This window comes from Cibotium barometz, chromosome 5 (assembly GCF_041138505.1).
Source record: "Cibotium barometz isolate CiBa-2024 chromosome 5, ASM4113850v1, whole genome shotgun sequence".
NCBI classification, from domain to species: domain Eukaryota; kingdom Viridiplantae; phylum Streptophyta; class Polypodiopsida; order Cyatheales; family Cibotiaceae; genus Cibotium; species Cibotium barometz.
In genome coordinates, this window is record NC_141050.1 from 39875908 (window position 1) to 39947996 (window position 72089).

The window sequence follows — 72089 nt, forward strand, 5'->3', positions numbered from 1 at the left end:
TGTATAACTATAAAGTCAAATTCCAATAGTAATAGCAACCATCGTGTGATTCTTCTTGTGAAAGGCTTGTTCACCAAATGTGATAAGCCTTGATGGTCCACAAAGAATAAGAATTTGTTGGCCAATAGGTAATGTCGATACTTCTTGACACAGCATAAACCATGGCCAACCCTTCTCGCTCTTTGTGGTGGTTTAATTCACCTCTGCATCATTCAATTGTGACAATTAGTGAAGCAAACTGGATCGTCCAATTTGAACTCACCGGGTTGTGCTAGTACGCATCTAATAGAAAAGTTTGATGCATCGATATGCACATGAAATATGAGGTCCCAATTGGGTAGTCTTAGAATTGGCGCGCTAGACAATGCCTACTTTTATCGATCCTATGCTTCCTAGCATTCCTTAGTCCATTCAAAGACAATGAGTAGCTTGTACAGTGGCCTGGCAATTTTAGTGTAGAAGATTATGAAGCAGCGGTAATACCCAACGTGGTCAATAAACCTTTGCACACCTTTATAAATTAGTGGGTGGTGGTAGTTCCAAGATCAACTTGACCTTGTTTTCATCCGTGGATATACCATTCTTTGAGATAATGTGTCCTAATATCAGACCATGTTTGACCCAAAATTGACACTTTAAAGGGTTTAGGGATATACGATATAATCGACATCGCTCAAACACCTTCCTTAAGCAAGCTAGATGGTCTGTCCATCAAGAGTGTGCACATAGATCATCAATGAATACCTCCAACCACTTCTACAAGTAATCTTTGAAGGCTGTGCACATCAATTCTTGGAAAGTTGTTGGGGCATTGGTGAGAGTGAAAGGCATGACTTTGTATGCAAACATCCCCCACATTGTATTGAAAGCTGTTTTATGTTGGTCTTCTGGTGCTAGACACCTGATTGTAGCCTGAAAATTTTTCCAAGAAGCTGTAAGCTTCTTCACTAGCCACTCTCTCCAAGATGTGTTCCGTATAGGGCAATGGATAATGGTCTTTCCTAGTAGCTGTGTTGACCTTTTTAAGGTCGCTGTGCCATAGGACTCCATCTATCGCCACTTCTGGCAAAGCTAGGCACAAACACATTTTTGGGTCGTGTGAAGTTAACCTTATCCTTGGGTTTGAGGGTTCATAACCATTGATGCGCTTTCCCTTCTAGGGTCATGGGAAAGCATGAATCATTGCTACATCACTGGACTGGCCCGCAGGTTTTGCGCATGTGGATTCGAAAATCTCTACATGATGTTGAATAAGATCCCCATCCCCAGAGAATTTTTGAATGAGCTTGGAAATGATGTGTGGGTTCATTTGGGAGGGTAGGGATTCTAGAGCAGTGCCTAGTTCCCTGACCATTCTGGCCCACAGGTTTCGCATGTGGATTCAAAAATCTCTACATGTTGAATAGAATCCCCATCCCTAGAGAATTTTTGAACGAGCTTGGAAATGATGTGTGGCTTCATTTGGGAGGGTCGGGATTCTAGAGTAGTGCCTAGTTCCTTGACCATTCCTTGGCCCATTTTCACAGCCATATTCAATAGATTCGTCCTTGTGGCTACATTAAGATCGGTGGTTGGATCCACCCTTGGTCCTTGAGGGATTGCTCCCCCCCTACCTAGACCTCTTCCTCTTCCTATGTTGGCTCTTCTAGGCATCTACAGTCTCTATGATGGTCCTGCCACTTCATTTTGGAATGGCTTATCATTAGCCGCCTCTGTACATCTTTGTAGAATTAAGAGTTCCATGTCCTGTAGGAAAATGGAATGATTGATCAATGATCATCTGCTCGATGTCCTTTTTGGTGTACACGAGGTCTTCCACTTCACCCACTACTCTTGGTAGATTATCCTCTTCTTCTAGGGTTACAAACCCTTCCTCCACTCTGGGCTCTTCATTAATGGGTTCTAAGTTTGGAATTTCTTCGTCACTTCTACCCATTACTATTTCCAGCTCTTTACCTCGTGATTGGAGTAAGTTTACACTTCCCATCTTCTTTTGTTTGGCTCTCACCCTTCGAGTATTGAGCTCTTGTTTCCTTAAGCTCAATTCTCGTAGCTTCCATTCTACTTTCTCTGAGGTTGGAAAAAATACATGACCCATCCTGTCTCTTCTCATTCGCCGGGGGTGCCAGTGTTTGACAGCCTCAAATTTGAAGTTTGGATAGGCACTTCTTACCTTGGGCTAAGTCCAGCACTCATTGATGGACCTATGCCCGCAGATTGTGCTTCTTTGTCATTGCTTATTTGGAGAGCAAAAAATTCCCTGGCTATATCAATGTGATACCGCTGGATCTAGGGGGCAGAGTATCGCAGCCCTTTTTCCATGGATTCTTCACTACTAGTTTCAACGGTGGTAAGATTCCTTAAGATAATTGAGTGCTGTGGCATGAACCTACACTCTTTTGATAGGAAGATCTTGGGTGATTTGATGCACTATCGTCAGGAGTGAGGTCGTCTCTGATGAGATTTCTAGACCTCAAGTGCATGTGAATATGATTTGATAAGCTATTTTGTTGTCCCAATTAAATTTTGGTCAGATTATATCGACTTGTTTCTGAGGCCGTGAGATTGCAGAGAATAGTTCATGGTGTGAAGTGTCAGAAAACAATTCACGTCGTGAACGATTTTCAGCACTTTCACGTGTTTAAAAGTTTTGCTTTTGGGCTTAGAATTCCATGTTACCTTGTTATGTTTTTCAATGTTCTCAAGAATTACTTGGCCTTAATCTGACAATACCAGGTTTGTGAGTTGGAATTGATAAAGGCGTGAAATTGCAAAAAAAGTTTACGCCGTGAAGAGATAAGGTTTCACGTTGTGAAAAGCAATTGGTTCACGTCATGAAGGGTTCTTAAATGGTTCACATCGTGAAATTAAAATATTTTATGCCGTCAAGTGCTCTGAAATAGTTCACGTCATGAACGATTTTCTACACGTTCACGATTCTTTATTTTTTCAGACCTCATGGTGTCAGAGAGGGGTCAGAATAAGGCTACCTATTTTTGGCAAGGTAATCCCATGAATTGTGGTATTAATCAACGGCGTTGATGTCGGGAGTGGTTCACGACGTGAAGTTACAGAAAACGGTTCACGTCGTGAACGATTTTCCTGCAGTTTCACGTGGGAACTTCTTGCATCGACTAAGGTGATTTTGGGTATAAATACTTATCCAACTGTTTCCAAAATGATTGTGCCACGCCTAAGGAGTGTAATACAAGTTCAAGGCACAGTCAATGGCTCCTTATTTTTCTAATTTTTGTGAATTTTTAAAAAGAAAGAAAAAGAGAACACCAACCTGCTTGTTCACATTGATGATTCCAGTGATGCAAACATCAAAATTAACTAGAAAAAACAGTGAAGCTCTCTTCCAAGACCACTCCACCACACAAATACACAACAACACAACAAGTTTCTCATGATTTTTCATTTCCTACACAAATCTTATCCATTCATTTCCTACACAATGCACTACCAGAAAATGCAAAGGTAATTATGAATCTTATGTAATGGGAGTTGAAACTCCAAGAGAAAGGAAGAAACAAAGGTGTTTCCTTGGTAGCGGTGCCAAAAATGTTATGGGTTACCACACCTCCAAGAGGAAACTCAATGCATTCTCCTAAGGGAAGAGCAATAGAACACAACTGTCGTAGGGCACTTACCAATCCTTCGAACTTGAGTCCCTTGAGGCCTCCAAGCTCACTTGTTAAGCTTTAAACTTCTAAGCTCCACCTCCACATTGTCACCGTGTAGAGTCGCTCGCACCATCGCATAAGGCAATCACTCTCTCTCACTCTACAACACAAGCATGAAACATACAAGCATAGAAGAGGCACAAGTGCTAGAATGCTCTCTCTCAAGACACAAAGAAGAGCTCTCAATAGCACAAAGGGAGATTGTGTCTATTCATTATGAGAAAATGCCTTGTATACATTTGGCCCTTATTCACACTTAGGCACCCAAAACTTACTTAACTAAGGCCTTGGGTGGCCAATATCTCATAATGTATAACTTTTATAGTGCCCCTTTACATGGCACTTATTAATGTCCTCAATTGGAGGAGAATACTAGTTAATCCAAAATGGGATTAACAAATATGGATTCTCATTTGATGCCCATAGCATGATAGTTGCATGTCACTACTATGCACAGGGTCACATGTGTAAGGGCATCATTGAGTTTGTGCAGTATGAGTTGAGAAAAGAGGCGATCATATACTCTCATCTAGTTCTTGTTGTGAAACTCACATTTCGGTGAGTTAACAACAAGAAGGGAGGCCCCCCCACACGGTGTCCTTAGCCCAGCGAGCATGTGAGCATCTTAGAGATCCTCAAAGCTAGAGAGTTTGCAGATTGATATTAGAGCCTCCTCCCTCTGATTTGTTGTATCTACTACTCTTCATTTTGTATCTTTCTTTTAGTTTGTATCTAAAAACCCATATATATTATGAGTTGGATTTTCATTTGTGTCCATATATTTTGTATCTTTCTGTTAATGGTTTGGGGGTGAAACTTTGCGAGTGGGTCCATGGGTTGCTACCCCTCCACTTTTAAAGTTTCACCATCCACCATGGGATGTCGAATGGGCGGGAGGGTGTGTCGTCACTTGCTATTTTTTGCATAGTACCCAAAAGGTCCCTTATGCAAAACATAATGGGTTTGGGTGGGACATCACACCCATATGGGGTCTAATAGGGGCCAAAATTTACAATTGGGTCCACAGAGGTGCTACCCCTTCACTCAAAAATTTTCACCACCATTAGATGCCAGATGGGAGGGACGATTTGTTGCCACCTGCTATTTTTTGCATAGTGCCTAGGGTCCCCTATTCAAAAAATTACGGGTTTGGGTGGGACATCATGCTTGTATGGGGTTCGACGGGGGTGAAACTTTGTGAGTGGGTCCATGGGGCTTCTACCCTTCTTCTTGTAAAGTTTCCCCACCACCATTGGGGATGCCAGATAGATAAGAGGGTGTGTTGCACTCACTATTTTTGGGAGATGGCTTCCTTCTATGGTTAGGGTTTGCATAATACATTAGGGTTTACTCCTGTGTGTGTGTCTCCTCTCCCTCTACCTGTTTTTCATCATGGTATCAGAGCCTGGTGCTCTCTATTAGGGTTTATGAGTGAGTGAGAGAAGAGGGAGAAGAAGTTGTGAAGCTTGCCATTGGAGCTGTGAAGCTTGGAGCACACCGATTTTCATCAAATCTGAGAGCTTGGCCTACCGGGCAAGGACTACTAATCATCCTTGAGTGGATTGCAGGTGCAAAAACACAAACAACACCAGATTTAAGCAAAGAGAAATTTCTGTTTTGCAAGCTTTCCATTGAAGTTTGAGTGTGGTGAATGTATGAGGCAAATAGTTGCGAATCTGACAAAGTATCATGTATTTGGCAAATGGGAATTTATTGGCAACTCATGTGCAAGCCCTACATTGAATTTGGAGCAAAGTTGATGCATATTAGTGAGTGAAAATTCACTGTTTTGAAGCCCTCACAAAAATAGAGAAGTGAGGTCCATTATTGATGCAATTAAAGCTAGTTTTTTGCAAAAATCACTACATTGATAGATTGGGCACATGCCTAGGTGTGTTGGGCATCTATATATACCTTCAATTATCACAACAAACCTCTCAAATCAACCCTACAACAGGCGACGCAGATAGATGTGCAAAAACAAAGCAGTTTTCTCACCATTTTGAAAAGTGGAGGCCAAATTCTACTTGGTTGATTGATTAAATTCAAAACTTGCTTAGTAATTGTGTGATACACATATTTGAGGAGGTTTCTATATGATTGGTTGGAGCAATTATGCATTATGGAGCTAATTAAACAGACTGTCTATAGAGTGATTAGTGAAACAAAGGGTGATTAATTGGCTAATTACTCTCTCAACTTTAAAAAATTGGTCTAATTCCTTTTACATCGAGTTAGTAGACCAATGCTAAGCTAATGAATGCCTGGTCTCTCAATTTGGACAAGAATCAAAGGAATCAGAGCATTTTTACTTGGTCTTTTCTAGTTTTACTGTTTTTTTCTTAAAACAGAGAAGGAGATTTGATAAATTTGGTATGTACGCACCTTGGATGGTGTTGATATATGCAACATTGAGCTTGTTTAAGTGTCAATGCAAGTTATCCACACTTGATTGAACCACTACATTGCAATTTGAAGCATTGGAAAGTGTGCCAAAATATGGTACCTACTTGGACTGCGCATGCAAGTTCAATTTGAATGCAATCAGTTTGATTTTCTACATCAAAAGTGAAGTTTGTTGAGTACTTTGGAGTATCTGGAACACTTATAAGAGTGTGGTTGAGCTGAGGAAGGCTCGTTTACAGAATTGGACGTGTGCGGAAGGTGCATTTGCACATTGAACAAATATGTCAGACAACCCAGTACAGATTGTGGGTGAGAAGTTGGATAGGAAGAACTTCCAGGCATGGAAGTACATGATTAAAAGCTTTCTGAAAGGAAAAGGGTTTTGGAACCTTGTTACAGGTGCAGAGCCCGAGCCAAAACTACCCCGAAAACCTACACAACAACAGGTTGTAGCTCATAAGCAATGGTCAGAGAGAGCATACAAAGTTTTGCATTACTTGTCTATATGTATCTCGGATGCTATACTCATACATATACATGATGCTGAGAATCCCAAGGATGCATGGGATACATTGGTAAAGGTGTTTGATACAGATACTAGTGCTCGTAAGTCTCAGTTGAGACAACATATTCATAATGTGAAGCAGAAAGGAAGGAGTATTCATGATTATGTACAAGAGATAAAGAAGTATGCAGATGCATTGGCAACTATCAATGCCCCCATGCCTGATGATGATTTGGTAGACATTACCTTGCGTGGTCTTGGCAAGGAGTACAAGTCTTTTGATACATCTATCTCTGTTCGGAGTACAGGTTTACCAGATTTTGATGAGTTGGTTTCACTCTTGCTTGTTGAGGAAATCAAACTCAGTGACTCTTTTCATGATGCATCTACTAGCCATGATGATAATGGCAGAAATCAGGCTTTCTATTCATCACAAAGGGGATTTAGAGGCAAGGGGAGATTTGCATCACATGGTCGTGGATGGCAAGATAGGTCACCACAATAGAATTTTCAGCCTACATATGGTGCTAGAGGTGGTCGTGGATATACACCTCAAAGAGGTAGAGGTAATCCTCGTGGTAGAGGACGTTAGACAACATCCCTGCTTACCCTCAACTCACGTGTAGCAGGGTTATAACACTTGTATCCCTTTTGCTCAAGGGAATATCCAATAAACACACATTTTTCAGCTTTTGGATCCAGCTTAGTTCTCGGCTCATCTGGCACATGCACATATGCAATGCATCCAAAGACTTTCAGATGAGACAAATCAGGTTTTCTGCCAGTAAACCTCTCCTCTAGAGTTACATCATGTATGGATGCAGTTGGAGTCCTGTTCATGATGTAAACTGCTGTAGAAACAGCCTCAGCCCAATAGCTATGCGGCATATTCTTCTCTTCCATCAATGCTCGCGCAATCTCAGCAATGTGCCTGTTTTTCCACTCAACAACTCCATTTTGCTGTGGAGTGTATCTGCATGTAAACTGTCTCCGAATACCATTCTTCTTCAAAAATTCAGAGAACTCATTGGAGAAGTACTCTCCCCCTCCATCATCTTAGCACTTTACATATTTCCCTGTTTGCTTTTCAACCAAAACTCTGAAATTCTGAAAGTGAGTGAACACTTCACTCTTCTCCTTCATGAAATATACCCACACTTTCCTTGTGTGGTCATCAACAACAATGAATGTCACATAATACCTTCAACCTCCCATAGACATGGTCTTCGTAGGACCCCATACATCTCAATACACAACATCTAGTGCATTTCTGCTCAGATATCTGTTACGTGGAAATATATGCTTTGTTTGCTTTCCAAATTGGCATGCTTCACATATTCTCTGCATACCTTCCACTTTAAACTTTGGCAGCCCTGTCACAATCCCTTTAGTCTACATAGACTTCATTCTCTGCACATTCACATGTCCAATTCTTTTATGCCAAATGTCTGTGTCTGCAACAATTCCTGAACCATTTGCAAACATCGTAGCACTCATTTCAGGCATGTCTACATTCAACGTAAACATCCTGCCCACTCTGTTGCCTTTTGCAACCAACCTGCACTTGTCTTTAAAGTGCAGGTTGGTTGCCTTTTGCAACCAACCTGCACTTGTCTTTAAAGTCTTCAACATAACAACCATCAGGGTTAAACCGAACCTGCAAACCCTGCTCAATCATCTGGCCAACTGAAACCAGATTCTTTGTTATGTTCGGAACATGAAGTACATCTGCAAGGTACTTCACTTTGCCATCCTGCATAGACAATGGCACATCTCCAACATGGGCAATTGGATGAGCAGTGTCATCCCCTGTTTCCACAAAACCTGGTCTTTCAAGATTTTTCATCTCCTTGAACCACTCCCCATGACTTATGTGGTTCGAAGCACCTGAATCCACATACCATACATCATCTTTTTGTGCTGCTTCAACATTTTCAGACATGGCATTCACGGCATGTTGCATAACAAACAACCTTTCATTATCCTCATTGTTTCTGCTTGAGGATGCATAGTTGTTCTGCTGCACTTTCCCATTTTGCATGTCAGCCTGCTTCTTATAACATTCTGCCTGCACATGTCCAGGCTTACCACAATAAAAGCATTCACGTGCATCATTATATTGCCTTTGCCAATTTCCACGTCCTCTTTGACTCCCCCTGTCTCTGAATTTGCATCTTCCACCTGTGTGTTGTTGATGTTGTTGTTATGTATTCTGGGATTGTTGTTGTTGCTGCTGTTTACCATAATTCTGGGATTGTTGTTATCGCTGCTGCTGACCATAATTCTGATTACCTGTTCGGCCACCTCCTTGACCGCATCCATGGCCTCCTCTACCTCGTCCTCTTCCTGAACTTGTGTAGAAAGCCTGTTGCTCTGAACTGTTTTTGTTTTGTGAAGACTGTTGGTCTTCACCCAAGCTCTTCTCTTCGATAATCAGCATAGACACCAAATCTGTAAAGTTGGGAATGTTTTCCCGAGTCTGAATAGACGTCTTGAACGCCTTGTATTGTGGCTCGAGACCACGTAGACAGACTTCCACGTTGTCATCATCATCTACTGACACACCAATAGATGCAAGGGATTCCACAATACCCTTTATCTTCAACGCATAGTCATTCACAGACATGCTCTTTTTCTCCACAGTATGAAGTTCATTCTTCAACTGTATCTTACGTGCCTTGGTATTTGTTTCATAGAGTTTTACCAAGGTGTCCCACGCCTCCTTGGGGGACTTGGCATTCTGAATGTGCCCAATCATGGTGTCTTGTATACTAATGGAGAGCCAATACATAACTTTCCTGGCTCCTTGGTTCCAGTCTTTAAACTCTTTCACATCTACAGCAGTCGAATTTATGTCCGGTATCTCTGGTGCCTCTTCATGCTCATCTTCTATGTAGTCCCAATAGCCCTTTCCCATCAGGAAATTCGTCAACCTGAACCTCCAAGCATGGAAGTTATTCTTATCAAGCTTCTCAGCCACAATCTGGGTTATGCTATCATTTCACATCTTGCTAGACACACAATTTTAGCAGAAACTGCAATCTGGTTTGTCCTGCACAAACTGCTATATTTTCTGCAGCGGTACTGTAGTACTCTCAAATGTCACAACCAGTGACTTCAATATGCATACATACACCCAATGGCAACTGTTGACCTCCTTGCAGCACACACTGTGTCTGCACAGCCAATCTGTCGTCCTGCAGTTCTTGAAACAGAGTTCTGCAGAGAATCTATGACTTACCCACAGTGCTCGAAATCGCCTGCTTTTTGAAAAACGGAGGTCCAGACGCGCCCGAAACGCGTCCTATAGGACAGATAGTTGCCCTATAGCTTTACTCCCGCGAAGAAAGCTCCTCAATCAGAGATCGTTTGAGATAGTAGAAACAGCCAGAGTGGCATGGAGAAACCACTGCGAGACAAACCATCTGGATCGGAACACCCAGACATGGAATGATCTCAAAATTTACCTAAGGAAGAGATTCCGTCCTCTCGGCTTTTTGGAAACCAAGATGAATGAATTCTTAGAGTTAACCCAGGGGAGCAGAACTATTGAAGTGTATCACTAAGCGTTCGCTCTCCTCCTCAAGTACTCGCCACTGCTGGATGAAGCACAGCTGATGGCCAGGTCCATTCGAGGACTGAATGAGCCTTCGAATATCCTAGTGAAGAATGCCAAGCCAGTTTCCATGGCCGAAGTAGTGCGGATGGTAAAGGATTTTGCCAAGGCCTTTGATGTTAAGGTCCCGCCGAAGCCAGCACCATCATCTTTCAAAAGATTTTTAGGTCCAGAAGGTGATTCCAACTTTCCACCGCCTAAGAGACAACAAGGTCAAACTCGGGATATGGGAAGTTCTAGAATGGAAAAAAGGTCTTTTTCTTGGAATGCAATCCCCTGGAATTCAACTTCAAAAGTTCCACCCTTAAAGAAAGAAGTGAAATGCTATAATTATCAAGGAATTGGACATCGTAGTATGGATTGCCCAACTCCTTTTGGATCAAGGTTTTCGGGGCAGGGAAGTCAAGGACCAAGGTTCCAGACTCTAGTTCCTTCCTTCCAGAGTAATCAGGTTCCTTTCCGTCAAAATCAGGGAAATCCCAGAGGTAGACCCTCTAACCAAGCCTCAGTTTTTTATCTAAAGTAATGCAAGACCTCCACCCCAGAATAGGGGAAGTCAAAGAGAGATGTTCCCAAATCGGCCATCCACTTCCAAGGCAGTAACGCTGGAAGTGATTGAAGAGGAAGAAGATGAAAGAGATTTTGCTCCACCTGTGCGAGATGAGGGCATCTCACATTTTTTAAGTAGGGTAGGATGTAAGATTCCTCCCTCCAGCTTTTGAGATGTAAATGTGTAAGAACCTCCTCTTCTATTCTTGTAATTATTCCCCTCTCTCAAATGGAAGAAAGATCTTGTTTTACCCTGTTTTGGCCTAGCGAGAGAAAATGTCTGGAGAGAGATAATCCAAAATTGAGATATCTTTGGATATAAAAATCCTCCTAGTGTCTAAAATGGATTCCCCTAAAAAAGAAGTTCAAAATGAACTTTCCAATGTGCATTAGGAATTAATTGAAAATGGTATAAGGGACCTTAGCCTAAGGGTCTACATTTTCAGAAATTTTTGGATTATGGTCCAATTAAGGTTCCAATGGGCCAATTGGATTAATCCAAGTGTTGGGATGAGATAAAGCCAAAAGAATAAAAGAAAATTGCATAAAAATCCATTTTGATGAAAGTAACACTTTTATAATTTAAAAAAAAATCTTTTATGCATCTATTTATGCATAAAAATCAATATTGATGAAAGTAACACTTTTATAATTAAAAAAATTCTTTTATGCATAAAAATCAATAATTGATGAAAGTAACACTTTTACAACAATTAAAAAAAATCTTTTATGCATCTATTTATGCATAAAAATCAATATTGATGAAAGTAACACTTTTATAATTAAAAATTTTTATTTTATGTATCATTTTATGCATAAAAGTCAATAATGATGAAAGTAACACTTTTACAATAAAAAATTCTTTTATGCATCATTTTATGCATAAAAATCAATATTAATGAAAATCACTCTTTTATAATAATAAAAATAACCAATATGCATCTTTCTATGCATAGACTTTAAATCTAATGAAAATCACTCTTTTATAATAAAAAAATAGCCAATATGCATCTTTCTATGCAGAGAATTTAAATCTAATAAAAATCACTCTTTTATAATAAAAAAATAATCAATATGCATCTTTCTAGACATAGAATTTAAATCTAATGAAAATCACTCTTTTATAATAAAAAAATAGCCAATATGCATCTTTCTATGCATAGAATTTAAATTTTAATGGAAATAACACTTTTATAATAAAAATATTTCTACTATGCATTTTTCTATGCCTAGAATGAAAATAACACTTTTAGAATACACAAACGATGGGGATTACTCTTTTTGAATAATAAAAGATAAAACTTATTTCACAAAATTTAAGAAAATTTTGCCATAACCTCCTTTGTATGGCTGACCATTTTTCAATTTTTTCTAACCTTAAATTACTTAAAAATTATCCCCAAATTGTTTAAATCATTCTAAACTAATCAAATTCCACTTTCAAAAGAGAAACAATATAAAAAGTTTAATTCTAACAATTTGATTACTTAACTAGGATAAAGAAAGGCTGAATTTAAGAATGAAGAGAGGGGGAAAGCCTTTCCAACAAGGCATAGCATCAATTTATCATTTTAAAGATAATAAAAATTAGAAAACCATTAAAAGAATAAAGAAAAAGTAAGATTTCTAACTTACATGAATTTCAGGGAGCTTTCCTTTGGCTTGATGGTTTATCTACTCTTGTTTGCAACAAGAGTGGCCACCAATTCTTTAGAAGAGGGAATGGTCAAAAACTAATGAATTATTAATAAATTCACAGTTTTTGGCTCTAGGGAGGAGTAGAGCAAAACACTATTAAGCTTCAACAAAGGGGGAGGCTTCTATTTATGGAAAAAAGTGAGCTTCTAACCAAGAAAACTGATTCTAGAATTTTCCAGATCAGTTTGGTCAATTTTTGACCATTTTTGGGTCAGTTTAGCTTACTTTTTGGAACTAGACTTGAATTAGGAGAGAGGAGAGATAAAATATCTCAATTTTTGGGAACTTAAAACTCCACACCACATGTGAAATAGTAGGTGCCTCCTTCATGAGGGGGAATCCCCACTCTGAGGTGTCAAAAAATTATTTTTTTAGTATTTCCTTTGGTCCTTAGTCCACTCTTCATCTTATGTGAGTATTTACTCATTTTTGGGAGGATTTTCTTTATTTCTTCTATTTATCTCCTCCACACATTTGGATGAATCTGATTGGCCCCTCAAAATCTTAATTCAAAATTTTCAAAAAATATGGACCCCTAGGATAAGGCCTTTTGAACATATTATAATTCATTTCTAATGCACCTTCTAAAAATCTTTTTGAACATATTATAATTGATTTCTAATGCACCTTCTAAAAATCTTTTTGAACTTCTCTTTCGAGAGAATTTATTTTAATAAGAAGAGATATTTTTCCATCCAAAAATATCTAAAATCTGAATAATCTCTCTCTAGAATATTTTCTCTCTCTAAGCCAAAATAGGTAGAAACAAGATCTTTTATATTTCTGAAGAGGGATTTGATTACAGGGGAAGATACTGGACATCTTGAGAGGCTAGGGAGGAATCTTACATTCTCTCCCACTTGAAAAATGCAAGATGTCCTCATCTCGCAAACTAGGGGTAATCTCGTAACAGTTCGGTTTCTTTCTCCTCCTAGGTGGCATCTTCAAAAGGATAGAACTTTCATTTGACCAATAATTCTCTCAGAATTCTGTTCCTGAGAACCTTTTCTCGAACATCAAGGATTTCTTCAGGTTGGAATTCCATCTGCCCTTGGGTTGAAGAAGTTAAGATTTCATCATCAAGCACATGATTTGGGCTTAGTATATACTTTTTAAGAAGGCTGACATGAAATACATTATGTACTTTGAGATGAGGAGGCAGAAGAACTTTCTTTGTAATCAGATATGGTCCACAATATCTGGGGGATAACTTCTTGTACTTCCCAAGAGATAGAGAACTTCTTTTGGGGCGTACTCAAATGAAGACCATATTTGCTTCTTCGAATTTTCTGTCTGACCTCTTCTTATCTGCATACTGCTTCTGTCTATCCTGGGTAGCTTTTATATCTTTACGAATTGACTGCATCTATTGCTCCATGTCATCAAGCATCTGTCTGGACATCTCGACCCTAATCAATGGGTCGGACCAAGTTAATGGAGTTAAGCAATCTTGTCCATACAAAGCTTTGAAAGGGCTCATCCCAATACTTTTGTGATAAGAAGCATTGTAGGCAAACTCGACTAGGTGTAGATAGCTTAGCCACTTCTTGGGTTCCCTGCCACACAGCATGACCAAAGTATATCTTCAATTACTTGGTTCACCCTTTCAGTTTGACCATCGGTCTCGAGGTGGTAAGCTGTGCTGAGATCCAAGAAAGTTCCTGTTGCTTTAAAAAATGCAGTCCAGAATCTTGACGTGAATTTGGGATCTCGCTCACTTACTATTCTTCTGGGTAGGCCATGCAATCTGAAGATTTCTTTGAGGAACACTCTGGCCATATCCACTGCAGTGTAGGTTTCTTTTACTGGAATCAAATGGGCAACTTTGGTTAGTCTATCAACTACCACGAAGATGTTGTACCCTTAAACTCGATTCAACTCCTGTGGAGTTTTGCTTTCCTGCTGCATAAGTAGGGTAGCAATAGGGCCAAAGAATCTATCCTGCATGATCTTCTCACTTGCTTCAATAATCAAAGGATTTGACACTACAACAATTGCAAGAAAAGAGGCTTTTCTGCTGAGGACATCTGCTAGATCTTTCTGAGTGAAGATCCACTTTAAGCTCTGATGATCTGTCATCAAAGTGAATCTTTGACCCAGTAGGTAATGTCTCCACAACTTCAAGGCATATACTACTGAAAGTAGTTCCAAGTCGTGGACAGCATAACTCCTCTCAGGCGTGTTCTGAGATTTCGGGATTCGTAGGCCACTGCACGACCTTCCTGCATGAGTGCACCTCCCACCAGGGCAAAACCACTGGCATCAGTTATACTACCTCAAATGGTAGAGAGAAATCTGGCAGCTTTAGAATGGGATTGGTTACCAAGGCGGTCTTCAGCTTATCAAAAGCACTCTGGCACCTGGCAGACCATTGAAACGGGATATTCTTCTTGAGAAGATTAGTCAGGGGGGAAGCTATGAGAGCATACTTTGGTATAAAAATTCTATACCAACCAGTCAATCCCAAGAATCCTCTGACTTCTTTCGCTGACTTTGGTTCAGGCCAATCTATGACTGCTTGGACTTTAGCGAAATCTGGAGAAATTCCATCTTTGGATACCAGAAAGCCTAAGTATTCAACATGGTTGGTAGAAAAAGTGCATTTGCTCTTTTTTGCAAAGAGTTGGTGCTTTCTTAGGATCTCAAGAACTCTTCTGACATGAGCTTTATGTTCAGTTGCATTCTTTGAGTAAATCAGAATATCATCAAATAAAACAAGAACAAAATCATTCAAGTATTCTCTGAGAATGTCCTGCATTAATCGATTGAATATAGCTAGGGCATTTGTCAATCCAAACGGCATGACAGTGAATTCATAATGCCCATATCGAGTATTGATGGCTGTCTTTGGGATATCTTGCTCATTAATCCTGATCTGATAATACCCTGATTTGAGATCTATCTTTGTGAAGATGTGGGCTCCACTTAACCTGTCCAGAAGCTCATCAATTCTGGGGATAGGATACTTATTCTTAACTATCAGCTGATTGAGACCTCTAAAGTCCACATAGAGTCTTAGCATTCCATCTTTCTTTTTCTGAAAGAGAACTGGTGCACCCCAAGGTGAAACACCGGGTCTTACAAACCCTTGTTCTAATAGCTATCTAAGCTATTCCTTGCGTTTGATGGCTTCAGGAACTGGCATTTTGTGCATGTGCAAGGCTATTGGCTGAGCTTCGGGGATCAATTCTATCACATGATCTACTTCCCGAATCGGAGGCATCTCTAATAATTCTACTGGGAATAAATCATCATATTCATTTAACCATTCAGGTTCTTTAGCTTTTAACTTTGTGTCTACTGGATTCATTTTGACAACATAAATGACCTGCTTCTTTCTAAGTCCTTTTAGTAACTTAGAAGCCTTTACTAATTGCAGACTTGGGGATCTTGAAATTCCGGTTCCTTGAACTTTATTTTCGTGAAGGTCACGAAAGGAAATGGTTCCATTATGACAGTGAATGTCAACTTGATTTTTGTGGAGCCAATCCATTCCAAGGATCCCGTCGAAAACTCCCAAAGGTATAACTCTGAACTGACAGTCAGTTAAATTCCCATCTAGATTGAACTGAATACGATCTGTCTCAAGGTGAGTGAAAAGAATCTTCCCACTTGCCAATTCAACTTGCATAGGTTTCCCTGATTTCTGATCTAAGACTAGCTTACGCAAGCATCCAGGGGAAATGAAAGAATGAGTACTGCCTGAATCAATCAAAAGCTTAAAAGACTTACCCTAATACTCAGCTGGAGTATGAATGACGGAGAATTGACGGTTTGGCCCCTTGGTTTTCAATTGTTGCATAAATCTGTCCTCTTTCTTCTTCCACTACTTCTACTATTGTGATTGCTCTGGTGGCTGCTGTAGTCTAAGGGACGGAACTCTTTCTCTTTGGTTGCCCCAGTTCTGGGAAGGAGTTCTGAGGCTACTCTGGACAGAGGTAGATGGCTGAGCTAGAGTTCTCCTGGGATTGCCCTGATTTTGATAATATGGACTAATAGGAAGGGGCTGGTCTTTGCACTCTCAGTCCTTGACTTCCCTATCCCCTTGACATGATGGAAGGAGTCGCGGGTAGTCTTTCAGCTGGTGACCAAAACCCTGGCATCCAAAACACCGGTTCTCACTACTGAGCTCATCCCTCTGAATTCTTGAAAGAGGTGGGGCTCCTGAGAAAGTGTTCTGTGGGAAGGGTCTTTCTTCACTTCTGAATCTCCCAGTATCCCGATTCTGAATTGGGCCTTGCTGCCTCTTTGGGGGAGGAAAGTTTGAAGTACTTCTCGGGGTTTGGAATCTTTTAAAGTTAGAGGGTGCACGCTTCAGCGGGACCTTAACTACAAAGGCTTTGGCAAAGTCCTTTGCCATTCTTACTGCTTCAGCCATTGAGACAGGTTTGGCATTCTTCACTAAGGTGTCCAATGGCTCGTTCATTCCTCGAATGAATCTGGCCATCAATTGCTTTTCATCCAATTGCGGGAAATATTTAAGGAGAAGGGAAAAAAGCCTGATGGTACTCTTCAATAGTCCGGCTATCCTGCTTTAGTTCCAAGAACTCATTCATTTTAGTTTCAAGGAAGCCCGGAGGACAAAACCTCATTCTGAGGTAAGCTTTAAGATCGGTCCAAGTCTGGGTATTCTGGTTGAGACGGTTAGTCTCGCAGTGATTCCTCCAAGCGACCCTGGCCGTTTCCACAATCTTTAACATGGCAAGAGCCATCTTGCTTCTCTCATTGTAGCCAGTTATATCAAAGTATTCCTCCATTGCCTCAATCCACTTTTCCACTACTTCACCTAACTGCTCCCCTTCACCCTTGAAGGGACCAGGTTGGCATCTGTGTAGGGCTTTTCGAACATCCGGATCTAACTCTTCGTCATCGGTTAGAGGATCCGGTTGCCTTACATGGGCCGCTCGCCTCATGACTCTGACAAAACGAGATTTTCGTCAACTTAACTTTGTTGACAACAGATTTATGATTATTTAATTGTTACAATTTATTCTTTAAACAAATAATTATTTAATCATACATCATGAAACAAGATTTACTCTTATAATTTTACTAACCATATTCACAATCATGAAAACAATTTGGAATTTTTTTTATAAAACATCGTTTATTATCAAAAGTTTTCGATATATACATAGAGCATCACGGCTCCCAAAATCATTGCCTCAATCGTATACGCATAAAGAAGCAAAACTGCGAAGGAGACATGCCATGGTACACATGATTCATTACAGAAAGAGGTGTTGTAATTCTACTTCTAGGGATAAAGCGGCTAAGAAGCCTAAAAACTCGGCATGAAATTCTGAAGTTCCTGGGTGATTGATCAAAGAGTTGAACATGCTAAACAAGCCCTAGCCTTATCAGAATCATGGCTAAGGAAATATTTTGCCTGAGCCTCTGACGCTGACTGGTACTGACATTAATACATTATCCTCCACAGAACCACATATACCGACGTTGCTCAAGAGGATCAGGAAAGTAAAGACTCTCAAAATGATGTGCGAGTCTCACTCTGCTTACTCGGGTCGTAGCAGAGTTGATGAGGTGCTCGAATGCAAAGAGACTATCATATCCTGACTCTGGGAGAGTTTAGGAATGCCAGATAGATTCAGGGTATCCATCTATAAAATTCCAATTCAATTTATGAGTTTTCAATTTTTTGAAGTTCATTCAACATAAATTTAACAAGTGAAAACATTATTTCCCAGATTTACTTTAAAATTTTAAGCAATTTCTGATGATGTTACGTAAATTTACAACAGCGCTCTGATACCAACTGTGAGATCCCACTGCCCCCTCCACACATCGGCGGATTCTCGATTGCTGGCAGCAGAAGCAGCTCCCTCTTGCGCGGGGCAGGGTTTCCCACTCGAGGCCTCGCCCTCGAATGTTTGGGCACGAGACTAAGCTGGTGGTCATTCCGAAAACCGAAACCGGGAAAATTTCCTATGCCCGAAAAATGGGGACGATTCCACCATTAACGAATTTTTCTAACGAGGTCAAGATACTAAACTAACCTTCATCTGAATAAACCAGATAGCAGGGAAACTATTACAGACTTAACTTGAAGAAATCAACGCTTTTTTTCTAATTGAATTAGGCACAACCGTTGATCTATTCATTTGAGAAGTCTTCAGGTTATTATTTAACTATTCGAGTTCTAAGCGTATTCCTATTGATCAATTTTATTATTAAAACTCCACTGATTCCAGCCTAACCCCATCCGGCCCATGGGTTAGCCACCGCCCAACCACTGGAATTGGTAGAACCAGACAAGTACTTTTGATATATATAAAAAATTCTATATGCATCCATTTATGCATAAAATCCAACTTCTATGGAAATAACACTTTTATATAATAGAAAATCTTTTTATGCATCTATTTATGCATAAAAATCAATTTTGATGAAACTAACACTTTTATAATTAAAAAAATCTTTTATGCATCTATTTATGCATAAAAATCCATTTTGATGAAAGTAACACTTTTATAATTTAAAAAAATTCTTTTATGCATCTATTTATGCATAAAAATCAATATTGATGAAAGTAACACTTTTATAGTTTAAAAAAAATCTTTTATGCATCTATTTATGCATAAAAATCAATATTGATGAAAGTAACACTTTTATAATTAAAAAAATCTTTTATGCATCTATTTATGCATAAAAATCAATAGTGATGAAAGTAACACTTTTATAATAAAAAAATTCTTTTATGCATCTATTTACGCATAAAAATCAATATTGATGAAAGTAACACTTTTATAGTAAAAAAATTCTTTTATGCATCTATTTATGCATAAAAATTAATAATTGATGAAAGTAACACTTTCATAATTAAAAAAATTCTTTTATGCATCTATTTATGCATAAAAATCAATATTGATGAAAGTAACACTTTTATAATAATAAAAAATTATTTTATGCATAAAAATCAATATTGATGAAAGTAACACTTTTATAATAAAAAATTCTTTTATGCATCATTTTATGCATAAAAATTATTATTAATGAAAATTACTCTTTTATAATAAAAAAATAACCAATATGCATCTTTCTATGCATAGAATTTAAATCTAATGAAAATCACTCTTTTATAATAAAAAAATAGCCAATATGTATGCATCTTTCAATGGATAGAATTTAAATATAATGAAAATCACTCTTTTATAATAAAAAAATAATCAATATGCATCTTTCTATGCATAGATTTTAAATCTAATGTAAATCACTCTTTTATAATAAAACAATAGCCAATATGCATCTTTCTATGCATAGAATTTAAATTTTAATGAAAATAACACTTTTATAATAAAAATATTTCTACTATGCATTTTTATACACCTAGAATGAAAATAACACTTTTAGAATACACAAACGATGGGGATTACTCTTTTTGAATACTAAAAGATAAAACTTATTTCACAAAATTTAAGAAAATTTTACCATAACCTCCTTTGTATGGCTAACCATTTTTCAATTTTTCCTAACCTTAAATTACTTAAAAATTATCCCCAAATGGTTTAAAGCATTCTAAACTAATCAATTTATCCCCAAATAGTTTAAAGCATTCTAAACTAATCAAATTTCACTTTTAAAAGAGAAACAATATGAAAAGTTTAATTCTAACAATTTGATTACTTAACTAGGATAAAGAAAGGCTGCATTTAAGAATGAAGAGAAGGGAAAAGCCTTTCCAACAAGACATAGCATCAATTTATCATTTAAAAGATAACAAAAATTAGAAAACCATTAAAAGAATAAAGAAAAAGTAGGATTTCTAACTTACATGAATTTCTAGGAGCTTTCCTTTGGCTTGATGGTTTGAGGGATCTACTCTTGTTTGCAACAAGAGTGGCCACCAATTCTTTAGACGAGGGAATGGTCAAAAACTAATGAATTATTAATAAATTCACAGTTTTTGGCTCTAGGGAGGAGTAGAGCAACAGTGCATAAAACACTATTAAGCTTCAACAAAAGAGGAGGCTTCTATTTATGGAAAAAAGTGAGCTTCTAACCAAGCAAACTAATTCTAGAATTTTCCAGATCAATTTGGTCAATTTTTGACCATTTTTGGGTCAGTTTAGCTTACTTTTTGGAACTAGACTTGAATTAGGAGAGAGGAGAGATGAAATATCTCAATTTTTGGAAACTTAAAACTCCACCACACATGTGCAATAGGAACCTCCTTCATGAGGGGGAATCCCCACTCTCAGGTGTCAAAAATTCATTTTTTTAGTATTTCCTTTGGTCCTTAGTCCACTCTTCATCTTATGTGAGTATTTACTCATTTTTGGGGGGATTTTCTTATTTCTTCTATTTATCTCCTCCACACATTTGGATAAATCTGATTGGCCCCTTAAAACCTTAATTTAAAATTTTTAAAAAATCTGGACCCGTAGGATAAGGCCTTTTGAACAAATTATAATTGATTTCTAATGCACCTTCTGAAAATCTTTTTGAACTTTTGTTTCGGGGGAATTTATTTTAATAAGAAGAGATATTTTTCCATCCAAAAATATCTAAAATCTGAATAATCTCTCTCTAAAATATTTTCTCTCTCTAAGCCAAAATAGGTAGAAACAAGATCTTTTATAGTTTTGAAGAGGGATACTGGACATCTTGAGAGGTTGGGGAGGAATCTTACAGGGGTTGCTACTAGGACACCCATGCATACGTCGAGAAAGATATGGATGCAGTGGAAAAGGGAATTATTTTTGTGAATTAGATTTTTATATTGGATCTCGTTGTTGTTGACCGTTGGCGGAGAGCCCTGACGATAATTTTTGCAAAACAATGGACTGGATATTTTGGAGGATTATGATCAGTAATACTATGGTTTCATTTGAAAGATTGTTTTAAAGACAGCCAAATTTGTTAAAATGGTAATTTCAAAGACAACCGAATCTGTTAAAATGGCAATTTCATATTGGGTGTGTAAGTGGTGTGACTACTTGAATTTTGTTTGAAGTGCCGGCTAGGGGGCCTAGGAACTCTTTTTCTTAGTACCCGAGCAAAACATAACCAAATTTTTATAAAGGAATCCCACCAATACAGTAGTTGAGCGGTTGGCTAACCCATGGGCCGGTTGGGGTAGGTTGGATCGGGGGATTATTTGCGATACAAATAGTTTACGATTAAGTTACGTTAATCGTAACTTGATCGTAAGGAATCCCACCAATATAGTATTTGGGCGGTTGGCTAACCCATGGGCCGGTTGGGGTTAGGTTGGATCGGCGGGGGATTATTTGCGATACAAATAGTTTATGATTAAGTTACGTTAGGTTGGATCGAGGGATTATTTGCGATACAAATAGTTTACAATTAAGTTACGTTAATTAGATTAAGTCCTAGGAAGACCTTGTTCTATGGGAGGGAATCAATGCGGTTGTGCCTCACAAAAAGGGAAAAAAAGCAGTGATTCTATGGACCAAGTGCAAGTCTTTTCCTTGATCTGACCATGTGACTTTTGGGTTCGGTCATATCAGTTTGGTTAGCTAGGACTTTGACTTGTTAGATCAATTCTCCCATTAGATAATTTTTCCTGGCAGAATCGTCCGTGCCTTTCGAGCAAGGGAAGTTTATTCGGGTTCGGTTTCGGGGGAACCACCGAGCTAGTCTCTTGTCCAGACATCCATGGTGGTGAGGTCCCGAGTGTGGATCCCTGCCCCGTGCGAGAGGCTGGCACTGCTTCTGCCCGCCAGTGCCCTCGGAGGGGGCGGGGGTCTCACAGCAAGGATATGGAGTTTCAGCCTTTTGTTTATGATTTAGCTCTTCATTATTAGCCATGTATGGGACAAAAGCACAACAATTTCTTATATTTGAGACATGATCTCTTGCCCAGCAGAGCAACAAGGGTAGGTTGAAAAAACGTTGAACGGCATCATGGCATTGTAGCCCTCTTTCAAATCCTTTTTCAAACCCTCATAGTAGCTTGACCATGACCATCCATGCATTGCACATAACTAATCTCATGCTCCCATGCACCACACTTGTTTAAAACAATGTGATCCTAATAGAGCATACATGCTTTCAAGCACACCACATTTCACTTTAAAAAAAGAAAGCAAAAGCCAAGAAAAGTAATGAAAACTTTCAAATTGTTCCATAGTTACAAAGTGTCTTCATGACGACATCCACAAAAAACATCTTTCACATAGCAAGACTAGAAACATCTTTGCTACTTTTTGCCACATCCACAAAAACCTTTCACTTTTCCCACTTTTCTTACTAGTGGAGTACACCCACCAAGATGCGAATGCTTCTTGTTGTATCCATGCACAACCTTGCTAGAACACATGTGAAAGCATAGTGTTAGAACCCATTTGCTACATGCCTTCAAGGCCTTGTCATAATGCATGATGACACACATACGGAAACATGGTACTTGAACTCCCTTTGACACCTTCATGCAAAACCTTGATGTAAAACATACTAACACATAGTAATCGATCATGTAACCCAGATAGTAATTGCTTTGTCATATCTTGTAATATCTTGCTATGTAACCTACGCCAGAATATATTGTTTGTAACCAACACACCGAAATATACCTTCGTTGCATCCATGCAAAAACTTGTTGTAGCCCATGCCAAAACCTTGTATTCAAAACCATCTTTGTTACATCCATCCAAGACCTCGCTGTAACACACCCCATATGAGAATTAGATGGAAAATCAACAAGAACCATGCATGAATGTGAGGCTAATTTCTCCAGCAAACTATTGATTTACCCATCAAAAAGTTCTTGCAGAGCACGCACTCATGTGATTCAAGGTCCTACAAGATTGAACAAAAAAGGCAATCCATAAAGCCACCTCCAAGCACACTAGACAAAAGGAAGCTTTTTACGACTACAAAGAAGAAACACCTACCAAGTTCCCTCCATGATCCTTTACAAAGTCATTGAAGATATTCCAATCATTCTCGTCTAATTCATACTTATTACTATTTTGCAACATAGGTAAGGTTTGCCAAAGAAATGATGCTCTCAATATCTATCATGTCAAGGTCTGTAAGGTCGTATGTATAGCATCTTGAGACTTTTGCCTTTGATACCACCCAAGCTATACTTCCACTCATGTAGGTCTATCTGAGGGTAGTTGAACCCTCTCTTATACTCCATGTACCCCCCGCACCAACCTTTCTCCTCATCTTTTGAACCCGGCCAAGGTACCACATAGCTTGTATCTTTTTCTTGCATCGTGAAGAGCTTGGATTGCATGTCCTAGCACTTTTGCTTGTTGTTTCCTCTTCTTGAAAGTACATAGCACAATAGGAACCTATTCCAAATAGATTCTCATTTGATGTAGCAATGGGTTTCTCATCCTTAGAGTAGTATACTCCTTTTCTCACCCTCATAAGTTGATCTTTTGAGAGTGTGGGATTTCTATTAACTTGGCTAACTAGTGTGGACTTGAAGAGAGCTTTACCCTCAATGGAAACAACTGGGTTACTACTTCTTTTTCATCTAGGAGAGGATCCACTACATGTCTGATGTCGTACAAGGAGGCATCATTAACATTGTCTGATGTCGTACAAAGAGGCATCATTAACATTGTCTTCCACTTCTGAAACATGACTTGTTTGTTGCTAGTCTTGTCCTTCCCCAAAGCAAATTCTTGTGCATATGCATCTACAAATCCAGTTGACCAAGGCTTCAACCACCATGTCATGTCCTTCTTAGCTTTTGCCTTCATATGAAAACATTCACACATTTCTTGAGCACTTCTCAGCCCCTTCTTCAAAGCATTGATGTTTTTTATTCGCTTGACACACAATTATAGTCTCCTAGATTTTCTTCTGGCATGTTCTCTTTCAGATTCAATTCCCTCCATACATGTTCTTGCTTCTTGTTCACCCTTGAAAACAAAGGACCATCCTCTTTACATTCAAAGTGCACAAGCCTATTCAAAGTGCTAGCACTATGTAGCATATCCATCAAGTCATGAGAACACCTGTCCCACCATTCTCCCAATCTTGCTAAAGAAAATTTCAGCTGCATCCAAACCTCTAAGATGTAAAAGGAACTTGAGACCTGGATAAAATTATCTTAAGTACTTGATTAATAGGACGACAAAATGGCATGAAAGCTGCACATCTAAAAAGACCTCTTTTCTTATGAATTTTTTACTCAGCATGTAGCTTGGATGATGAACAATCCATGCCCTCCAAATCTGAAAGAAAAAAGATACTTTTTCCACAAGATGGACTCGATCAACAAGACTCAAGTGAGGAGACAAGAAGATGTTGATGTAGTCTACAGCAACTTCAAGATAAGATTGCATTCCCAACATACTCCGCACTTTTTTTCGCATCTCTTTGTTTGCTAATTCTCCGTTCCTCTTGATTTTTGGTCACTACATACCTCTCTTTGTTGATAAATTTAAAAGATTCCAAGAAAATTTCATTACCTTCAATTTGTTCTCAAACATACCCATCAGGGTTAAACCGAACCTGCAAACCCTGCTCAATCATCTGGCCAACTGAAACCAGATTCTTTGTTATGTTTGGTACATGAAGTACATCTGCAAGGTACTTCACTTTGCCATCCTGCATAGACAATGGCACATCTCCAACATGGGCAATTGGATGAGAAGTGTCATCCCCTGTTTCCACAAAACCTGGTCTTTCCGGGTTTTTCATCTCCTTGAACCACTCCCCATGACTTGTCATGTGGTTCGAAGCGCCTAAATCCACATACCATACATTATCTTTTTGTGCTGCATCAACATTTTCAGACATGGCATTCACGACATGCTGCATAACAAACAACCTTTCATTATCCTCATTATTTCTGCTTGAGGAGGATGCATAGTTGTTTTGCTGCACTTTTCCATTTTGCATGTCAGCCTGCTTCTTATAACATTCTGCCTGCACATGTCCAGGCTTACCACAATAATAGCATTCACGTGCATCGTTATATTGCCTTTGCCAATTTCACGGCCTCTTTGACTCCCCCTGCCTCTGAATTTACCTCTTCCACCTGCGTGTTGTTGTTGTTGTTGTGGATTCTGGGACTGTTGTTGTTGATGCTTCTGCTGCTGACCATAATTTTGATTACCTGTTCGGCCACCTCCTTGACCGCATCCACGGCCTCCTCTACCTCGTCCTCTTCCTAAACTTGTGTAGAAGGCCTGTTGCTCTAAACTGTTTTTGCTTTGTGAAGACTGTTGGTCTTCACCCAAGCTCTTCTCTTCGATAATCAGCATAGACACCAAATCTGTAAAGTTGGGAATGTTTTCCCGAGTCTGAATAGACGTCTTGAACGCCTTGTATTGTGGCCCGAGACCACGTAGACAGACTTCCACCTTGTCATCATCATCTACTGACACACCAATAGATGCAAGGGATTCCACAATACCCTTTATCTTCAACGCATAGTCATTCACAGACATGCTCTTTTTCTCCACAGTATGAAGTTCATTCTTCAACTGTATCTTACGTGCCTTGGTATTTGTTTCATAGAGCTTTACCAAGGTGTCCCACACCTCCTTGGGGGACTTGGCATCCTGAATGTGCCCAATCATGGTGTCCTGTATACTAATGGATAGCCAAGACATAACCTTCCTGGCTCCTTGGTTCCAATCTTTAAACTCTTTCACATCTGCAGCAGTCGGATTTATATCCGGTATCTCTGGTGCCTCTTCATGCTCACCTTCTATGTAGTCCCAATAGCCTTTTCCCATCAGGAAATTCGTTAACCTGAACCTCCAAGCATGGAAGTTATTCTTATCAAGCTTCTCAGCCACAATCTGAGTTATCCCATCATTTGACATCTTGCCAAACACACAATTTTACCAGAAACTGCACTCTGGTTTTTCTGCACAAACTGCTGGATTTTCTGTACAGCGGTACTGTAGTACTCTCAAATGTCACAACCAGTGACTTCAATGTGCATACATACACCTAATGGCAACTGTAGACCTCTTTGCAGCACCCACAGTGTCTGCACAGTCAATCTGTCTTCCTGCAGTTCTTAAAACAGAATTCTGCAGAGAATCGATGACTTACCTGCAGTGCTGGAAATCGCCTGCTTTCTGAAAAACGGAGGTCCAGATGCACCCGAAACGCGTTTTCGGCCCGAAAATTTATGTTCGATAGGACTGTATAGTTGCCCTATAGCTTTACTCCCGCGAAGAAAGCTCCTCAATCAGAGATCGTTTGCCGGTGCCTCCCGTAGAGCTCCGACAAGGGTGTAGTCACCAACACAAATAGGGAAGAGTAGTTGAAGCTCTTACCCTCGTACCGCTTCCTGTGGTTCTCTTGCTTGCAGCTCAGCCCTTAGCACGAACCAGGCTCTGATACCATGAAAAGATGCATGGGGGAAGAGAGCTTGAGCTCTTGCAAGCACACACACACACTCACAAAACCCTAATAGAGAACACACAAGGTGACAGGCTGAAATCTTCTTCTTCTCTACTCAACACTCAACACACCATATACAAGAATAAGAGCACACATAATATGAAAGGTACTCAACCAATACATACACGAGTTCTCTATAGTGTGAGCCCGACTAAATGAGCTGGCGCTATAACTATGCCAGTCTCTAGAATGGCTGTCACACAGCCTGTCATCCCACTGGCCGCATATCACCCAAGATCTCACCAACCATGCCAGTGGTGTAAGTGTGGGGCCTATCCCCCAGGCGGGTCATCAGTGGCCACCGCCTCACTAGACGAGCTCGATATCTCAACAATGACAAATGGTGAAAGTGATGACACTTGGTATATGGACTCTGGATGACTTGTCATGGCGAATGGTTTGAACATATGAAGCCTATGGATGTGAAAGGCTATGTGGAGACAGGAGATGATACCCAACATGCTATCACACATGTCCATAGGGCTGCTACCCCTCCACTTTCAAATTTTCAACACCATTGGACGTTGGATGGGCGGGACGGTGTGTTGCCCACTGTTATTTTCTGCATAGTGTGCCCAAGGGGTCCTCTGCAAAAAACAGCATGGCACCTTACATATACAAACTTTATAAAAATACAAAATGGAAAAATGACATAGTAAAATAAAAAAAATAAATTGTTACAACTAGTGGATGTCATATATAGAAACATGAGGTCACAGATACAAATGGCATGTAAACCGGTCAATACAAAAACATGATGGGATATACATCTACATGATGGCTAATCCTCATCTGAGAGGACCTGCTAAGCTCCAAGATGATGTGATCGATGCCTCCTCCTTGACTCATGTACAACCCACTTTACAATGGTCCTCTGAGTGAGACACTCCTCTGCTGCCATGGCTGAGGACTCACCATGTGGTAGCGGTAGCAGTAGTTGTATCACTAAGCTCCTGGTCAATCACATTACCTCTATGCTTGCGGATCATCTCCCATAAGCGGAGGTCAGCGTACACCTAAGCAACAAAACAACCACATGTCAATCGACCTCATACGTGCCTCAAGACCTTGGTCCACCAAACTCCTTGCTCCAATTAGGGTGCGTAAAGCAACTTGTCAGGCCTGTAAAATAAACTCATTGATGAGGGCCCATCATGCTCTCTATGCCTCCTCCTCCTCGGGTGATAAATCCATCTTTATGGGAATCTCAAAATCCTCTGGCATATCCTCAGCAACATATCCATCATCAGCCATGATATCTAGGATAGCTTGCTGATGATCAATGCTACCAATGGGCCTGCAAGACAAGATCCACAATAACTACTGACCCTAGGTAAAAGTCGTCTATCCCCCAAACGTGATATAAGCCAAACTCTACACTGCGCCAACAAGTCAAACACTTATAGCAGTCATTGCCAATGAATGGACAAGGTAGTAAAGCTGAAATTGGTGGTGGCACCCTAATGTGTACTACCGCCAAGTGTCAAACTCGCTGAGGCAAACTTCAGTACCGGTGTCCGCATGTGGTCTCGCAACCAAATAGTCTGGAGGAAGGGAGTAGATCGTAATGCTTGACATCACACGGGCGATGGCTAGCTGTATCTCTGCCAAGTTTGGCTCACTCTGTCATGTAGTGTTCCATGAGGTAGTATGCAATCCGTTGCTCCACGTCTACCTCACGGACCAACAGTCTCTGGCGCTCAATCTCCTAGTCCCGCTCTTGTAACTCTAGAGTGAGTTGTGACACCTATCGATGTAGCTCATCTAGCTCAACATCCTGAAAAGTGAAAGTGAACAATATTAAGAGAAATACAAGAAAGCATACTTGAGCAATGGGAAATTAATTTAAACAATGTTCTCACATGGCTATAGGAGGTGCTGGTAAAGGTGATGTTGTCCTAACTCTCTCCTTGGCCTGGCCTGAAGTAGAAGCCTCGATGTGAAACTGTGTGAGGCCTTAGACAAAAAGGATAAAATATAGGTGGATAACTCCCCAATGTAGAAATACACATTATAACTGAATTACCCTAGAAGGGTTTGGGACACACACACACACACATACATTATAACTGAATTACCCTAGAAGGGTTTGGGACACACACACACACACACACACACACACACACACACAGAGATACAATACAACACACATATATACACAAGTCACCATTACATTACATTTAAAAAAAAGTATCTATTGTAAAATTTCATGATTTAAACTTAAAAATTAGGCTTAGAAGGCCTAAATATGGTAAAAATGATTATAGACATGAGTATCACAAGCACTAGTGGTTTCTTTTGAGGGCTTCCCAGGCACCTTTTGGATGAGTTTTATGAATTTTAAATATTGAAAAAAAGATATGGGAAGTCCTTAGAAGCCATCACATGAAGCACATGCGTTGGCTTTTCCCAGATCTTTTTTTCAATATTTGAAATTCATATAGCTTATTGAAAGGTACCCAAGTTTACATTTGTTTTTACCATATTTGGACCTTCTGAGCCCATTTATGATGTCAAAAGTCTGACATTTTGTACTTGAAAAAAAGTTGATAATATAATGATGACTTATATGTGTATGTGTGTTGTATAAGTTTTTTTTTCAACAAAAAGGTCTAAGGGCTTTTTCAAACCTTATTTCTTTAATATTTGAGATCACCAAACTTACTGAAACATACTACCCATTTGTTATGTCAAAAGTCTATAGGAAAAAAAAACATATATAATGGTGACGTGTGTGTGTGTGTGTGTGTGTGTGTGTGTGTGTGTTTGTGTCTGTGTGATGACACAAGCGAGTCTCAGCGTAGACTCAGGTGGGGATGGGATATTATGGGCCTCAAACATATTTTTGAGGGCCCTAGGCATCTTTTTGTGCACGTTTGGTTTTGGCCAAGGCTTTGTGTGGTGTGAGATTCGAACAATAAAAGACATGGAAGCCCCCACCATGCAAAGACTTATTGCAACTTTTGGCAATCCAACATGCACTATGGTGTGTGATTTAGAGAGAGAGAGAGAGAGAGAGAGAGAGAGAGAGAGAGAGAGAGAGAGAGAGAGAGAGAGAGAGAGAGAGAGAGAGAGAGAGAATAATCAATTATAAACTCCACCATACTATAGTGACAATGTCTTGAAAAAAAAACTATAAATTCAAAGGCTCGCGAGATATTCTTGGAAGCTCGCAAGGAAAGCTCAAAAAAACAAATCACCCAAAATAACGCTACCCAAAATATTTATCAACTATTGACACTTTTACAGAGTTATTACAAAATCGTGTAGGGAAAAACGAGGTCTGAACATAGTATATACTACCATTTTCTTCACTGAGGGCTCCCCAAGGTATGATTGTGCCCCCTCGTACTCCACTATCCTTTACTAGTTCTTTAGCATTTTCAGAGATTTAGTTACGACATTTAGGAAAAGAGATGGTGTTACCCTTACCTGTGTACCACTTCCTTTACTTTCATGTTACTTGCCTCTTGAGCTCTTATTATGTAAACATGCGCTTTGATATCATGAGAAGAATGTGGGTAAGCTTGAGCTCCTCGAAAGCAAACTTCTTTATACAATGTACTTAAGAGTAGACAAGCACATAAGAGAGAGATGGATGGTTGAATTTTCTTCTATCTTTTTCCTTTCTCTACAACCATAACATAAATATAAGAGTACATACTATATAGGAAAGTAATCTACCATTAAAACATATAAGTCCATAGTGTGAAATCGATTATATGAGCTAGCACTATAACTATACTATATAGGAAAGTAATCTACCATTAAAACATATAAGTCCATAGTGTGAAATCGATTATATGAGCTAGCACTATAACTATACTATAAATCAAGTAAACTAAAGTGATTGTCAAATAGCCTATAAATCATTGGTGGCATATCAACCATAATCTCATAAACCATGCTAGTGGCATAAGTGTGGAGGTGTCATTGTGGCTTGTCATACATATCCACACTAGTTGAGCTTGATATCTAAATAGATGCGTATAAATCACCTCATTTGGAATTTTCTTTGGTCAGGATTAGATGGCACAGGTGTACACGAGGGCTAGAGTTGCTTGGGAAACCATTAGCCTTCCCAAGCAAGAGGGGAGATTGAACATCATAGACCCATAGATATAGTGTAAGGAATTACTTTTATAAGATGATTGATTTCTTCTTGGCACACTAAGTCATGGAAGGAGGACTTCCTCATGTAATAGGTTATGCAGTGTACTCTGGTTAGGGGAGGTGACTAGATATATAACCCATGCTTTATCTTCTTGGAGGTAGAGCATTATCTCCCTTAGGAAATATGGAACAAGAAATTAAGCGTTATTGTGTATGATATTGCACTAAGCCATGGAAGGAGGACTTCTTGGTGCAGCATGTTATGAAGTGTACACTAGTTAGGGGAGGTGACTAGATATACAACCCATGTTTTGGTAGATCCTTAGCCCCCTTAGGAAATATGGAACAAGAAATTAAGTGTTATATGGTAGATAGTAAAATATAAATCAAATGGACAACTTAATTACAACAATATAAGGGTAAGTAGAGTAGATTTGTACACAATTATGTGCATGTGTGTGTGTGTGTGTGTGTGTGAGAGAGAGAGAGAGAGAGAGAGAGAGAGAGAGAGAGAGAGAGAGGTGGCCCAGAAAGTAGGTAAAGCTTATCCTAGAACTTATTTGAAATTTTGACAAATCCTTCTCGAATAGATGGGAGAAAGAAAAACACCTCCTCAAAAACATTTAAGATTTAGTTATATTAAGATAAAATTAAGAAGAAAGTCCGTGTTGCAAAACACATTTTCCTCTTCAAACCATGGTGAAAAGGATTTATGTAAGGCTCAATGAAAATAGTTATACATGTTTAGCTGGCATTGCGTGGAGATAGTGCAAACCTGTTCCTCAAGTTGGGGTTCTGTCATAATCTTGCTCGCTCTCATCGTGTGATGTAGGTGAAGCTTGTGAACTGCTTTTCTTCTTCTTCTTCTTCTTCTTCTTCTTCTTCTTCATAATTCTACAAACCACCATGGGGTGCTTGTCGCAGAGCTCATTCTTTGCATCTGCTGGCCGTGATTCGGGCTCCTTAACTAGATGGTATTCATGCATTACCCAATCAGTTCTTTCTCCTCTGGGAGCCCGCCGGCCTTTGTAGAAAACCAAGGTTTTTTTCATGCCCACCGTGTCAGCTTTAGCGACAACGATCCTATCTCTGCCGGTAGTCTTCCAATAACCAGATGTGGAGGCTCTGAGAGGAACCATTGGGAGTCTCTGCTGGGAATGCATGAGAGGTTGGGGAGCTCCCAGGGGTCGTGCTTGTAGAGATCGATTTCTGCAATGATGTTGGAAGGGAGGTGGAGTCCCGAAGCTTTTCTACGCAAGTAGAACGCAACCAGCTCTTCGTCTGTGGGGTGGAATCGAAAGCCAGGCGGCAGAACCTCCATTGTCCGCTCAGTGTCCATAGATAACGTAGTAAGCACGTTAAAGGCGTGACCAACACGCAACGCTATTACGTCTACAGGTTGACTTTCCTTCGTATCTATGTGCGTTTTTTCTATGGTCTATAAGTCGCTCTCGGAATACATTTTGGGGCAAGACTATGTGCCTTTCCTACTCGCTTCTAGTAGTTCATTAAAGGGGTGATAAACATGGCAACTCGGCAACTCTATGTACACATTCAAATGTTAGCACATGCCAGACAAATGCACATGTCCCTTGCACACACGCATCCACTTGCACACAACGTGCATAAGTAACAACTTGCAGATACACATGAGCTTGCCCATACATTCACATTCACATGCACATGCACATGCACCACTCACACTCGTAAACTTATGGTCTCACATCAACATACATTTGATATATATGTGGAGATCCTAAACTTTCTTTAGGCACTTTAAATCAACCAATGTGCACAACTATTTGTGTGAAGAAACGTTTTTGGTAAAAACAAATGTAAACTTGGGTACCTTTCAATACATTGTATGAATTTCAAATATGAAAAAAAGGTCTAGGGAAGCCAGCACATGTGCTTCATGTGCTCACTTTTGAGGACTTCCCATACCTTTTTTTGATATTTGAAATTCATAAAACTCATCAAAATGAATCCAAGTTTACATTTGTTTTTATCATATTTGGGCCTTTTGAGTCCATTTATGATGTCAAAAGTCTAAAATTATGCACTTGAAAAAATGGGGTGTGTGTGTGTGTGTGTGTGTGTGTGTGTGTGTGATGACACAAGCTAGTCTCAGCATAGACTAAAAACAGTTGGTAATATAATGATGACTTATATGTATATGTGTGTTGTATGAGTTTTTCTTGAAAAAAGAGGTCTAAGGGGCTTTTTCAAACCTTCTTTCTTTAATATTTGAGATCACTAAACTTATTGAAACATACTACCCATTTGTTATGTCAAAAGTGTGAAATTACGCACTATAAAATATATATATGATATATAATGGGGTGACGTGTGTGTGTGTGTGTGTGTGATGACACAAGCTAGTCTCAGCATAGACTAAGGTGGGGATGGGATATTGTAGGCCTCAAACATCTTTTTGAGGGCCCTAGGCATCTTTTTGCACGTTTGGTTTGGCTAAGGCTTTGTGTGGTGTGAGATTTGAATAATAAAAGACATGGAAACCCCCACCATGCAAAGACTTACGCAACTTATTGCAATCCAACATAAACTATGGTGTGTGATTTAGAGAGAGAGAGAGAGAGAGAGAGAGAGAGAGAGAGAGAGAGAGAGAGAGAGAGAGAGAGAGAGAGAGAGAGAGAATAATCGGTTATAAACTCCACCATACTATGACAAAGGAAAAGAGATAGAGTTACCCTCACCTATGTACCACTTCCTTTACTTTTGTCTTGATTGCCTTTTAAGCTCTTATTATGTAAACATGCGCTCTGATACCATGAGAAGAATGCGGGGAAGAGAGTAAGCTTGAGCTCCTTGAAAGCAAATTTCTTTATACAATGCACATAAGAGTAGTCAAGCACATAATAGAGAGATGTATGGTTGAATTTTCTTCTATTTTCTTGACTTCTCTACAACCATAACATAAATATAAGAGTACATACTATACGTGAAAGTAATCTACCATCAAAACATATAAGTCCATAGTGTGAACTCGATTATATGAGCTAGCACTATGACTATATGATAATTCTAAGTAAACTAAAGTGATTATCAAATAACCTATAAATCATTGATGGCATATCAACCATAATCTCATCAACCATGCTAGTGGCATAAGTGTGGAGGTGTCAGCGTGGCATGTCATACATATCCACAGTAGTTGAGCTTGATATATAAATAGATGTGTACTAGCCAAATACATCACCTCATTTGGAATTTTCTTTGGTCAGGATTAGATGGCACAGTACACATGAGCGCTAGAGTTGCTTGGAAAACCATTATCCTTCCCAAGCAAGAGGGAAGATTGAACATCATAGACCCACATGTATTGTGTAAGGAATTACTTTTATAGGATGATTGATTTCTTCTTGGCACTAATCCATGGAAGGAGGACTTCCTCATGCAATAGGTTACGAGGTGTACTTTGGTTAGGGGAGGTGACTAGATATACAACCCATGCTTTATCTTCTTGGAGGTAGAGCATTAGGCCCCTTAGGAAATATGGAACAAGAGATTAAGTGTTATTGTGTATGATATGGCACTAAGCCATGGAAGGAGGACTTCGTGGTGCAATAGGGTACGAGGTGTAGGCTGGTTAGGGGAGTTGACTAGATATACAACCCATGTTTTGGTAGAGCATTAGCCCCCTTAGGAAATATGGAACAAGAAATTAAATGTTATATGGTAGATAGTAAAATATAATTCAAATGGACAACTTAATTACAACAATATAAGGGTAAGAAGAGTAGATTTGTACACAATTATGCCCATGTGTGTGTGTGTGTGTGTGTGAGAGAGAGAGAGAGAGAGAGAGAGAGAGAGAGAGAGAGAGAGGGGGGGGGGGGGTGGCCCAAAAAGTAGGTCGAGCTTATGCTAGAGCTTATTTGAATTTTTGACAAATCCTTCTCGAATAAATGGGAGAAGGAAAAACACCTCCTCAAAAAATTCAAGATTTAGTTATATTAAGATAAAATTAAGAAGAAAGTCCTTGTTTGCAAATCAGATTTTCCTCTTCAACCCATGGTGAAAAGGATTTATGTAATGCTCAATCACAACAGTTCCCGAACCCATATACATATTTAGGTGAAAAGGATTTGTGTAAGGCTCTCAATCAAAACAGTTCCTGAACCCATATACATATTTAGCGTGGAGATAGTGAAATGGATTTACACCCGTTCGGTTCTCGGCCCGTTCTTGCAAAGCAATCCTCATGTATGTATGTTTGGAGCTGAGTCATAATCTTGCTCGCTCTTATCGTGTGATGTAGGTGAAGCTTGTGAACTGCTTTTCTTCTTCTTCTTCATAATTTTACAAACCACCATGGGATGCTTGTTGCAGAGCTCATTCTTTGCATCTGGCCGTGACTCGGGCTCCATAACCAGATGGTATTCATGCATGACCCAATCAGTTCTTTCTCCTCTGGGAGCCCGGCCTTTGTAAAAAACCAAGGTTTTCTTCATGCCCACCGTGTCAGCTTTAGCGACAACGATCCTATCTCTGCCGGTGGCCTTCCAATAGCCAGATGTGGAGGCTCTGTTTGTGCGGGAGCCCTTGGGGTACTTCTGATCAGAGAGGTTGAAGAAGAACCATTGGGAGTCTGTGCTCGGAATGCATGAGAGGTTGGGGAGCTCCCAGGGGTCGTGCTTGTAGAGATCGATTTCTGCAACGACGTTGGAAGGGATGTGGAGTCCCGAAGCTTTTCTACGCAAGTAGAACGCAACCAGCTCTTCGTCTGTGGGGTGGAATCGAAAGCCAGGCGGGAGAGCCTCCATTGTCCTCTCGGTATCCATAGCTAACGTAGTCGTGTCTAGCAAGTGTGTAGAGAGTTGCTACGCGGTCCTTATAGCGGTCCTTATATGAGGCACGTTACATGCGTGACCAACACGCAAAGGTTGACTTTATCCACACATTCAACTCTATGTGCGTTTTCTCTATGGTCTCAGTAGCCCATAAGTCGCTCTAGTCGGCAAAAAGGAATACACTATGTGCCTTTCCTACTAGCTTCTAGTAGTTGATTAATATGGCAACTCTATGTACACGTTCAAATGTCAGCACATGCCACACAAACACACACACACACACACATCCATCCGCACACAACAACTTGTGGTCACACACAAGCTTGCCCATACATTCACATGCACATGCACCACTCACACTCTCGTAAATTGCCGTCTCTCTATGGGTTTAAGAGATAACTCACATGTGTCATTGCAGTATAAATAATAATAAATTCATTTGATTCAACACTATGAGCTAGGATTAGTTTCATATTTGCCTTGTTATATGTGATGGGGAATGAATAGGTCATTCATTCCTCTGCATTTTGGTCACATCATGGAATCTCACCCCTAATCAACATGTTCACCATGGCCTTTTTACAAGAGAGATTCACATTCACACACTGACCCACATGTGTGAGCGGGCCCTCCCCACCCCCTATGATGTCATTCACTGTAGAGCAAGCGAGGGTTGAAACAGATCTCTCGCTCAAGACTTCGAAGGTGTGCCTCATCTTGACCTCTCATTGATTGAAAAATCAAATTGGCCAGTTAAGATCTTTTGAAACAAGAATTTAACCAGTTGAAAAAGCACGATCATACTGTTAAAATTTCAAAAAGTATGGCTATTTTCTTCTAATTTCTGGCCATGTGAAAAATTAAGAGGAAATCTAAAAAAAGGTGTCGTGAAATCGCTCCATTCCCCTCACCGGTATGCTACATGGTAGGAGACCATGTTCGCCATGCACATCAATTTTGATACTAATATGTAATCAAAAGCATCAATTGATAATTATGAAGGACCCACTAGTAATAGAGAGTGAGTTATTCAAAACTAAGAACCATCTGATTCTTCCACTTGAATTCACTTGTGGAATGCAAAGCTAGTGGACATATTAACCATAAACTTACTAAAAAAAGCTGATTCATTATAGATCAATTGTACTAAGTTATTTAATTTTCTTATAAGCTTAGTTTAATCAATGTGTTGGACGGTATCAAGAAAAACGCATTTCCAAATATGTGTGCATGAGAGAGAGAGAGAGAGAGAGAGAGTTACTATGAAAATTTGCTAGTGGCATAAGGGCATGTTTGTACATGCTAGCATGAGAGAAAAGCCAAGGCTAAATGTAATTGTATTTTTGGGTAATTGATAGTGGCATAAGGGCATGTGTGTACTAGTGTTCACAAAGAATATTTTTCTTCTTGGTTCTTAAAACTTACAATTTTAAAATTTACAAGTTTTTCTTCAATATTTACAGGTTTTTCCACTAAAATATAACTAAAATGCTTAAAATTTTATCGATCTTTAAAATTATAAATATAAAATTTACAAGTGAGATCATGAATTTTGCAATTGCGTTGTAAGGGTTTGCGAGTTTTCTGTGAACACTGGTGTGTACATGCCACCGTGAGAGAAAAGCTAAGTTTAAATGCAATTGTAACTTTAAAATTTATTCTTTTGTTAGGAAACAATGGATTATAGAACACTTTTATACACAGTCACACAACTTTTACGAATGTGTAAAAGTATACATTTTTATACACACTCACACAAACTTTACAAATGTGTAAGTCCATTAATGGCCAACTGGGACTTTCCTACCATTCAAACAAATTGGGTTAGAATTAAGCATCGTTCCTATAATCTCCTATAATCCTCCCTATAAGCTCCTTGGGTTAGAATTAAACATCCTCCCTATAATCTCCTTGAACTTCTTTGCCAAGTTTTAGCATGCTTTTTACCTTAACCCTAGATTGCTTGCCAAAGACAAGGTTATAAAGCATGAATCCACTGCTCAAATCTTGTCAATGTTGGGTTCATATCCTTCTTGTTGCTAAAAAAAGCACTCATCCAACTAAATTTCCCTTGTGTTTCAACTTTGTGTAACTCTTTGAGATGCCTTTCATCTAGTAACTTCAAAATTTGAAAAATACCTTTAAACATCAAGATTGGAGGTCTCAAACCATATAGATTTTCATAGGTTATAGAAGAAAAAACTTTAGATTTGGGACTTTAAACATCAAGATTGGAGGCCTCAAAAACATCAAGATTGACACACACACACACACACACACACACACACACACACACACACACACACACACACACACACACACACTTATAGATGCATAAAAACAAACACACATTTCATTTAGACTTTATTTAAACCAACCTTAGCATATAGGATATGAATTTTAAACCACATAGGCCTGGTATAATGGTGGCTACCCCTATTGATGTAAATGGTACTGATGTGGCACGAGCAACACTTATTGCATGGCATGCTTGGGCTCATGGACACACAGACTCACTTCTCTTACATGACTGTCATTTTGGAGGCAAAATGCTCCATTATCGCCTATTTTGGTGGTATGCGAGTATGGGGAAATTTGTTGCGTGGCAGGGCCTGTGTGGAGTGGTGCTCTGTAGATTATACTCTGACGGATCCTCATTGAAACTGCAAGGTGATGTTAGCTGGCTGCTTCGGCTCATGGCAGATATAAAATAGCTTTGCTGCTTGTGAGTTTGCTCACTTAGCCTGTGTATGTTCTATGGGTTCTTTTGCCATGTCTCTGGTAGTGGCTTATGCACGGGAAGTTCATCTTGTTCTTAGGTATTTTAGTGGGAGATTGTGGCAAGTTGCCCTACTGCCATTGATTAATTACGAATCCTCTGTGTTATTGATTTTTGTGAAAACCATCTGATGGAATCGTGGCTAGGGCATTGTTGAGATATCGAGCTCAACTAGTGCTACGGAGGACATTGATGACCCGATTGGGTGATAGCTTCCGCATCTATACCACTGGCATGGTTGGTGAGATTATGGGTGATATGGGGCCAGTGGGATGACAGACTGTGTGACAGCCATTTTGGATTACTAGAGACTGAGACTGGCATAGTTATAGTGCTAGCTCATTAAGTCGGGTTCACATTATTATGGACCGACCCTTGTATGTTGTAGTAGTTGAGTACTGACACATATAGTGTGTACTCTTATCTTTATGTTATGTTGGTTGAGTAGAGAAGAAGAAGATAGAAGAAAATTCAGCTATCCATCTCTCGGGTCTTGCTCTCTCTTATGTGTGTGTGTTTGCTTGGTAGGGTTTGAAGCTCTCCCTCTCCCCCACATTCTCTTTACGGTATCAGATCTTGGTTCGTGTGAGAGCTAAGGAGGCAAGAACAAGTAAGGAAGGAAGTGGTACTACACGGATAAGAGCAACATCATCTCTTTCCCCTTCTTGGTTTAGGTACAACATCCCCTTAGTAGCTCTGGGAGCTACACATCTCCAATTGAGGAGCTGTCTTTGCGGGAGTGGAGCTACTACAAGGTAGGTATTGTCATTGTAGGTTATTTTCGATAGTTTATTAGAAGTTTTGGTAGAGAACTATTTCTGCTCCAAATCTGGTTATTTCAGTGTAGCAGTGCATTTTGGAAGTGCAGACATGGTTTGCACATGAGTGAATAATACTATGTGAATGAACTTCAAAAATTAAAAACTTATAAATTGAATTGGAAATTTATAGATAGACACCCCGAACCTATCTAGAATTCCTGGACTCTCTCAGAGTCAGGATATGATAGCTTTTTCATTTGATCACCTCATCAACTCTGATACGACCCGAATGAGCAGAGTGAGACTCGCTCACCATTTTGAGAGTCTTTACTTTCCTGATCCTCTTGAGCGACGTCGGTATATGTGGTTTTGTGGAGGACGGTGTATTAACATCAGTACGAGTCAGCGTCAGAGGCTCAGGCAAAATATTTCCTTGGCCATGATTCTGATAAGACTAGGGCTTGTTCAGCATGTTCAACTCTGTGATCATTCACCCAGGAACTTCAGAACTTCATGCCGATTTTTTAGACTTCTTAGCCGCTTTATCCTGAGAAGTAGAATTACAGCAATCGTGTGTACCATGATATGTCTTCTTCATAGTTTCGCTTCTTTATACGATTACGACTGAGGCAGTGATTTTGGAGCCGAGCTGCTCTATGTACATATTGCAACTTTTATATAAATATAGAAATGTTTTTTGGAGAAAAATTCCATGTTGTATAAGTGATTGTTTATGGACGATCTGATAAAGAAAAATCTATTATTGGACATATGTCATAGATCTCCAATAAGATCATTGTCTTGTTTAAGAAATTATTTTCTGAACCTCATAAGTCTTAGGATCTCGTGGATGATATCAAAATAAAAATTCAATAATATATAAATTTTTGGCAGAATCATGAGACGAGGAAACCGTGGCCGTCAGCCAGACCCTCTGTCTGAAGATGACGAGCTTGACCCTGATGTTTGCAAGGCTCTTCATAGGACTCAGCACCAAGACCCTTCAAAGGAGAAGGAGAGAACCTAGGCGAGGCTGTGGAGAAATGGGCGGAAGCCATGGAAGAATATTTTGACATCACAGGCTATAATGAGCGGAGCAAAATGGCTCTTGCCAGGCTGAAAATAGTGGAAACAGCTAGGGTAGCATGGAGGAACCACTGTGACACCAACCGTCTGGGGATAGAAATACTCAGTCCTGGAACGACCTAAAAACCTATTTGAGAAAGAGATTTTGTCCCCCTGGATTTTTGGAAATCAAAATGAACGAATTCTTAGAGCTAAAGCAAGAGAGCAAAACCATCGAAGAATATCACCATGCCTTCGATCTTCTACTCAAATATTCACCACCTCTAGATGAAGAACAACTCCTGGCCAGGTTCATTCAGGGAATGAACGAACCCTTGGACACACTAGTCAAAAATGCCAAGCCAGTGTCCATGGTTGAAGCAGTAAGAATGGCAAAGGATTTTGCCAAAGCCTTTGTAGTAAAGGTCCTGCCAAAGTCTGCACCCTCTAACTTTAAAAGATTCCAAGCACAGGGAAGTACTTCAAGCTTTCCACCCCCGAAGAGGCAGCAAGGCCCGAATCAAAATCAGGATGCAGGAAGATTCTGAAGTGAAGGAAGACCCTTCCCCCAGAATACTTTCTCAGGAGCCCCACCTCTTTCAATAAATCAGAGGGATGAACTCAGAAGTGAAAACCGATGTTTTGGATGCCAAGGTTTTGGTCACCAACTGAAAGACTGCCTGACTCTCCTGCCATGTCAAGGAGACAGGGAAGTCAAGGACCCCGAGTTCAGAGACCAACTCCTTCATACCAGTCCGCCTCGCCCAAGCTAGGGAAACCCTAGAAGAACTCCAGCTCAGCCATCTGCCTCTGTCCAGAGTAACTTCAGAACTCCTTCCCAGAACTGGGGCAACCAAAGAGAAAGAGTTCCACCTCAGACTGCAGCAGCCAGAGCAGTCACAATTTTAGATGTAGTAGAAGAGGAAAGAGGGCAGATCTTTGCTGCAATTGAAAACCAAGGACCTAACCATCAGTTCTCAGTCATCCATACTCCAGCAGAATATCAGGATAAGCCTTTTAAGCTTTTGATTGATTCAGGCAGTTCTCATTCATTCATTTCCCCTGGTGGATGCTTGCGTAAGCTAGTCTTAGAACAGAAATCAAGGAAACCTATGCAAGTTGAATTGGCCAGTGGGAAGACTCTTTTCACTCACCATGAGACAGATCTTATCCAGTTCAATTTAGATGGTAATGTAACCGACTGTCAGTTCAAAGTATTACCTCTCTGGGAGTTTTTGACGGGATCCTTAGAATGTATTGGCTCCACAAAAATCAAGCTGACATACACTATCACAATGGAACCATTTCCTTCCATGACCTTCACGGGAACAAAGTTCAAGGAACTGGAGTTTTCGGATCCCCAGACCTTCAGTTAGTAAAAGCTTCTAGGTTGCTGAAAGGACTTAGAAAGAAGCAGCAAATTTATGTTATCAAAATGAACCCAGTAGACTCAAAGCTTAAGGCTAAAGAACCAGAATGGTTAAATGAATTTGATGATCTATTCCCAGCAGAACTAACTGAAATGCCTCCAATTCGGGAAGTAGATCATGTGATTGAATTGACCCTCGGAGCTCAGCGAGTAGCCCTACGCACGTACAAAATGCCAGTTCCTAAAGCCATCGAACTCAAGGAATAGCTTAGGCAGCTGTTAGAATAAGGGTTTGTAAGACCCAGTGTTTCACCTTAGGGTGCACCAGTTCTCTTTCAAAAAAAGAAAGATGGAACGCTTAGACTCTGTGTGGACTACAGAGGTCTAAATCAACTGTCAGTTAAGAACAAGTATCCTATCCCAAGAATTGATGAGCTTTTGGACAGCCTAAATGGAGCCCAGATCTTCACAAAGATAGATCTCAAATCTGGGTATTACCAGATCAGGATCAATGATCAGGATCAATGATCAGGATCAATGATCAAGATATACCGAAAACAACCATCAATACTCGCTATGGACATTATGAATTTACTAACATGCCGTTCGGATTAACTAATGCCCCAGCTACATTCAATCGCCTAATGCAGGACATCCTCAGAGAATATTTGGATGATTTTATTCTAGTTTTCTTTGATGACATTCTGATTTACTCAAAGAATGCAGCTGACCATGAGACTCATGTCCGAAAAGTTCTTGAGATTCTAAGGAAGCACCAACTCTTTGCCAAAAAGAGCAAATGCACTTTCTCTGCTGACCACGTTGAATACTTGGGCTTTCTGGTATCCAAAGATGGAATTTCTCCAGATTTCGCAAAAGTCCAAGCAGTCATAGATTAGCCTAAACCAAAGAGAGTGAAAGAAGTCAGAGGATTCTTGGGATTGACTGGTTGGTATAGAATTTTTATACCAAAGTATGCTCTCATAGCTTCCCCCCTGACTAACCTTCTCAAAAAGAATACCCCATTTCAGTGGTCTACCAAGTGCCAGAGTGCTTTTGATAAGTTGAAGACCACCTTGGTAACCAGTCACGTTCTAAAGCTGCCAGATTTCTCTCTACCCTTTGAGGTAGTAACTGATGTAAGTGGTTTTGCCCTTGGAGGTGCACTCATGCAGGAAGGTCATGCAGTGGCATATGAATCCCGAAAGCTCAGAACGCATGAGAGGAATTATGCTATCCACAACCTGGAATTACTTTCAGTAGTCTATGCCGTAAAGTTGTGGAGACATTACCTACTGGGAAAAAGATTCACTTTGACAGACCATTAGAGTTTAAAGTGGATCTTCACTCAGAAGGACCTCAACATGCGCCAAAGAAGGTGGATGCAGACCTTACAGGAATTTGATTTTGAAATCAAGTACCGCCCAGGCAAAGAAAATGTGGTAGCAAATGCCCTCAGTAGAAAAGCCTCCTTGCTTGCAATTATTGTAGTATCAAATCCTTTGATTATTGAAGCAAGAGAGAAGATCATGCAGGATAGATTCTTTGGCCCTATTGCTACCCTACTTATGCAGGAAAGCAAAACTCCTCAGGAGTTGAACAGGGTTCAAGGGTATAGCCTGGATGATGGCATTATGTATTATAATCGCAGGCTATGCATTCCCAATGATGAGGGAACTAAGGATCAAATTCTGAATGAAGCCCATGACAGCCTTATAGCAGGACATCCACGTTTCATCAAAACCTACATGTCTGTAAAAAAAAGCTTCTTTTGGCCTGGTCTGAAAAAGGATGTACTGAATCATGTACGTCAATGTCTCACATGCCAGAAAGTCAAAGCTGAAAGAGTAAAAATGCCTGGGAAGTTACATCCATTGGACATCCCCCCAGATGAAGTGGGAATGTATCAGTATGGACTTTATTACTGGATTACCTTCAGTGCAATGAGGTTACAACTCCATTTTCGTGGTAGTTGACAGATTAACCAAAGTTGCCCATCTGATCCCAATAAAAGAAACCTACACTGTAGTGGATGTGGCCAGAGTGTTCCTCAAAGAAATCTTCACATTGCATGGCCTACCCAGGAGAATAGTAAGTGATCGAGATCCCAAGTTTACTTCAAGGTTCTGGACTACATTTTTCGAAGCAGTGGGAACTTTCTTGGATCTCAGCACAGCTTATCACCCTGAGACCGATGGTCAAACTGAAAGGGTAAACCAAGTAATCGAAGATATACTTCAGTCATGCTGTGTGGCAGGGAATCCAAGAAGTGGCTAAGCTATCTACACCTAGTCGAGTTCGCCTACAATGCTTCTTATCACCGAAGTATCAGGATGAACCCTTTTAAAGCTCTGTATAGACAAGATTGCTTAACTCCATTAACTTGGTCCGACCCATTGATTAGGGTTGAGATGTCCAGACAGATGCTTGATGACATGGAGCAGCAGATGGAGTCACTTCGTAAAGATATTAAAGCTGCCTAGGATCGACAGAAGCAGTATACAAATAAGAAGAGGACAGATAGAAAGTTTGAAGAAGCAGATATGGTCTTCATTAGAGTATGGCCCAAAAGAAGTTCTCTATCTCTTGGGGAGTACAAGAAGTTATCCCCCAGATATTGTGGGCTATATCTGATTACAAAGAAAGTAGGTGACTTAGCCTACGAGCTGCTTCTACCTCCTCATCTCAAAGTTCATAATGTATTTCATGTAAGCCTTCTAAAGAAATATGTGCCAAGCCCAAATCATGTACTCGATGATGAAATCCTAACCTCTTCAACCCAAGGGCAGATGGAACTCCAACCAGAAGAAATTCTTAATGTTCGAGAAAAGATTCTCAGGAACAGAATTCTCAGAGAATTATTGGTAAAATGGAAGTTCTATCCTTTTGAAGATGCCACCTGGGAGAATGAAACCGATTTACTGCGGGATTACCCCCAGTTTACGAGATGAGGGCATCTCGTATTTTTCAAGTGGGAGAGAATGTAAGATTCCTTCCCAACCTCTCAAGATGTCCAGCATATTCCCCTGTAATCAAATCCCTCTTCAGAAATATAAAAGATCTTGTTTCTACCAGTTTTGGCCTAGAGAGAGAAAATCTTTTAGAGAGTGGTAATTTAGTTTTTAAATATTTTTGGATGAAAAAATATCTCTTCTTATTAAAATAAGTTCCCCCAAAACAGAAGTTCAAAAAGATTTTCAGAAGGTGCATGAGAAAAAATTAAGTATAATGTATACAAGAGGCATTATCCTAGGGGTCAAGATTTTTTTAAAATTTTAAATTAAGGTTCCTATGGACCAATAAGATTCATCCAAATGTAGGGATGAGATAAGTAGAAGAATAAAAGGAAAATCCCCCAAAAATGAGTAAATACTCACATAAGATGAAGAGTTGACTAAGGACAAGGTTAATAGTTAAAAAAGAGAGATATTTAGATGAAATGATGCATTTTTGACACCTCAGTATGAGGGAATTTCCCTCATGAAGGAGGCACCTATTTCACATGTGTGGGAGAGTTTTAAACTCCCAAATAATGAGATATTTTTATCTCTCCTCTCTCCTGTTTCAACCAAATCCAAAAAGTGGACTAAACTGACCCAAAAATGGTCAAAAATTGACCAAACTAATCTAGAAAATTCTAGAATCAGTTGGCTTGGTTAGAAGCTCACTTTTTCCTATAAATAGAAGCCTTCCCCTTTGTTGAAGCTTAATAGTGTTTTTGCACTGTTACCCTACTTCTCCCAAGAGCCAAAAACTATGAATTTACTCATAATTCATTAGTTTTTGACCTTCCCTCTTCTAAAGATTGGTGGCCACTCTTGTTTCAAACAAGAGTAGAACCCTCAAACCATCAAGCCAAAGGAAAGCTCTCAAATTCCTTCGTAAGTTGGAGTTTCTTCTCTTTTCTATTCATTTTATGGTTTTTTATGATTTTTGTCTTCTCTAAATTGAATATGATGTTATGCCTCATTGAAAAAAAGGCATTTCCCTCTCTTCTTTAGTAAATCCAACCATTATTTATCCTAGATGAATGATTAATGGATAAAATCAAGTTTTTCATAATGTTTCTCTTTGATAAAGTAGAAAATGTTTACATTAGAATGATTTAACTACTCTTGGTGAACTTCTAATTAATTTTAGGGAGTTAAAAATTGAAAAATAGTCAGCCATACAAAGGAGGTTATGGCAAAATTTTTCTAAAATTGTGAAAAATAAGTTTTATTTTTTTATTCAAAAAGAGTAATTCCCATCGTATAGGTATTCCTAAAGTGTTATTTTTCATCCTAAGTATAGAGAAATACATACTAAAAATATTTTATTAAAAAAATATTATTTTCTTTAGAATTAAATTATATGCATAGAAGGGAGCATATTGAAATTTTTATTTTCATTATAAAAGTATTATTTTCATCATAAATGATTTTATGCATAAATGGATGCATAAAGGATAATTGTTTTATATTGAAAGAGTGATTTTCATCATAAATTATTTGTATGCATAAACATATGCATAAAGATATATTTTTAATATTAAAAGAGTGATTTTCATCATAAATGATTTGCATGCATAAACATATGCATAAAAGATATTTTTTATATATTAAAAGTGTGATTTTCATCATAAATGATTTTTATACATAAATGGATGCATAAAAGAAATTCTTTTACATTAAAAGAGTGATTTTCATCATAAATGATTTGTATGCACAAACATATGCATAAAAGATATTCTTTTATATTAAAAGTGTGATTTTCGTCATAAATGATTTTTATGCATAAATGGATGCATAAAAGAAATTCTTTAATATTAAAAGAATGATTTTCATCATAAATGATTTGTATGCATAAGGCGCCTATTTCACATGTGTGGTGGAGTTTTAAACTGAAAAATATTATGATATTTTTATCTCTCCTCTCTCTTGGATCAAACCAAATCAAAAGGGAGCCAAACTAGGTCCAAATCTTGTCCAAATTCAGCCAAACTGAACCTGGAAAATTCTAGAAACTAGTTAGAATTGGTTAGAGACCTCCCTCACCTATAAATCGATCCTTAGCCCTTTGTTAAAAAAAATATGAGAACTATACCATGCCAGTATTATACCGAAATAATGATATTTTCTATTATCCTCTAAAAATCCTCTACAAATTGAAGAGATTGGAGCTTCTCTCTCTCTTCAATCTTCCTTGGATACTTCATCAACATACCAAACCAATTGATTGGTTGGGGGCCTTTACTTTGATCAAAGAATCAAGCACTCTAGGAGGTAAAATATGGTTTATGGTCTTTTTTCTTTAATCTCCAAATGTTTCTCTCTTCTCAACCCCTCTCAAGCTTGAGAAGCATTGAATTGAATGGCTTTTTAATACAATTGAAGTTCTTTAATGAATTGTAGTGATAAAACACATAAATTTTCATTTATGCTTAAATTAAATGTTTTTTTAAAAGCATGTCTCTCCCTCCCCCAAAGAATGGTCATTCCTATGACCTATAATATATTTAAATGAAGCTTCTCATGAAGCAATTCTCTAATCTAAAAGTAATTTCTATGCTTGTCAAATTGAGGCCAAATAAGTGACTTTTTAATGCTTTTATGCTATTTAATTTATGAAAAAATTAGGAATCAATTCCATAATTGGATAGTGGTTATTCTATCATATGATATTACTAAACTTTATGCTTTCAAAATTATTGAGAATTATCAGTAATAGTAGCGGAGCTATGGCAAAATTTTTAAAAATTAACACATAAATCATTTTCATTCATAATATGAAAAGAGGACTTCCTATCATATTCTATGATTAATCATCCTAGGTTAATTGATTAATTCTCATTATAATCATGGATAAATTGATTTTAATGTTTATGCACAAATAGTTGTTAGCAAAAAGAGAAATTTCTAGTAATATATTTAAATGTTAAAAGAGGAATTCCTATGACATTTGGAATTCCATCATTGAGATGGGAAAAGAGAAATTCCTAGTATATTGGAATTAAAGAGTATTTTAATTAAATTCAAAGATAAAATTTAGATAAATTTATTTTATCTATGAGAAATATTTAAATGTTGAAAGAGGAATTCCTATGACATTTGGAATTCCATCATTGAGATGGGAAAATAGAAATTCCTAGTATATTGGAATTAATGAGTATTTTAATTAAATTCAAAGATAAAATTTAGATAAATTTATTTTATCTATGAGAAATATTTAAATGTTAAAAGAGAAATTCCTATGACATTTGGAATTCCATCATTGAGATGGAAAAAGAGAAATTCCTAGTATATTGAAATTAATGAGTATTTTAATTAAATTCAAAGATGAAATTTAGATAAATTTATTTTATCTATGAGAAATATTTAAATGTTAAGAGAGGAATTCCTATGACGTTTGGAATTCCATCATTGAGATGGGAAAAGAGAAAGTCCTAGTATATTGGAATTAATGAGTATTTTAATTAAATTCAAAGATAAAATTTAGATAAATTTATTTTATCTATGATTTTAATTAAATTCAAAGATGAAATTTAGATAAATTTATTTTATCTATGAGAAATATTTAAATGTTAAAAGAGGAATTCCTATGACATTTGGAATTCCATCATTTAGATGGAAAAAGAGAAATTCATAGCATATTTAATTAATGGGTATTTTATTTTAGATGAAATTACTTTATGAGAAATATTTGATGAGATAAAAGAGGAATACCCATGACATTGGAATGCAATTAATTAAATGCAAAAAGAGGAATTCCCATGGTATTTGAGATCCAATAAATTAAATGAGAAGAAGAGAAAATTTTAGTATAATTCAATTTACGATTATTTATCAAAAGTAAAAATATGGGTAGAATTGATTTCTTTAAATCCCATGAATTCTTTTATTCAAAAGAGGAATATTGAATATAATTCATTTGAGAAATTGAGAATAAATATGGAAATAGTCGTCGAGAAACTAATTAGGTCAAGCAATGGGCAAAAATTTAGAAAAAGTCCCATTATCAAGATCAACCTAGAAAAAGCTATTAAATGGGAATAGCATGTGAATGGATGAGATAAGGTGAAAATAGGATGCGATAAGATGTGTATGGGATGTGATAGAATGTGAATGGATGTGTATGGGATGTGATAGAATGTGAATGGATGTGATAAAAGGTGTATGGAATGTGATAGAATGTGAATGGATGTGTATGGGATGTGATAGGATGTGATAAGATGAAAATAGGATGTGATAAGATGTGATGTAATAAGAATGAATGTAGATGTGCATGTGGAAGAATGAATGAGGATGTGTATGTGGAAGAATGGATGTGTATTTGTATGTGGAAGAATGGATGTGGATGTGTATGTGGAAGAATGGATGCGGATGTGTATTGTGGAAGAATGGATGTGGATGTGTATGTGGAAGATTGAATGAGGATGTGTATGTGAAAGAATGGATGTGGATGTGTATGTGGAAGAATGAATGCAGATGTGTATGTGGAAGAATGAATGCGGATGTGTATGTGGAAGAATGGATGTGAAAGTATATGTGGAAGAATGGATGTGGATGTGTATGTGAAAGGATGTGATGTTGGTGTGAGTGAATGAATGAGATGTGAATCGGGATGTGAATGAATGAGATGTGATGTCATGCGAATCGGATGTAAATGTATGATATGGGATGTGATGTGATGTGAATCGAGATAAGAATGAATGAGATGAGATGTGATGTAAATTGAGATAGACGTGAAATGAATGAGGTGTGATGGGATGTGAATATGGGTTGATGTGAGTGGATGAGATGTGATGAGAATAAATGAGGAAAGATGTGATGAGATGAAAAATGATATGATTGGATGAGAATAGGAATACATATGAATTGCATATGGATTAAGTAATGTGCACAGATGTGGAACAATGTGAAAGACGAGAGTTCATTATAGAAACTGTATTTATGACCTGTTTTTAAATGACTGTTTTATGTCAATAATGCTGGGGAAGCATTTTAACCGTCTTGAGAATGAGGTCGTGGAGACCTAACTGATAAAGTTGCAACAGCTAATGGAGAGTCAACGGAGGACGTCTCGCATAGCAAGATCGGTCTTGACCAGCCTCGGTTTGATTTAAATGGTGAGCTTCCGGTATGGTGGATGAGGGACCAAGGAAGCGACCTATGGGTGAAGTGCTAGGTGACCTGCGAAGGATCCTAGAGGGTGCTGACCATACGGTGCTCGGGCTCTGGGTCGCCGAAGATACCCACACATGCGTCAGGGAAGATATTGGATCAAGGAGTAAGAGTTATTTTCTGAAACCGGGCATGGATCTGGTTGATTGACCTTGCTGGTCCTCAACGGATGAGTCCATGGCTCTTTTATATGGATTTGTTGGTTTATCTTGCTGATCTTCAACAGAGATTCCATCTTGATTTTTATAAGTGAACATATTATCGGGTACTATGAGCTAGGAACTATCGAAAAGGCCCCTGAGGGTGAGCGTTCTGGTGGTTACCAATGATGCCATAGGTACACCGATGAAGGAATGATTAGAAATTAGGATTCAACCGGATATTTTGGAGGATTATGATCAGTGACACTATGGTTTCATTAAATGATTGTTTTAAAGATAGCTGAATCTGTGAAAAAGGAAATTTCATATTGGGTGTGTAAGTGGTGTGACTGGCGTTAAATTTGCATGAATATCCGGCTAGGGGGCCTGGGAATTCTTTTCCTTGGTACCCGGGACAAAACCTAACCAAATTCCTAATTGGATCCCATCACTATAGTGGTTGGGTAGTTGGCTAACCCATGGGACTGAATGGGATTAGACTAGACTGATGGTCTGTAAAATGAGACTCAATTCTGTTATAGTACGATAGACGAAGTAAATCCCGGATAGTAATTGTTCTATGGAAAAAAAATCAATGGCTGTGCCTCTCGATGGGAAAAAAAGCATTGGTTTCTATGATCCAAGTGCAAGTATCTTCCTTGATCTAACCAAGTGACTCATAGGTTCGGTCGGATCAATTTGGTCAGTAATGACCCTAACTACGTTAGAGTACAAATATCCTGGAGGAATCGCTCGTGCTTTCCGGTAGGGGGAAGTTTTTCCGGGTTCAATTTTTGAAGAACCAAGGGATTAGTCTCTTGTCTGGATATCCGTGGTGGGCGAGGCCCCGAGTGAGGGATAATCTATGGCCCTATGTGCCTTATCATCTCTCTAACCCAGTAGTTGCTCATACTGTTGTAACCATAAAGTGTATGTCTCATCATCTCTCTGACCTTGTAATCGTTCATAGAATTCTAGCCAACTCTATGGCCTTGCATGCCTCATCCTCTTTCTTTGACCTTGTAATCACTCTTCATAGCATTGTTACCACCATAAAGTGTAGTCCTAGAAAACTCGTACCTTCCACTCATAATGTGTCTTCTCCTTGGCGGTGAGTACACTATCACGAAAGCTCTATGGAGGAGCTGATGATCCACTACTAGGACCTGCACCGCCAACTCGATCATATGCTATCTGCCTGCTCTCCTCAAGGGTACTCTCTAGATCATGCTCGCTCCACTCCATATGTGTAGGCTCCTCAAATCCAAGAGGAATCTGTTTAGCACCAATGCCTGACTGTCGTGCTATGGCTCTGGATCCTTGCATGTAGTGTGGGAGACTATTGTATCAATCTCTCCTGTGCTAGGGTAGATATCATCTAAGCCCAAAAATTTGTATATTGCAACATCCACCACATATCTGAAAATGGGATAACTAGCTCGTTGCACCGAACTGGAGATTGATGCAAGATAGGTGAAATAAGTGGCTGCATCCTAATCTATAGAACCCAAGATAGGTGAAATAAGTGGCCGCATCCCAATCTATAGAACCTAACGGCATCGAGGGAAACCATGCAAATTGGGTAGGTGGTGTCAATGTGAAGCAACTCCAAAGAATGGGATACAAAAGGACGTTGACCTCTCACATCAGCGTGGGTACAAGCAAGATGAGAATATAAGGTGATGTAGGGGGGCGACCACACTCCCCTACAACAAACTACCAGTCACAATTGATTGAAATAGTGCTCGAAATGATGCTCTACGATATTACTCCTTGTTACCCCATGAAAATATGCCCTCTCGTATATCCTCCAACTATATTCTCATGTGCTCTCTACACTAGTCTAGCTCTTCTCTTGCATGCTGGAGATCTCGTCTTGCCTACTATAGCTATGCTCTTGCCTGCTAGAGCTCTAATGTGAGACTCTCAGCCATGTAAGATGCGACTGGATCAACAGTCCTAAACGCTGGTGCCTACACAAAAGGTAAATGTTTAATGCGATATCTACCAAATGCACAATGAACATTTTGAATAAATTCTTGATACATTAAAATAGAGAACTACCTCGATAAGTGGGGTCCTGCATTATGAAAAATCTACACCATGTGCTGGATGCTTTCTATAGAGCTGAATGCACATCCACACCAACGTGCAAACCTAGTGCCTTAAAATAGACAAGGGCACAAAAATGGGATCCCCCTGAGCTATGCAAAGAGCTAGTGGAGGTTTCTTGGGACCCTGGTCTTACATATGCCCTCTACCAACACCACCACTAGGCCGGTGGTATGTGTAGTCCACATGATGTCCCAAAACAAACTCTACATATAACTGTTTTGCAAAGTATAATAGAATCTCTCAATGGTTTGGAATCGTCCCATAAGAAATTACATATAGGCTTTGGATATGCATTGCCATAGTAGGGTGGGAGCACCTAGAAATAGAAAAGGGATTTCCCACCCTAGGTCGCATCCCTACCTCTATCAGTAAAAAGGTCTAAAACTCCATCTCTAACACTGGCTAGCTTATCTACCTCATGATAAGAGAAGCCCTGTGAACATACCGGATACACATTGCCTCTCTATTGACTCACCTATAAACAAAATGCTAGTAAGACTGCAGAGCAACACAAGAAGGGCCTCTAGGCCTCACACACAGTATTGACTATAGTGCATCAAAGGCTTGGTGGCTTTAAGGAAGTATAGTTTGATGCACTATAGTCTTGACTATATTGTTTTGTTTGAGGGGAGCACTCTAGATTTCTTAACAAGGGAGCACTCTGTTGAGTATTGGTCATTATTGGGATCAAAGGCTTGGTGGTTTTGAGGAAGTGTGATTTGATACACTACAGTATTGACTATATTATTGTTTCTATAGTGCCTCAGGTGCAGGTTTGAAATTGATTTTAGTGAGTTTTTTTTTGGCTTTACTACCAACCTCATGTCTACATGTTCATGACTGTAGACTTGCATATCTTGTTTCATACCTTTAGACTCAAGTGCCGATTGGTGGTACAATCAATTTCCCGTCAACCACTTCCCGGATTGGGCCACTCTTAGGTTATAGTTCTTTGCTACCTTTTGGCCTGGGAACTACTTTGACCTCATTACTCAAGAGCTCAATCAACTCTCTGAAGTTGGACTCTCCATGAAGGCAGGGGAGTCAGTGGCCCAACTTGTCACACAAGAGCTAAAGTTTTGGTCGCTCAGCTACCCCAAGATCCTGGAAACTACATGCTGCAATAGTGGGTGCTTTGAGCACTCCCTACTCAAATGGCAATGAAGATGAGAGAGACCTTTCCACCCCAAGGTACCTTGTAAGACTTCCAAGACAGAGCTACACAACTCGAGAATGCTCGCCTCATGGACGGCAAAGCACAGTACCTCTTGTACCCCCCCTTATCCCTGGCATGTCTTTGGCTCCTCCAATTGTTTCTCTAGCCCTGATGGTAGCTTCTACATCTGCTTTCATGGACGAGCTAGCCAAGCTCAAGAAGAACCTTGAAGATTTCAAAAGGTCACAACAAGAGGACGTGGCTGTGGTGGCAGTGCTCCAAAAAGGAGATTGAGTAGCTCAAGGTCAAAAATCCCAAGACGAGTCCATGGTGACCCGTATGTAGCTTGCAAGGCCATCTTCCAAATGATAGTCCCACCAAGAAATATTGCTCATTTTGCTCAAAGGCAGGCCATGAGGACAAGGAGTGTTACTACCTCAAGGGACTTCACCTTATGCAACAACAACTTAAGCAAGGTGCCACCCCACATAATCCCTTCTCCCGGAAGACTACATGGTGACCCCAACCAGTAGTGCTTCAACTTTTGCCCAAGCCCATAACCACCAACCAAACCCAACACCCTTCTTGAACCCTCAATCAGCTGGAGTAGCTACCCCCCAATCCTAAGGTTATATCAACCATGTCACCAATGGTCCCTCATACTTAGCTTCCCCACATACCCTTCCATCCCAAATGGCTACTTTTGTACAAACCCCTCCACATCATCTCAAGGAGCTCAAGTAGCCACGGTAGCATACAACAATACCCCTCATCCCAGAGCAACCCTAACACACAATCCCCTGCCTATACAAATCACATATCAAGTAGGCACTCTCCTAACCTATCAGCCGTACCTCCCACCCATGCCGGTCCCACAAACACCCCAAGTCTATCAAAACCCACCCCTGGTGGTCTATGCGGTAGCTCCTCTAGTACCTCTAGCTGCTCAACAATATGTATGGGGCCAGGCCTAAACAAAGGTCCGCTAATCGCCATCCTCCCAACAACCCCACCTGACCTCTTGTATGCTATCGTTGTGGGGGGAGTGGCCACATGCAAGCTCAATGCACTATATCAGAGGGCTTGCCCCATGCCTCCATTTCCCGGAGAGCCAAGACGACTACACCCGGGATTGTCCTAAAACCCCACTGGTTAACATGGTGGAAGCTGTGGTGCCACCTCCCACTGGTGGCACTCCAATAGTGGCAGTGGTGCCACCTCCCACTGCTGGCACTCCAATAGTGGTGGCCGTCACACAGTCCCAAGGAGCCCCAAAGATGCTAACTCCTCCTCTTGATGGTGCAGTTCACCCATCCATTGTGGAACAAGCTTATAAGGAGGCTGTGGAAGAATTCACTCAAACACCACCCATGGAGAAGGAAGTGGCACCTACCTTGGTCATTCCCCCAACCACCATACCTTCAAAGGTGGATGAGGAGTCTACCCAACCAAAGGTTAGTAATTTAAGTTGGAAGTGTTGGCAGGAGCAAAGGTGAAAATCATCCTTCCTCAATTATGTGGTTTCAGCTAGGAAATAGGAGAGCAATTGCTAGGCTTGGTCTAGCATTGGATGGATTTGAAGGCAACTAGGGGTGAAGCCACATCTAGTAGTAGTGGGTGATGGCCTAGGCAGCAAGCAAGGGTATGCCTCACTGCCCCAGGAGTGGCCGATCACTAAAGCCGGAGGGTGATAGTCTCTGTGGGAGGAACTCAAATTGTAGGGGCCATTGTGGATGGTGGTTTTGGTGTTAATATCATGCTTGAAGCTACTAGGCAAGTCTTGGGTCTCCGAATTACCGAGCCAGCTCCCTTTGCCATCCGAGTGGCAGACGAGAGAGAAGTGATGCCCTTGGGACTCATTAGGCAAGTTTTAATAACTTTTGAGGGATTATTATTTGAAATGAATTTTGTGGTGTTAGACCTGCCACCAGCTAGAGGGGCCTACAGTTTGCTCATCGGAAGGCCTTGGTTGATGGCAGCTTAGGTGATCCATGATTGGAGCTGAGACAACTTGCATATCCCTAACCCGAGAGGGACGGTGACCTTGCCCTTGGAAAAAGGCCCCGATGAGAGTGCAAGGGGCATTGCCCTACATGACATGATTCCCATTCGGGAGGAAGGACCTAGTGACAAGGAAGAGCAAGAGGAATGGCAAGGATTACCATTGGATTAGGCTTGGGATCCATTCGGCTCAGAAGAAGAGGTGGCATAACCTCTATGGAATTGGTTAAATTCCTATGAGGGGTTTCAATGCAATATGGTGGACATAGTGGAGTTGGACCCAGACTCCATTCAAGAGGTGTCTCAAGAAGAAGAGCTTTTAGAAGAAGCAGTAGTATGGGATTGGACAAAATTCTTGCTCACTTTGGCCTCCACTTTTGCACCACTACCTCAAGAAGAGATAGAGGTAATAGGTCTAGGGGAACGTGAGTTTTCTCCACAACCTCATAAGAAGGTCTCTCAAGAGGAGTCATCAGAGGCACCTATAACCCCTCCTGATGCACTAGCAAGGAGTGGTGGGTAGAGCACCTCAAGACTAGGGAGGAAGCCTTGTCAATAGAAGAGATACCCGCTAGCTAGACGGAGGAACGCATTGGTGATTTCCCTCTGGACATCACCCCAACCCATGACCCCTTATCTCTCCACCATCAAGAAGCACTTGACACTGCTCCTCTTCCACCCACCACTTACCATGAGGAGGTGAGAGGATGAACCTGGGCATAACAGAGGAGCCATGCCCCATCTTGGTGGCAGCTTGGGTTTGGGAGGTCCCTTCCACTCTTCAAAGAATCACCAACTTTTTCAAAGAGCACCAAGATGTGTTTGCATGGACTTACAAGGACCTCCTAAGGATAGACCAAGATGTGTTTGCATGGACTTACAAGGACCTCCTAAGGATAGGCCTAACCATTTGCACCTCACAGAATTCCACTAAAAGAAGGTAGTTGGCCAGTTAGGAAAGGAATTTACCGCATGAACCCAAAATATTCAGAGGTAGTGTGAAGAAAGTTTTGGACAAGATGGAAGAGGCCAATATCATTGTTCCCATTGAGCACTCTGAGTGGTTGTCACCTATAGTGGTGATTCCCAAAAAGAAGACCAACAAGATCAAGATATGTGTTGACTTCATATCCCCCAATCAATGCACAATCAAAGATGGGTTTCCCTTGCCCTTCATAGAGTGGGTTTTGGAAGATGTGGCTAGCCATGTGCTATATTCCTTCATGGATGGATTCAACAGCTACAACCAGGTAGTATCGATGAGAAGGATCAGCTCAAGACATCATTTGTCACACAGTGGGGAACATATGCCTACAGGATGATGCCCTTTGGTCTTTGCAATGCCCCAGCTTCCTTTTAGAGGACCGCCACCAAGATTTTCCAAGAGTATTTGAATGATTTCTTATGCATCTTTTTGGATGAATTCTCTAACTTTAGTGGGAAAAAAGGCATGATAAGGGTGGTGGTTCTAGAGGAACACCTGCCTCAACTCACTTTGGTGTTCCTGAAGTGCAAGGTATCTAGTCTTCGCCTTAACCCCTTTAAGTGCCACTTCCTTGTGGTCAGTGCCTTGATGGGTCACATCATCTCAGTCGATGGTCTTTCTTTGGATCCCGACAAGATCATTGTATTTCTTAGATTAGGCCCTCCATCCAATCCTAAAGGTCTACAGGAATTGCTCAGGCATACAGGTTACCAACGCTGCCAGTTCGTCTACATGTATGTAGATATTTGTTTTCCACTCAACCGCTTGCTCCACTTGGATGTTCCCTTCCATTGGGGCCCTGATCAAGAGAGAGCCTTCACTTTTCTCAAGCATATGTTGGTGCATGCTCCGATACTCTCATCACCCCCCCCGCCGAATTGGGAATTGATCATACATGTGCACACACATGGATGCTAGTGCAATAGCAATAGGAGCAGTGTTAGGCATGCAGCCAGATATAGAACTGAAGATGGAAATGGCAGACGCTAAGTTAAACGTCTCTAATTTGGTGGTTTTGTAATTTTTGGCCGGTTTCAGACTATCTGAACACATTATAAATGACTTTATATAACGGCGTAATAGTCTCATTCATTCTCATTTCTATATTTTGACTTCACTTTTTGCCATGGCTCGCACAAAAAACACTGCATGTAAGCATCCACCATCACCTCATCATCCTCCACTGCCACCTCCACCTCCCTCTCCTCATCTAGACACCACTGACCTGGCCACCACCACTGACCCTGATTGAGAGATAGGGAGTGATGTTGACCCTAATGGAGTGCCATGGGCTAATACTCCTATCCCCCCAATACTTCCACAACTGGAAGGAAGAGCTTGCATCGAGGCATGGGTCCGTTGCCAACACGAGAAGAGGTGGCAGCAATAGCAACAACGGAAGCAGACAGCAACAGAAGATGAAGGAGCTCCGTCATCTGCTTGGCGTAAATGTGCACGAGATTGGAGTGCTCATGCACGTCCTCCTTGACCACCCTCGCAAGAAACCCTCTTCCTCATGCCCCCAAGAGGAAATAACACAATGGCATGGTAGCTCTAAAGGAGATTCGGAGGTTCCAGAGAAGAGTGTCGACCTCCTTATCCTGAGAGCTCCTTTTGCATGTCTTGTCAAAGAGATACTATACAATTTTGGGGGACGAGACAAGAGGATGCAAAGCCTTGCCTTGGTTGCAATCCCGGAGGAATTTTTGGTCACCATGTTTGAAGATTCTAACATGTGTGCAATCTATGCAAAGTGCGTCACAATCATGTGTAAAGACATGAAGCTGGTACGCACCATTCGACATGATAACATCTGAATATTTTCCCTTATGATGTACATGATTGGACAATGTAAAACTTCACTTAATATATTCTCTTTTTAGTGCTTCTCAAGTTGTCCATCAAGGCCTTGATTGCATGTGTATCTGTATCAAAAAAAAATTAAATGTAATTGAATTGTATATTTCATTTACAAGGGTGATTTGTATATTTTACTTGTTAGTATGTATAGTCTGAAGGCTTAAAAAGGTAAAAAAAAACCCCAACCTGAACAGGGCGACTTTTGCCTAGACAGGAAGCCTGTCTGGGCAAAAGTCGCCCTGTTCAGGTTGGGGGTCTTTTGGCCTTTGTAGACCTTCCTCTTAACCATATGTATCAATATTTTTTTGTTTTAATATTATTTAGTTGTAAATTGCTTGGTGATAGCAAAACTTGCAATGTATGATATAGATAGTTCTCAAAATATGCTTCCAATGTCAGCATCAGGGACATTGCAATATTTTATCATTAAACTTTGAACTCTAAAATAACTAGGTGATATCAGGCCCAGTGTGAAGGCACCACATTTTCCATTTTATCGGTAACTCATCATGGAAAAAATGTATTTATCTATGGTTCACATTAATCAAACTCTCTCTTTCCATGTGTAAGAACTCTCTCATCATGTAAAAAGGTATCTTTTATGATCTTAATACTACTTTGTAAGGCACTATATATCTTTAATTTATAATAAAGCCTATATGAATTCTTATACATGACAATTGAAGGCTAAAAAATGCAAAAAGAGCCCTAACCTGCACGACGACGACTTCCCTAGATAGCAAGCCTGTCTGGGCAGCAGCAAAAGTCGCCCTGTTCAAGTTGGGGCTATTTTTGTATTTGGTGGCCTCCAATTGTCATGTACAAACATTTATATGCATTCATATTCACATATACATAGGCCTTACTATCAATTAAAGCTAGGTGTTGGCTGAATTAGATAGAACTACATTCATGTAAGAACTACACACTCATGTAAGAACTCTCTCATCATGTAAAAGGGTATCTTTTATGATCTTAATACTACTTTATAAGGCACTATATATCTTTAATTTTAAGCACCTGGTTTATAGAAAATCCTATATAAATGCTTATACATGACAATTGAAGGCTAAAAAATACAAAAGGAGCCCCAACCTGAATAGGGCAACTTTTGCCCAGACAGCAAGCCTGTCTGGGCAAAAGTCGCCCTGTTCAGGTTGGGGCTATTTTTGTATTTGGTGGCCTCCAATTGTCATGTAAAAACATTTATATGCATTCATATTCACATATACATAGGCCTTACTACCTATCAATTAAAACTAGGCGTTGGCTAAATTAGACAGAACTACACTCATGTAAGAACTACACACTCATGTAAGAACTCTCTCCTTCCATGTGTAAGAACTCTCTCATCATGTAAAAGGGTATCTTTTATGATCTTAATACTACTTTGTAAGGCACTATATATCTTTAATTTTAAGCACTTGGTTTATAGAAAATCCTATATGAATTGTTATACATTGAAGGCTAAAAAATACAAAAGGAGCCCCAACCTGAATAGGGTGACCTTTGCCGAGACGGCAAGCCTGTCTGGGCAAAAGTCGCCCTATTCAGGTTGGGGCTATTTTTGTATTTGGTGGCCTCCAATTGTCATGTACAAGCATTTACAAGTAGTCATATTCACATACACATAGGCCTTGCTATCAATTAGAGTTGGGTGTTGGCTAAATCAGATAGAACTACACACTCATTGTGGTCAGAGAGGACAGTGGGGGACATCATGGGAAGTTGGCCCAAATTAATCACTACTAATACCACATAATAAACATGCATGCAATCCAGTGTTGAACCATAATGGCTCTCTCTCTCTCTCTCTCTCTCTCTCTCTCTCTCTCTCGCATATCATGGTTGGATAGGATAGAACTACACACCCATTGTGGTTAGAGAGGATAGGGGACATCATGGGAAGTTGGCCCAAATTAATCATTACTGATACCATAAATTAAACATGCATGCAATCCAGTGTTATCCACAATGGCTCTCTCTCTCTCTCTCTCTCTCTCTCTCTCTCTCTCTATGTGTGTGTGTGTGTGTGTGTGTGTGTGTGTGTGTCTCTCTCTCATATCATGAAAACTTACATTATTCAAACTTTATGGAGACATTATGTATAAAAAAACCCACTTGTATTTAATAAAAAGGATTTACATTGATTGTCTGTAACAAAGTAGTAGTATTTACGATAATTTTTCAAGCTAACTCATAATGTTCTTGAGACGCCTAGCTATAGTCTTGCGCCTCTTCTTGCTAAGTTGAAGGGTCCCGGACAATATGGAATTGATGACACAATATGGGTCCTCCTAACCAATACTCTCCACAAATGTAGTGTTTGCAAGCACTTTAGAAGCATAACCCCCTTGGAAGGTAGCGTACGCTGCAACCTTTTTAATGAGCACTATCTTGTCAGCATTTCTTGGAATTATTGACAAGCATAGGACCTTGCTAAGTACTTTGAGGGCTCACATGTAGAAGCTTGCCATGGGGCTGAAATTGTGCACTACAACAAGGTGTTGAGGTGCAATACGACCCATGTAATGGGCCAACGTAGCATCGCTTCCAAAACCCTTGCATGTGCCACCTTTACGTTGTTGAGACAAAGAATCTACAAAGACTATATGCTGCACACAAGAAAGAGGATTAGTGAAATTCTAGTAGTATTATCAATTATATTTATTAGATTCATACATAATTTATCTTACCATGTGTTTGAAACTAGAGCTAACCACCTCAGGCTTGCAAATGTCAATGGAGGACTTGTGTTCCTCCAACAACGACACTAATGTAGTGTCCTCAAACTCTTTGGTGCAGCGCGAAAATTGTTCCTGAGCTTTTCTAAACTCCTCCTCAGTCTCACAAGGCTTTGATCAGCAACCTCTGCAATTCCTAATTTCAGGATCATCTCACTGACTCATGCACACAACCCTACACCAGAACAAGACCTTGTTGCAAAGCCTCCGAGCCCTTATTGTCAATGGAAAATTCATCATTCACAGCTAACAAGGAGAGTCACTCGGCTTGGTTGAGCTTGTAGACCTTTTCTAGGTCATGTAAAAAGAGGAATTCCTCCCCTTCAATCACCACAGAGCTGAGCTTACTAAGATCAAGCTCTGGCATCTCATGTGTAGTCTCCTTTCCCTTGCCCACAACATCTGGTACATCTAGGGTACCCTCTATAGGACCCTCCCCTAGCTCTTCTCCACCCTCTATTGTGGCTGAGGCGCTTGTCTCTCCAGAGATAGAACCGATGACTTTGATGAGGATGCTTTACTAGATTGCTGCCTCAATTTGGAGGAGGAGATCTTTGGCCATAACGGCCTCAACAAGCTGGTTGAGGACCTCAGGTTTAGGATCCTCCTCCTTGCCTTATACCATGCCTCCAATTGAGACATCCTCCACCTCTATCTCTTCATCAGAGTCTTGCTCTCATCACAAAGGTATATGAAGGTGGAAACCCAAGAGAGGAAATCAAAGCCAATCTTCCCCCTCTGAAGTGCAAGCATATCCTCCTTGGTGATTTGCTTGTAGTGACCATTAAGGAGCACAATATCTTGGAGTTTTTGCAACCTCCTGATGGCATTTGTGCCATTCTTGTTGATATATCATAGGAGATTGCATGGCCGTCCTCCTGTGGTAGCTTGACAGTCTAGGGCCTCATGTACTCCTCCATGTAGTCAAGAGTACCTCTGTAGTCCTCTTCTGCCAAGAGGATGGTCATTCCAAAGTCAATCTCGTAGGAGAAGATAAAGAAAATTTCCTCTCTGTCAAGCCACTCGGTCCTCTTCCAAGAACTTTGTTCTAGGGGAGACCAGATATAGACTAGCTCAAGAACTTGCAAAAGGAAAAATGTGTGAGCTACAATAGTGGAGAGGTTGGACAAGTGCAACATGGTAGAAAAAAAAAATTCCTAATAAGAAAATCATACACATTAACCAGCTTTAAATCTAAAATTTTCAACAGTGCACAAGATCACCATTATTTTTAGAGCCAACCAAAAGTATAATGTTTTTTTTCCAATTTCAACCATGAAAAATACACTAAAAGATGTGTTTTATTTATTTATGAATTGCATTGGTCTTGCGTGAGTCTTAAGTGATCTTGATTGGCTCCTCCTAAGCTCCTCACCACATTGAGCTCAACAAAAAACCTTCCAAAGGGCCTAGATCCGAAGTCTACAACATGACTTTCAAAAATCTAAAGGGATTCATTTTTTTAATAGCAAATATTCACTTTTTTGGTGGGAAATCATGCTCACTTGGTTTTAGTGCTAGCCAATGAGAATGATTCTCTTTATTAATTTTATATCATCTGCTAGTTTTATAACTAAAAATGTAAAAGCTTCATCAATTTTCTTGAAGACAATGTCAAGTTTTAGCTAGTTTTTGAGATTCTAAGTTTTAATTAATGTCCTTCCTTGATTGCAATACTAGCCTACATATCATCAACTTATGACATTCTTTATGTCACCTCCACTAACTATACCATATATGCCTAAACTTCTCCATATTCTTTTAACCATGTAGTCAAGGTCTTATATGTAGTCCAGACATGCCATTTGAGAAAGAAGAGGTTTGCTTTGACCTGGGGTGAATTTAAACTTTAAAAAAGAATTGGTGGGAGAAGCCTCATAAAAATATAAAGGAAATTCTTGTTGAAAATTATCATTCAACCTTCAACTCCTAGTGAAAAGGAATCATGGAAGGCTTTGATCTCACCACTCGAAGGTCACCTACAAGACATGTCTTTACACTAGGCGTTGTTTCCTAGTAGAGCAAGAAATAGTATTCATTGGCCCTATTGTCAACCAAGGTTGAGTATGTAGCTTCCTTTCTTGCTTCCCCCACGAAGGCATATGGATTTGGTGATTGCTTCAGGAGCTAAGCATCAGGACAATCCCCAACAGTGAGACATTTTTCTCACTAAAGGCTCATTAAAGGTAGACCTTACTCCTAGGTTTCCAAATAAAACTTACTTTATTATTTTTCACTTTAGGTTTTCTTCAGTTTAATAAACCTTAGTCTTTAGTAGCCATTCATAACTATCATCAATGGCCAAGTTTGTTTTGTAATAGAACACTTCTTATATAAATCTTCTGGTTGGTTTTAATAAAGCAATTGAGTTTATCTATGTTCGTGCCCTCCTGCTGGCTTGTAGGACCCATTGTCAGAGATAGTGGGATATGAAGAAAGTCTTTTACTACTTTGGCTTTGAAAAATAAACCATTGTTCTTTCTCAGGTTTAAAGCTCTCTCTTCACACTAAAGGACAACATTAGCTTTGCTTGTTGGTCACGTTTAAATGGCATGAGGAACTTCTTGGTGGGCGCGTACTCAACACGCTTGCCAGATGCGAATATAAGAACTTTGATTTTCTACGCTAGCTATGGAAGTTCTCTCGCCTCCTAGGAGCTTCCCAATTTCTCATGCATTTCAAGCCAAGACTCCCAATGGTTCTTCTTCATCAACCTCTCTGATAAGAAGTATCCCTGCCTAATTTCTGGTTACATATTTGTTAACTAGATCTAGGCAAGGTAGTGTTTTATTATGGCAAAAATTATGTACCACATGTTTCCAAAGTGATTTCTTGGAATTTATTCTTCTTTTTCACATGTACCATTTATTTTTCATGGTCACCCACTATCCATAGTGATCATATCCACCATACTTGATTGCTTAGAGGGCCATGGAGAGAAATCACCTGCTTCCTCTTTGTAGACAAGCATCTCAAAGCCTAAGGCCCCTAAATTGAGAAAAAATGAGTAGTGAGAAAGCATCTCAAAGCAAGTCTACTTAGATATCCTTTACGTCAAAAAATAAGTAGGATTTGACAACTATACCATCTTGCGGTTACATAATTCCATATGTCTGTTATTACAGGTATATATTTTATCATATTTTTGATGCATAATGATCTTGATTTAATGTGTGCAAAAATTAGCTTAATGGAATGTGCGAATGTGCACAAGATTATTATATGTGCAAATGTGCATAAGGTTATTTCATGTGTAAAGGCCCATTAGCATTTATATTTGGGTAGAAGTTTTTTTATTATATGTAAAAACCTTTGGGATTTTGATATGGTTAATAATATGTAAAGAAAAACCCAAAAGTGGAAAAAGCAAGCCCAATTTGTACACACAACTATTAATAGCTCCTTGGACTATTTATTGAATATAATTCTCAAAAATACTCATGTCGTGGAAGTGGAAGTACACGCATGAGGGGGGGAGATTGCACCCAATTTTATGTTCTTTGATGTTATGCTTTTGAGTTATGGTATGGTATCTTTTATTTATTTTTGTGATTTATTAATTTATGGATTAATGAATTCTCCATGTACCTTGGTCCTTGTAACAATGTCTTAATATACGCTGCATGTGAAGGAGTTACAAGAAGGAAACCACACTTATAGGTCACTAGGATTTTAGTAGCAGCATGGGCACATGTCACCTTTATTCTGGAGGAGACCAAGTATAGACCAGATCAAGAACCTACAAAAGGGAAAATGTGTAAGCTACAATAGTGGTAAAGAGGTTGGACAAGTGCAACATGCTAGAAAAAAAAAATTCCTAATAACAAAGCATACACATTCACCAGTTTTTAAACTAAAATTTTAAAAGTTCACAAGATCGCTATTATTTTCAAAGCCAACCAAAAGTATAATGTAATTTTTTTCAATCTCAACCATGAAAGGATGTGTTTTTTCTAGTAGTGAAGTGCACTAGTCTTTAGTGAGTCTTTAGTGTTCTTGATTGGCTCCTAAGCTCCTCACCACATCCAGGCTCAACATAAAACCTTCCAAAGGGTCTAGATCCAAAGTCTATAGCATGAATTTCAAAAATTCAAAGGGTTTCATTCTTTAGCAGATATTCACTATTTTTGGTGGGAAATTGTGCTCTCACTTAGTTTTAGTGTTGCTAGCCAGTGTGAAAAGGGAAAAAATGGTTCTCTTTATCAATTTATATCATTTTCTTGTTTTATAACTAGAAATGTAAAAGTTTCATCAATTTTCTTAAAAGACAATGTCAAGTTTTAGTTGGTTGTTTGTTACAATTGGTTTGTATGGCAGGGTGGTTTGTGAGTTACTTACGCATGGTAAATATGTGTGTGGTGATAGTTTGTATACTTATGGAATATTTGCTTACCAATTTATTATGGATATTTTATAGGTGACTAAAGGATTCAGAAGATTGAGGGGGTCAATGCGCTCATTATTATTTGATGACACACATTTTTGGAAACAAGCTTTGTATATATTTGTGCTAGCTTGTGCACATTTTGATTTAACTTAGAACCTTAGACTTGAACATTCAAAATTAATACTTTTGTAAAGCTTTATATGCTTTAACTCTAGCCTCAATTTATGGACACTCTATTTTGAGCATAAGAGAGTGCTATGCAAAGAAAAGTACACTTTTGTATTTTTGGAGGCTATGGCCTATCTTGGAATGAAATTATGTAAATACTCATGTGCGGATCAAGCCATACACACGAGGGGGGAAGTTTGCACCGATTGCTATGTCACTTTCATGAGCTAAGTATTTTGCAAGTTATTTATTCAATTCTTGAATATGTTTAACTTGTGGTTTTTGATGCGTTATTTGGGTTGAATAATATATTTCTTGCAAGTAGCTATTTTTTTTATTTTCCTAGTGTCATTAAGTTACTACCATTTATTTGTAAAAAAAGAGTTTCACATTCTTTAGCTAGAAAGAAATGTAATTTAGTGTACTTTTTGTGGTTAAAATTAAGAGATATTGAATAAAACATTTTTATATACAAGGATAAATTTTTACATTATTTGGTTATCGTCCTTGCATACAATAGGTTTTTGGTTATTCTCCTATGGTAAGATCAACATTATCTTTATTTTAGTTATTTTAAAACATGTTATTTTTGAGCAGTAGTTTAGTCTCACTAACTTCCTCTTTGATTGTAGAAATAAAGGGAAATATCTCTTTGGGCATTGGTGTAGTCTTACTAATTTCCTCTTTGTTTGTAAAAATAAAGGAAACATCCATTTGACACACATCACAAAATGAATGAGTTTCAAATTCTTTCATTTTAATATAGCAGAAAGTATAGTCGAGGACAAAGCTGAGAGAAATATGAAACCCTAAAGGCCAGTCAATTTGTAAAGCAATTGTCAATTAGTATCTATAAAATGATATTGCTTAGAATTTTTAAGAAAAATTGCCAAGATAATGACGAAAACCCTCTTGTTACTCATAATCTTTCTCTAAAATTATTGTTGAGATTAATCGTGGAATGTTTGTAGTTGGAAAATTGTGAATTGTAAAGTTTGACACTTGTCAAACTTTTAGCAACATCGATGAGGCATAATGTTAATGCCATAGTCAAACATTGATAACCTGAGAGAGGAGGGAGGGGGGGTGAGTAGGGTGGCGAGGGGTTACTATGTAGAAACCCCCTAGAGCACATAAAGGGCTACTCTATCTATGGTTTTTTACCATTAAAAAACACCCTTCTATAAATATTAAAAGATGATAAATGTGCCCTTTATGTAGAGATTTTTTTCAATTTTTGAGCTGAAAAGTCCCTTAGGAATGTACATATTTTGTACAAAATAAAAAACCCTTCTACTTGACCCATGTGCTATCTTACATATTTTTCTAGTGAGCCGTCTAAAACACCAATGTTGGTATATTATTGCCAATCCTCACCATGAACATATTTTCTTGTAAATGTATTTAATTAGACCTTAGTGTGTGAATGGGTTTTAAGATAAGGTGAAAGCTAGCCAAAAATAGATCTGTTGTTCCAAGTAGGAGCATGCAAGGAGTCTTGCATGTCAAGGAGAGAAACTAGTGCTGCTCACGTAACCCGGTTTGTAATGTAACTTTCTCGATTAAAATTCAAAGTTACCTTTTATTTTAAGGGATGAAATTTGTGCATTTTAGTTACATTTGTATGATTTCTAGTAGTGATTTTCAAGTCTAAATCCAAGTTAAGCCTAAGAATTACCTTTAAATTAAGGGTTTAAAAAAATAGTGTTTTCTAGCACTTAGAAAAGCTTGTGGAGGAAGATACCTTTTCAGTCTATATATTCATGTATACACCCTTCATTCAATAATAGAAAGCACACTTTTCTTTTCCATGGTCTCTTACGATTACCAAACTATTCATGTATACACCCTTCTATATATTCATGTATACACCCTTCATTCAATAATAGAAAGCACACTTTTCTTTTCCATGGTCTCTTACGATTACCAAACTATAGATAATTAAGTAGTTGGTGTATACATTAAGATTTAGATTAGCATAATCTTTTCAATAATTGTTCATCAATTTTCAACAATTGGTATGAGAGCTAGGTTCTATTCAGTTAAGCAGGTTTTCATTAACTTCTTGATTAAGTTAAATTTGGGCTATGCTCTTTCCTAATTAGAGTAGGTTTTATTGATTAGGTCCTCATTAACTTCTTAATTAAGCTAATGTCAGGCTATGCTCTTTCCTAATTAGAGTAGGTTTTCTCTTCCTTTGAGAGCTACATGAATTGGGCAGCACAAGTACAAAAGCTTGCCATATTTGGATTTCTTTGCTCAGCTAGGCGTCCCAAGCTTCAAACAGTGTATGCATTTTGCAATGGATCAGCGGATTAAAGCCAAGACCATGGCAAAGGCGTAGCAGCTGGGACAAAGGTGCCTCCGGAGAATGCCTTCAAAGTTTGAACCAAAGAATATATATATATATATAAATTAAGGCTATTAGCCTTATTAAGGTGCAGCCTAATATAGGCTACCTTTGTGAGAGCATGCACTCAAGCACACACACAACATGAAGACCGGTTTTCATCAAATCAGGATTGTTGAGAAAGACAAACACAAAACAGCCTTTGTAGAAACAGGGACAATTTCAATGGAAAGTGATGCCATTCAAATTAAAGAATGCACCCTCATAATTCCAACAATGCATCGACTCAGTCTTCGGGCAATTCAGGAAGTTTGCAGCTCCTTACATCGATGACATTTTAATTTTCTCAAAATGTCAATAATCATATATTATGATGGCAGGAAAAACTCTGGAGGACTGAGAGTGAAAAAACCTATGACTCAATATGTACAAGAGAGTGAAGGGAGATGATGGCTAAGGAAGGCTCACAAACTAGAGAAAGCATACACTAGGGTGTGTGTCTCTCTTTGTGAGGGTGCCTATTTATACCCAAGCTTGATGCCTTCAAGCCCAAGCTGAATGTCTTGTCATTCAAGCTAGATGCCTTGAGGCCCAATCCGGATGCCTTGCGGGTCAAGCTAGGTACTATTTGTAAAGAGAAACTTTACAAGTGTGCTACCTTCATGTGCACATGAGTGTAGTGCACCTTTCGGAGTGAGGTGTACGCTATCAACATGCCTAGTAGATAGCATTGTTGTAACTTGTAGCATACTCTATCGACAAGCCTGATAAATAGCATTTTTATATTATGTGGTTGACAAAAAGCTGCAACAACTCACCCAAGCCACGTGGGCTACGTTACATAAATATGTAAAAGTGTTTAGCCACCAAGGGATCATTCCATAGCTGCCCTTGGTAGACCAAGTGTTGAATCCCAATATTCGTTGATTCTTGTTAGATCACAACACTTCATTCTCCAGAACTGATTTTTATAATGTTCCTTCTCATCAATTGCTTCTCTAAAAAATTGCCTGAGTAGAGGCTATCCCTTTGCCCATCTCTATGGTTTGTCTTTCTATAGGAAGCCGGTACCACCATGTTTTTAAATTTTCTTCAAAGAAGGTGAGTAGGATGAGCATCACCTAATTTGGATCTTTTTGATCAATGGAGGTTTTTCTGAAGAAGTATGCAGTCATTCTGTCAAGGAGTGCTCTGGCTTGTTGCTTTGTAAGGTCATCTAGGTTTATTGATGTCAGTTGCCATTTGTTTAGTAGCTTTGCTGCTAATGGCTCTCCTTTCTCAAAGGAAACTACTTCCATATTGATCTTTCCATTGTTGCTCCTCTTGATGAGTTCGGCTTGCAAGCCGTCTGTTTGCAGTCAAAGGCCCTTTCAGAGTCGTTGACTTTCTCTTCCAAACTGAATGTGTGTGCCCATGCTGCTACTAAAATCTTACAAGACATATGGAATTATGTAGCTGCAAGATGGTGTACTAGGCAAATCCTACTCGTTTTTTCACATGAAGGATATCTAAATAGCCTTGCAAGGGATTCACCATTAACACTACTCATTTTTTTCTCAATTTAGGCTTTGAGATGCTTGTCTATGAAGTGGGAGCATGTGATTTCTCTCCATAGTGCCTTGAAACATTAACCCTCTAAACAGTCAAGTATAGTGGATATGATCACTATGGATAGTGGGTGAACACAAAAAAATTGGTACATGTGAAGAAGAAGAAAATATTATAACATTTAAGAAGTCACTTTGGATACATGTGGTACATAATACGTGCCATAATAAAACACTACTTTGCATAGATATAGTTAACAAATATGTAACCAAAAATTAGGTACTATACGTGCCATAATAAAACACTACTTTGCATAGATCTAGTTAACAAATATGTAGCCAGAAATTAGGTACTATAGTGTACAATATGTTAGATAGTAAAATATAGATCAAATACATAACTTAAATACAACAATCTAAGGGTAAGTTAGATCAAATTATGTTCATATAAGTGAGAGAGGAGGAGGAGGAGGAGGGGGTTAGAGAGAGAGAGAGAGAGAGAGAGAGAGAGAGAGAGAGAGAGAGAGAGAGAGGTGGCCCAAAAAGATAGGTTGAGGTTAGCCTAGAACTTTTCCAAATACTTGCTCTAAAAAAGTAGGTTGAGGTTAGCCTAAAACTTTTTCAAATACTTCTCCATATATTATATAGAGGAAGAGTTTTACAAGAATTTGGAAGTTATCAAAGAGGCCTCTAAAAATTCAAGATCTAGTTATATTTAGACTTCCTCTAAAAATTACTATGAAAAGCTAAGCTTTCTTCTTAACCTAAGGTGGAAACTCCAAGAAAATAGTTCTACATATTTATTTATTTTAAATAAATAATGTCAGATTTTTATTTGTACCAAGCAGTGTTCTTACGGATGAGAGTTGGAAGTAAGACTCGATCACTAGAACTTACCCCAAACACACACACGCTTCATGGTTCAAGTTCTTCATGTTGGTTGTTGACCCGTTCTACATATTTACTTCATGGTTCGAGTTCTTCATGTTGGTTCTTGACCCGTTCTATTATCAAAGCAATCCTCATGCGTTGCAAGAACGTGCGATGTAGGTGAGTAATCTTGCTCGCTCTCATCGTGTGATGTAGATGAAGTTTTTGAACTGCTTTTCTTCTTCTTCTTCATAATTCTACAAACCACCATAGGCTGCTTGCAGAGCTCACTCTTTGCATCTGATCCTTAACTAGATGGTATTCATGCATAAACCAGTCAGTTCTTTCTCCACTCGGAGCCCGGGCTTTGTACAAAACCAAGGTTTTCTTAATGCCCACAATGTCTGCTTTAACGACGACTTTCCTGTCTCTGCCGGTGGCCTTCGGGCGGCTCTGTTTGTGCGGGAGCCTTTGGGGTAACTTCTTATCAGAGAGGACGTTGAAGAAGAACCATTGGGAGTCTCTGCTGGAAATGCATGAGAAATTGGGAAGCTCCCAGGGGTCGTGCTTGTAAAGATCGATTTCTGCAACGATGTTGGAAGGGATGTGGAGTCCCGAAGCTTTTTCAAGTAGAAAGCAACCAGCTCTTTGTCTGTGGGGTGGAATCGAACTTCCATAGCTAGCGTAGAAAATCAAAGGATCGACAGTTCTTATATTCGCGTCGGCCAAGCGTGTTGAGTACGCCAAAAACGTGACCAACAAGCAAAGCAAAGCTAATGTCCTCAAGTTAAAAACTAAAGTCTGACTGTCCATTAGTTCACAAAACGTTGAATTGCGTCGATGCGCTTTAAATCTTAGATGAAACTTCTTCAAACCGAAGATGTTTGTTCCTTTCTACACGTCCCACTATCTCTCGCAATGGGTCCTACAAGCTACATAGTGTGAAAAGTAGAGAAAGACTTAAACACAGATCAACACATAAACTCGATTGCTTTATTCAAACCAGCCAGAAGCTTTATGCAAGAAGTGTTTTGTTACAAAACAAACTTGGCTGTTGAATGGTTACTAAAGACTAAGGTTTATTCAACTGAAGGAATCCTAAGGTGAAAAATAATAAAGTAAGTTTTATTTGTAAACCTAAGAGTAAAGTCTACTTTTAGCACACCTCCTTAAAACTTACTTTATTTTAATCCATTGTATATTTGCAGCATTCCTCATGCTTGACTTTGGAAACTGCCTTTGAATATCATAAAGTCTACCCACATATCATTTGTAGAAGTATGTTCCACGTGCATATGTTCATTTGCCTAGGCCTGTATGAAATGATAACAAATATCTACATGTTTAGTCTTCTTTGAATGCTTAGGGAATTTACCCAAAAAAATGCCTCACTGTTGGGATTTGCCTGATGCTTAGCTCCTGAAGGAGTCACCAAATCCATATGCCTTTGTGGGGAAAGCAAGAGACGAAGCTACATACTTGGCCTTGGTTGATAAAAAGGGCCAATGAATACTGTTTCTTGCTTTGTTACGAAACAACACCTAGTGTAAAGACATATCTTGTAGTGGACCTTTGAGTGGTGAGATCAAAGCCTTCCACGATTCCTTTTGACTAGGACTTGAAGGTTAAAAGATAATTTTCAACAAGAATTTCCTTTAAAGTCAATATTAGGTAATTTGGAAAAAATCTCACATTTTGGGAACCAATTACTCCATATAGTTTTGGACACATCTTAAACATACTAACTCCAAATTTGTCGGAGGTCATAGATTAAGATTCTACTCTTCAAGACCTTTCCGATGATATGTCACATGAGGGGGTTTTGATAAACTTTTGGACAAGTTCACCATGCTCCCATTTTTCAAATGGGAAT

At 39.2% G+C, this 72089-nt stretch overlaps 2 pseudogenes; both read right to left on the reverse strand.

The window, feature by feature from the left end:
- Positions 1 to 31610: 31610 nt before the first annotated feature.
- LOC147638476 (NAC domain-containing protein 71 pseudogene) lies at positions 31611 to 32274 on the reverse strand (annotated as a pseudogene).
- Positions 32275 to 34950: 2676 nt separating this feature from the next.
- LOC147638477 (NAC domain-containing protein 45 pseudogene) lies at positions 34951 to 35760 on the reverse strand (annotated as a pseudogene).
- Between the last annotated feature and the right edge of the window lie 36329 nt (positions 35761 to 72089).